Raw genomic sequence first — 72089 nt, 5'->3', positions numbered from 1 at the left:
CTAGCCACTGCCGGTGGTGGGTGGGGATGGTCTACAAGCCCTACCCTGCCTCTCAAAGGCAAGACACAAGTGTTTGGTGCAAAACCAGACACTAAACAGTCGAGTTCGGGGATCCTGAGGCAAGGCGTGCGAGCCAAGACCTCCGGGAACTCCAAACGAACACAAACATGGATAATCACCGAGTGTTCCAACGGTGACGTCCAAGTCTTGAGGACGGTCAAAAATGGGGTGTCTATAGTTGCCCCTCTTTGACAGAACTCGAAAGTCATAACAATGACGGGAGTGAATGTCAAAGCCCAGAGACGACCCATTTTTGACAAGGCCGAAGACTCAGACAAACATGCAATACAAACAAGATATGCGCCCGAAGGCAGGGGCAAAATGCAAGACAATGCACAGAGCCGGACATAACTTATGATCATGCAAAGGAAGCTGTAACGAAGCACACATGCGACAGTTTTAAGCTAGCATACACCGAACTACACTACAATGCAGAAAGGATGTAAGAGAATTATGTAATTCTCAATACGTCTCACTCGGAGGATACAATACCTGTGCGGCTCGTCTGGTTGCACCAGCCTCAAATGAACCGTACATACAATATCGTGCCTGAAAAGAAAACAAACTTAACAAGTACAATATTGTTAGCAACATGCATAACAATGCAAGAATGGATGCAAAATGATATGCAATATATACAAAACAATGTATAAATAATGCAAATGAAGATGCAATGCAATTGAAACAATGCAAATTACATGCAAAGCAATTGAATCACGATCCGATCGCGAGTGGTTCGAAACCACACCTATGTCAAATAGATTAATGGAGGTAACAAGTCTGTCTACCATAGAACGGTCAACTGAACTGTGAGCATCGTAGACAGACACAAGAACAAGTATTGGGTGGAATGACATAAGTGGGGAAACAACCCGCTGGAGAAAGGACAATGATCCTAATGCCGGATGCAAAAAATACACTACAATGTAATATAAATGAATATGGCACGCGGGCCAAACCAAATCTTGCCTAGGTAGGGCATGTACGCATACAAGCCACGTCTAACATAGAACGGTCTACTGAACTATGTTTCGACACGAGAAGTATGGGCACATACCAGACCAAGCTCAACATGGAAGGGCGTAAGCCATAGATGGAAGGTGATGCAATGCATGCAATCTAAAATGCAATGGATATGGCATGCAGGCCAAACCAAATTTTGCCTAGGAAAGGTATGTACTCGTACAAGCCATGTCTAACATAGAAAAGGTGCCGCAACCCTCAAACCAACATACCAGCGTGGAATAGGCGCGCACACATGCAGAACTGTGTTTTACGTGAAAAGTAAGGGCACATACCAGACCAAGCTCAACATGGAAAGGCGCAAGCCGTGGATGGAAGGTGATGCAATGAATGCATGCAAACTAAAATGCAATGGATATGGCACGCAGGCCAAACCAAATTTTGCCTAGGAAAGGCATGTACTCGTACAAGCCATGTCTAACACAGAAAAGGTGCCGCAACCCTCAAACCAACATACCAGCGTGGAATAGGCACGCACACATGCAGAACTGTGTTTTACGTGAAAAGTAAGGGCACATACCAGACCAAGCTCAACATGGAAAGGCGCAAGCCGTGGATGGAAGGTGATGCAATGAATGCATGCAAACTAAAATGCAATGGATATGGCATGCGGGCCAAACCAAATCTTGCCTAGGAAAGGCATGTACTCGTACAAGCCATGTCTAACACAGAAAAGGTGCCGCAACCCTCAAACCAACATACCAGCGTGGAATAGGCGCGTACACATGCAGAACTGTGCTTTAACGTGAAAAGTAAAGGCACATACCAGACCAAGCTCAACATGGAAAGGCGTGAGCCATGAATGGAAGGCGTGATGCAATTAATGCATGCAAACTAAAATGCAATATTTACAAATATGCAATGGAATGGATATTTACACAATGCATGACAATGCAGTATGATGCGATCTACTGGGGGAAAATGCAATGAATGTATGCAGGCTATAATGCAAATGCATGACAATGCACTATGATGCAACAACTATGATTGCAACTTTCCCTATCTTACCAACAGGGCGATATACTAGGTTGGTTCAGTATCCAGAACTGAGGTGCCGACATGCTGCCTCAATCTATGGGGCTTCCATACAGATTTCAAGCCGAGGGTAAACCCCTGGGTATTTAAACCAGACTTTAGTCTCGAAACTCCCGAACCTTTGCGTTCTAGGCATAAGCCGTTCGAACTCTAGTTTCCACCGTCCCAGTTGGTCTTTTAGGAACTCATCGCAAACATAGGCAGGTGGCTTTACCAGACCACCGAAAAGTCGTTCGGGCACGACAAACACCAAAGGAATTGCACCTTCCGAGGATTTAAGGTCTCCTAGACCGGGGATACCTGCGCGGTTCGTCTGGTCGCTCCAGCCTCAAATGAACCGTACATACAATATCGTGCCTGAAAAGAAAACAAACTTAACAGGTACAATGTTGTTAGCAATATGCATGACAATGCAAGAATGAGGCACGCATGCCACATGGAATGTAAACTGATACAATTGGACTTATACGCCACGAAAAACTGTGCACATCAATGCACCGGAGGTTTCACACCTCCCAAGGATTTAAGGTCTCCTAGACCGTGCGTGTTTAAGGTCTCGCCAGACCGTGCGCGTGTGTTTAAGGTCTCGCCAGACCGGCGCAATATGCATGACAATGCAAAAATGAGGCACGCATGCTAATTCTAATGACGACACACATACCAGCGAAAATGTGACATGCATGCCGATGCAAATGAAGCATGATGCAAGGTGATACAAATGAGGCACGCGTGTCTCATGAGATGCAAAATGATACAAGTGTGACACGCATGCCACACGGAATGCAAAATGAAACAAATGAGACACGTATGCCTCATAAGATGCAAAAATGATACAAGTGTGACACGCATGCCGCACGAAATGCAAAATTTTGAAAATTGGACTTATACGCTACGAGAAGCCGGTTTATATTCAAAACAATGCAATGTACTAACAAGTACAAGTAAGGTGTGCAAAGTAACGCGAGAGGATACATGCAAGATGCAAGTGAGGTGCACAAAACAGTGCGATGCGCAAAACAGCGCGAACAATAAGCCGTGCACAAAACAGTGCGATGCGCAAAACAGCGCGAACAATACAATGCACAAAACAGTGCGATGCGCAAAACAGCGCGAACAATTTTGAAATGCACAAAATAGTGCGATGCGCAAAACAGCGCGAACGATTTTGAAATGCACAAAACAGTGCGATGCGCAAAACAGCGCGAACGATTTTGAAATGCACAAAATAGTGCGATGCGCAAAACAGCGCGAACGATTTCAAAATGCACAAAACAGTGCGATGCGCAAAACAGCGCGAACGATTTTGAAATGCACAAAATAGTGCGATGTGCAAAACAGCGCGAACGATTTCAAAGTGCACAAAACAGTGCGATGCGCAAAACAGCGCGAACGATTTCAAAATGCACAAAACAGTGCGATGCGCAAAACAGCGCGAACGATTTTGAAATGCACAAAACAGTGCGATGCGCAAAACAGCACGAACGATTTCAAAATGCACAAAACAGTGCGATGCGCAAAATAGCGCGAACGATTTCAAAATGCACAAAACAGTGCGATGTGCAAAACAGCGCGAACGATTTTGAAATGCACAAAACAGTGCGATGCGCAAAACAGCGCGAATGATTTCATGTTCTATGCAAATGACGACACACATGCCAATGAAAATGTGACACGCATGCCGATAAAAATAAGGCACGCGTGCCGATGCAAATGGGGCACGCCTGCCGATACAAAATAATGCAAGTGTAGCACGCATGCCACACGGAATGTAAGACGATGCTAAGTGCGACACGCATGCCACACGGAATGTAAATGGACTAAAATGCGTAACAACGCACGTGTTTCGGAATGCACGACAATGCATGGAATAAAAATGCAATGACAATGCATGAGAGATGTGCATGACAATGCAAGGGATACGTGTTACAACGCATGTAGTATGCAAAACAATGCAAATGTGAGGCGCATGACAGCGCGATGTAATGCACCGAAGTAGTGTGATGAACGTGTGCAACACACATGGGGCAACTTTTGAATTTAAAAGGATACAAAAAGGATACACCTTGCACGAATTCGAGTGCCACGCAGAGAAGACACGACCCGAGGTCAAAACGGAGGCCGGTTGAGCGTCAAAGATGCACTTTCTTGAGCTATGAAGACCCAAAACTTCTCATACGGCCTAAACAAGGCTGTGGGAACCCCACCAGCCGGGAGAGGAGGCCACCGGCTGTCCACCGGCTGCAGAATAGATCCATCGGCACAAAATAATGCCGGCCGGCACAAAATATTGCCGACCGGCAGAAAGTTGCTGAGTCAGGGCAGATTCGACTTTTCACCCTGGGTGTTTTAAAATAGGGTTTCAAACCCTAATTCCTCACTTCCCTACCGCCGAAAACTCTCACTCTCTCTCTCTAGAGTGTTTTTCTCTCATTTTTCGCCCGTTTCTTCGCGTTCTACGCCCGTTTCGTCGTCGGATTCGCGATTTTCTTCGCGTTTCGGACATTTTCAACCGAACAAAACTTTGTCTCGGTGCCTCGTTTGGCGTTCTCGCCTTTTCGAGGTTTGTTCCCCTTGCTTTTCTCTTGATTTCCGTGCCCTTTCACATTCCGGCCTTCCCGGCCATTTCCGACCCTCTCGGGAGTTGACTTTCCGGTTGACTCTTCGTATTCCGGCCCGGTTTTCCTTTCTTCAGCTATTTTCTCATCACTCTTGACATGGCGGACGACATTCCACGTGGCGGGACTCCCCCGGATCACGAGATGGATCCCGGGGTCGAGCTCCTACCGTTGAGCGAGCGCCCGTTCGACCCGGCGACCTACCGACCGGCGATCCATGTTCTGCCCCCCGACAGTCTGCGTCAGTTCCGGAGCTTCGAGAGGCACGTGGCGCCCGAGCTATTGCTGCGCGAGCCTACCTCCCACCTTTCATTCAGCACTTCCGAGGTAACTCTTTGTTTTCTGCTTTACTTTCCACAATGTAGGATACAAAACTGCCGTAGCTAGTTGTACTCTTTAACTACTGAAATCTGATATACCGTAGACTGTAGTTGACTGTAAACATACATACAACTGACATCTGTTTGAGATTGGCACATGCACACACACTGCACTAACCCCGAATCACTTAAACACACGGCACACACTGTTTTTCACTGCAAACACACCGGTACCCGGTATTTGTCTGAATCTGTTAAACTTGCACGCATGCTATATCTGTTCTGAACCCTTCAAACACGCTGACACATCACACGCTGTAGTTCACTGCAAGCACATCGGCACCCGATATCTGCTTAAATCTGAACATATGCACACATGCTATACTGTATGCTTTTCAAAACTACATTTTGAATGTTGCCTTGCAATTGCTATTTTCTGTTTGCAGGAGGGTTCCCATACCATCCGCGGGTATGGGAATACTGGCGCACGGGAGTGGCACGATGAGCTCCCTAACGCAGTCCGACGCATAGTGGACCGGGCGGGCTTCGGCGCCTTCTGCCGAGGGCTCTCCAGGCTGTCCACATGCAGACCTCTCCTGGCCGCTCTGGCGGAGAGGTGGTGGGACACCACCGATTCTTTCCACTTTTTCGCAGCAGGGGACATGACGATGACCCCTTATGACTTCTCGATGCTCACAGGCATCGGGGTAGGGGGTGATCCGATCCCCTTTGACATAGATATGGACGAGTGGACCGCCGCTCAGGTCCATCTGTTGGGGGAGGCCCCACCTCTTGCTCGCCCAGGTTTCGTGCGGTACTCCTGGTTCGGGATACAGTTTAGGGTCCAGCCCGTATTGGAGGAGGAGGCTCAGATGACTCAGGAGGACGTGGAGAGGTACGCCCGCGGCTTCCTGATGTTCTTATTCGGGACGACCATCTTCGCTGACCGGGCGAACACCGTGCCTCTCTGTCTTCTCAGCGCACTGGTGGACGTCCGGGACATTCTGCACTATGACTGGGGTGGTGCCGCTCTGGCCACTCTCTACGGGTACATGAGCTCGGCTTCGCGCGGCAGCGGCCAGTTGCTCGGAGGCTACTGGCGGGCTTGGGAGATACATTTCTTCTCCACTTTTCATTTCTGTTCTATCTTTTCTGTACTCTGTACACTGCACACACTGTAGTCTGCTCTATACTTGCTGTATACTGTACACACGGCACACACATACATTCTGCTTTATACTGACTGTACACTGCTCACACTGTACACTGCTCACACTGTACACTGTGCACAACACACTGCACAACACACGGCTCTGCCATTTCTGCTTTATTCTGTATATTCTGCTTTTTCTGATAAATGCACTGGTATTTACCTTGCAGCTGTGGGTTTACGCCTACTTTCCCAGGCTCGCCCCCGTACCAGTCACAGAGACCCCTTTGGTCGTCCCCTTCTCACGGCGCTTTGACGGGAGATGCACCCGGCGGCCACGAGAGACATTCGGCTTCTTCTGCCGATACTTTGACACCATCACCCCGGCCGAGATATGTTTTACTTGCAGTTCATTTAAGTTTCACTTTTCCACTGCATTTTTCAAAAATAGTAGATAACAAACTGTATGTCACTTTCAGATCACTTGGCGGCTGTGGGCTCCGTTGCCGGCGGCGATGCGGGATCGTTTTGCTGGTGCTGAGGAGACCTCGCGTTTCCGGATCTTGCTAGAGGGCCCGGTCTGTCGGGCTTGGTACCTGGGGGAGCGTTTTCTACGCCAGACCCTAGGGTTACCTGAGCAGATAGTCCCGGTTCACCCTCCTGCAGAGATGAGGGAGACCGAGAGGCTCACCACCGAGCAGTTGGATGATTATACCCTTGGCTGGGAGGAGATCGGCTTCCGAGGCACCGGCGACTATCGGGAGTACGTGCAGACGTACCTGATGCGACCTCTGAGCGGTGGCCGTCGAGCGGAGGGGGCCAGGCCTGCGGCGCCAGCGGTTGGGGCAGGAGTAGGAGCGGGAGCCGGATTTTCGAGGAGGGCCCGAGTCCGTGGCAGGGGCGGAGTTCAGGGAGGACGGGGGGCTGGTTGGCCCGCCCTGCCTGCTGCACTGACTTTCCGGGGGCAGGGTGGGGCGACCTATCAGATCCCCTTCGCCCCTCCGCCAGCTGATCACGAGTTCGTCGATGACCCTGACTTACCTCCGGTATGTATTACTGCATTTTTGTATAGTCATTTCATTTCAGTTTATTTGATATTCCACAGAATATTGATGCATTTGACATTTTTGCAGGCTTCTTCTACATACACCCGGCAGTCATTGGAGATGAATGCCTCCATGATGGGTATGCTCCAGCGGACTTTTGATCTCCTAGCCCTTTACAGCATCCCGGTATGTTCTTCTGACACTGACCTCAAACCATTCATACACTGCTTCACGTGATCTGATACACGGCACAACACCTGATACACTGATCTCACAGCATCTGACACACTACACTTGTTGCATTCTGCACTGTACTCTGCATTCTGGACTGATAGACTGCTCACGGCATCCACACACTGTACTCATACATCGCATTTTGCACTGATAAACTGCTCACGGCATTCTCACACTGTACTCATACACTGCATTCTGCACCTTTAAACTGTTCACAGTATGCTGATGCATTTCCCTTTTTATGTACTTTTCAGCCTCCTTTCCAGATTCCTATGGCGGGAGGTGCTCCAGCGGGACCTTCCATCCCTGCCCGAGGGAGAGACGAGGAGGGCCGAGTATTCCCCCGTACCAGGGGAGGGCGTACTCACGTCGGGAGTAGCTCGCGAGCTCCAGTCCCGGACGATGATGATGACGAGGAGTCAGAGGCGGAGGCAGAGGCGGAGTCCGAGTCATCGGAGGAGGAGACCGGAGGCGGTTCTAGCTCGGGCTCTGACGACGATGCTGATGATGCTCCTGGACCCTCGTCCAGGAAGAGGACCAGGACAGACTGATGGCCCTTGGGGTGCTCGACGTAGATGCGGATTTTTGTTATTTTTCTTTTCTTTCTTGTACTTTTCCTTTTTGTTGGTAGTTAGATTACCTTGTACTGCCGCAGGCAGATTTTTTGTTTCCTCAAAACTTTGTACTTGAAAAAGATTATGAAATGAACAGATTTTTTGCTTAAAAAGTGTTACATTTACATATCTTATGTATTGCATCGCATCCCATCATGTTACACCTCAATGTAAATGAAATTGATTGGTTGGCTGAAAATTGAACACTTGCACTGTAATAATCGGATAATTAAACAGCCAACAGCAAAATAGCCCACTGCCTGACTCTGGACACACAGCCCTTACTCTATTGGGGATTGATCTGCATACAGCCCATAGCACAGCATTCAGTTCATTCTGCACACAGCAAACTTTAAACAAAACAGCCCAATCTGACAAGACGGAGCTCAAAGACGGAACCGGTTGAAGTAGAAGCATGCTCCAATGTAGAGAATGGCACAGCATTCTGAGTGTAAATGATTTTTGAAATCGAATGAGGGTTTTCCAAACCGGGGTATCGAGCCTACAACTGGACACAGCGGGGAGGACTCAAATACAGGTACACGACCTAAACATAACGGGACACGCTCGAAAAAGACCTAAAGCAAAGGTTGAGATAAACAAAACCAAAAGACACGACACACAGACGCGTAAACGAAGACGGGGGACCTCGGGTCACGAGGAGCCAGTTCGATCTGGGTATTGTTTCCCACCTTTTCTGATTTGTGATTCTCACATCACTCGACTCTCAAGCTCGGATTTTTCTCTCAAAACCCTATTCCTCACTTTTCTCTCAACTTACACCTCTCTATTCTTCATTCTCTCATTTTTCATCCCTCCCCGGGGTGATTGATGGATAAATAGAAAAGTGTGGGTTCATGCTCAACACCGTTAGCTCACGGCTATTTCTTCTGGCGGGTAGAGCGCTCTTCTGGCGAGTACGTCGATGACGGGGGAAAGACAGAACGCCTGACTCAACTGTGCCCCTAGTTCATCATTTTAACCATTCTTTTCGTTTTGGTTTTCTACTAAAACAAGTTTGATCAAAATGAGAGTTGGATTAACGTACTTGTTCGATTTTTGATTTGAAAGGCATGCAAGTCAGGCTGTAAGCACTGAAAATTTTCCTTTTTTGGGTCCAAAACAATGGTCCAGTTTTGGAAAATGAAATAGTTTTCGAGAAAATAGTCAACCTCAGTAAAAATTTTCAAAAACTATTTTTCAAACAGTCAATGCTCAACCAGCATGGAACCCACTCTTTGAGATGCGCAACCTCGGATCGGAGGCAATGGAAAATTGCCCCTGGTTTGAAGGGGGGTGGGAGGCAACGGAAAGTTGCCCCTAGTTTGAATGGCGGTTCACGACGGCTCATGGCAACGGAAAGTTGCCCCTTGTTTGGAAGATGTCGCAGCAGTCCGCAAACAGTCTTCATTGGCGGTGGTCGAACTCTTGGACACAGAGATGACGAAGACGATCACAACAAATATATGGACACAGTCACCTTGGAAGGCGTTGGCAACTGGACCTTGGGATGAAATCGAAACCATTGCATGGACTGAGACGCTATGACAGCGTTGGGGGCTGGACTTCATGATGAAGTTGCCTACGTATCCCAAACATGGGAATCAAGCCTCACGTAGTTCCGGTTAAGGTACACTCGGGTATTTTAACCTTCACTTTTCAGGCTCTAATTTTTGCCAAGGCGCCCGATGCGGGTTTTCGACCTTGCGAGCTTCTTTTCATTCATTTTCTTTTCTTTTTTTTTTCACTTCTTTTTTCATTTCTTTTTTTGTTCTTCGCATTTTTTCTTTTTCTTTTTCTTTTCTTTTCTCTTTTTGTATTTTTTTTTTTGCTTCTTTTTTGTATTTTTTGTATTTTTTGTATTTTTCTCTTACTCTAACTTTTGCTTGGGCCACCCTTCCGGGTTTTCGGCCGAGCGAGCCTCTCAAAGGGTAAAAGTGTAGCAAGTCCATGCCAAATGGTTTTTGGAGTCGAAGCCTCTCTGTGTCTAAGAGAACGGCTGTTGCAATGTTTTGCAGGAGAATCCATCCCGGTTGCTCCACAAGCTTCTTCCGGCGAGATCTACTTTTTCTGATTCGGCTTGGGTGCCTCTTGCTCGAGGGCTGCTTCAGAATTGGCCATATAGACCTTACATGACGTTTGACCGTTGAACTTGCTGAACGGGTTCAAGGTCTGAAACAGACGGGTTGAATCTTGAGGCTGAGAGCGATCCTAGGCTGCGCAATCTCAAGAGCGGTTCCACACAAGTCTTCACAGGGCCGTGTAAAACATTTGTTTTTGAAAGTTTTTAAGAAAGCGACGAATCGCTCGCGTCGAAGATAGTGTGGAACCAATCTGGATCAAGCCAGGGTCCTTCCCAGTACTCATGCCGACAAGCATGGTTTCATTCATTAAAAAGGCTTAGCATGCTTCTCTTTCTCTCAAATGATCAAAGTTTTGCAAAACCCGAGGAATTCCTTCCTCTTCGTTTTTATCACCGCAGTGTTCGAAAAGTTTTGAAGAACTTTAGGTTAATGCAATGAGTTTGGCGCGCAGGAGAGCAGGCGAGATGTACTGTCAATCCATTCAAGTCCTCTGGCACAACTAGCCCAAAACAAATAATAAGCACGGAAACATGATAGCCGCAGCCGTTTCATTCAGGTTTCTTGGATGTAACTGGCTCCACAGCAGAGACAGACTCAAAAAGATAGCAAAAAGGTTAAATACAAAACGGTGTTCGAGACAACAACCCCGGAATCACTCGACATCCTATACAACGGGACTGACTCGGTAGCACAAGACAGACCCAAAAACAAAAAGACTGACTCAAAGCAAAGAGGCAGACTCAAAACAAAACTGAGAACTGACCCAAAACCCCAAGCCAGAATCTACAAAACTGCATTTACAAATGCTCAAAAAGTGCGTGCCAAACGCCACGTCTGAAATACAACGAGCGCTGCCCGCAGGTGGTCCAACCCCTGATCACAAATTTGCAGTATCCTCGAAGTCCAACAGCTCAGTAGTGACGGAATTTGCCGAGGTAGGTGGAAGAATGACCTCATTATCGATCAGATCCTGCACTTCATGACGAAGGCGAAAATAGCCATCGGTGCTGTGGCCGGACTGTTGGTGGTACGCACAGTACAAGGTAGCATCGTGCGTGGCGGGGAGATTCTTCTGGAGTGGCCGAGGCTCCAGGGGTTTAAGATGCCCCTTTTTAGCCAATATTAGAAATGCCCTGGACAAAGGCATGTAGAGGGCGTGAAAGGCTCTGCGTCCTCGAGGCAGATACTTTGAAGTTTGAGGACTCTTGCTAGATGCGCTAGCGAAAGGGTCGGCTGGCACTGCCTTGGCTTTTTGATCTTTCCCGGGTACAGGAGCGGGAATGGGAGGAATTGTCTTGGCATGACGGGGCCTATCCCGATTTTCTGGCTGGCTTGAACTACCCTCAGGTGGAGTGGGGAAAACATCCTCCACAGTCTTTGCCATAACTGCGGATACCTGTTGCTTGTTCATCCCCCCGGCTTTCAAAGCCTGGACTGCCCACAACAGTTGTTCAATGGGATCGGCATCTGCCTTCATTTTGTCTTTTCTTCCGGCCTCAGCCTGGTCAAGGGTTTGGGTTGCTACTTCAGAGCGAAGCCCAGTTGTTGCTGACATGTCGTGGCTGTAGCTGGAAGCCACCTCTGGCTGGCTGAGCTCTATCACAATCCGCCCCAGCAGCGGGGGCTCCTGTGGTATGAAATTCCCGGCATACGGTGCCGCTGGGGGTGAAGCTGACATCCCGTAGGCGAGATCCGTCACCGACCTTTGGAGATCACCTATCATTCCCATCAGCTCAAACGTAGTAGGCTCGCGAGCCTGGTATAACTGGGGAGCCCAACCCGGGTGCACAACAGGCGACCTAGGTGGATGTGACACATCAACGCTGGCCTCACCTTGCGGGGTGATCCCTTGCTCTAATGCAGTCGTCATGACCACAATCTCTTCTGAATTCTGCGTCATTACGAGCCCTGCCGCGGCAAAGGGGAATACTGGCTATTCTGTACCGACTCTGGGTACTCTGAACTGAAAGGAGAAGCAAACAGCATTTCAGCCCAAAACGGATCAAACACTGGTGTAGTTGAACAATCTGTACTCTACTGCTGATCACTGTTCCCAGAAATCACTGTCTCAAAAACTGAACCCGATACCCGCAGATAACTGATTCTCATAACTGACACTGATACTGGTGTCCTCAGGTCTGATACTCAAACTTGCAAACTGATATGTACCTTCCCTGTAGAAATACATTCTAAAAGCACATAGCAAGTAAAGAGAACCAAAACACCCCTATGTTGGGGTGGGGTTTCCCTGTCCTATTTTGTCAGGAACTAGAGTTTCACTATGCACACAGCGGTTTTCAAACAACCTAACATCGGGTAAGCAACCTGTCCTAACTTGGAATGGTCACTATGGATCCGAATATGCACTAGGTCGAATGGTCGAAAAGGGTGCCCCGGTAAAAACCGGAGTTTGTGTTCCCATGCTGTCAGAGCCCATAACCGGTCAGCCTTATGGACATGCCTTGACAAGACAAGCCTCCGGCAAACCGTTTAGGAATGGCAGATGGCAAACACTGTGTTCCTAGGCGTACTAATGCACATGCAATGCAAAGAAACACATAAGTGTAATCAAAACAGGATATCACGAGTTCGAGTCAAGCTCTCTAATCCCCAACAGAGTCGCCAGAAACTGTAACAAGTTCGCGGAGGAACCTCGCTACAGCTCGGACTCGATTTGTGTCACGGTTCTTAATCTTGAACCAAAGAGTCCAAATCTGGCAAATCGTTTTGAGAAACAGATTTTGAAAAAGTAGTGCCAAACATGGACTGCTTTGCCAGATACAGAGTCGCCACCTAAATATTTTTAAAATGGGGAAATTTAGGAAACCCTGACTCGGTGCCGAAGGCCACATGTCCGTCATTACCGGAGTTGTCTCGGCTCGGGAGCTTGGGTACGATCGGGGAAGGTCAGCTATGAGCACCCCCTTTCGCCCGGTCCGAAGACCGGCCTCTACTAACCGTGATATCTAGTTTTGAAAACGTTATGTGTTCTTATTCCATTTATTAGACTAGAATTACTATGTTATGCGCACAGCAAACAAGTATAGACTAGATTGCCTAATTTGGAAACAAGCATTGCATATCCGTTCGGTTTTGAAAAGCGTTTCGGAATTTGCTACTCGCAGGTAGGCTAAAATACGGATTTCAATGAGTTTTTCCAACTCAAACAATCCAACCTTCACCCACAGGCATTCAAACAGTTTAACACATAAGCATCTAGCCACATGGTAAACATACTGTTATGGTAGCATTCACACGCATGCGCTATGTTAAAGCATTAAAATACTTACATAGTATTCCGTGCCAAAACAGTAAACTAGTTAGCAAACATGCATGTCCTAGTTCATGTTTAAAAATGGCTAATGCATCACATGCAAAAATGCAATCTAGGTAGGCTCGGCTAACCCTAAACATGGCATGTGAAAATGCACAACTATCACATATTCAGTTTTGAATTTGAAGTACAAATGCAGTTAGCGTGATGTACCGAGCCTAATGTATGCAGTACAAATGCATGAATGTGCGCATGCATAGCATAAGGTATGCTAATTTAAACGTGCCCTAATACTAACCATCAAAGCAGGTAAATAAAAGGGAAGAAAGAAATGGAGGTTGGAAGACATTCACGCACTCACCCACACTTATTACAAATTTGCCCTCACTCGGAGGGACCGAATAAATATTACAAATTAATTAACTACGCAAGCTAATTAAATATTACAAATTAATTTATTAATTAACAAATTAACTAATCTAGGAAAACAGATAAACCGCCTCGGGAAATGTGCCGCCATGCATAGGCTGCCTCTGTTTTCCTTCCTTCACTCCTTTGGAGGTTGTCAAAACCTCAAGACTGCTTCCTTGGACACTGAGGAGTGCCACCGGCTGAGTAGAATTGCCACCGGCAGTGTGGTGTAGCCACCGGCATAAGATGAATCCATCGGCTGCTTGTTTACTGCCGGTCGGCAATATATACTGCCGGTCGGCAAGGAATGCCTGCAGAACCTGCAATTGACAGCAACAGAGGGCAAGACAAAGCATGGCAGCACAATTCAAGGCATATATGCACCAATCATGTCTCTTATCATTGTAATGACTCAAAGGGACATGCGCCTCGATTCTCGGACCACCAATCACGCATTTCCATGCATGATGGCCCAAGGAATCAAGTATGCAACTTCCATGTCAAATGAAATGCAAACCAAACAAACAAATTAAGGCCCAATTCCTATCACCAATTCAAGGAACAAGGCATGCATGCAAGATGCAATGCAACTTAGGCATGCAAGCTAAAGATGCAACATGGCATGGCAAGGCACTTATGCAAGCATACAAGCAAACATGAGGCAATGCAAATGGATGAAAAGATGGACTTATGTGTGATTAAGGCAGCTCTAATTAGGCCTAAAACAAGGGCCAAAGTGCTATAAAATGAGGGCTAAATGGCATGCACACACACATGCACACAAGGACCAACACTTAGGCACAAATTGTACAACTCTCAAGCACACTTGAAAGGAGGTAACCATGGACAATTAGCATGCAACACAAGCATTGTAAATCATGTTAGGATGATGTCAAACCAAGCAACAAGATAGGCTAAACATTAGCATGCAAATGGTCCAAGTACTTAAAGCAAACCAATGGAGCATTGAACTACACTTAGCAAGACCAAACATGGCATGAACTAAATGACTAAAAACAGAAATTTAGCACATAAAATGAAGCCCAAAAGACCACTTAGATGGCATCTAAATGGCTCAAATTCAAAGGCATACACAAGTGCCAAAACATGGAGTATGCCACACATGCTTCCAAAGCATTAAAGAGGCATGCAAGGCAGTCACACCAGCATGAAAATGAGACTGAAATAACATGTAGGATGGTCCCAAATCACCAAATCAATGCAAAGATGTCATGCTATACATGCACACACTTAAGGCCAACAAGCCGGAATGCAAAGGGGCTATACTAAGCATGCTAAAATCAACCCAAACACTTATGGACAGACCTAAAACATGTCAAGATAAGCATAAAATCTTCACAAATGTAAGCCTAAAACATGCTAGAAACAAAGGCACACAACCTAAGACATGTTAAGGGATCACAAGGCATTACATGGCAACTATGCTATGCATGCATGGAGTACCAAAACCAAGTAAAAACAGAGGCATAACATGCCATATTAAGCATAAAAAGCAGCCAAGTCATGGTCAATACACCCTCTAACATGGTGCTCCCTCAAGAGGCCAAAACATGCCCTTTTCAAGGACAACAAGGAGAGGGGATGGCCCTCTCCTTTTAGAGACTTCGAGGCACCATCTCCACCACTGAAATCCCTCAAGATTTCAGTGGTGAAGAGGCCCAAACACCAAAGTCCCGAAACTAGCACAAAATAGCACAAAATGAGGCCTTTCAAGGCCTAAGAGGGGTCAAGCACCCTCAAATCACAAAACACCCTTAATAAACAATCAAGAGGGTCTAAAAATAGAACTTTTTTGTGTTATACAATAAGCACGAAAATAGCTCTAAGATAGGTAGAAAATCAATGCAAAAATGGGGAATAATGGGACTAGATTCTCACCCTTGAAGACCCTTTACAAATGATGCTCCAATGGCTCTCCTTGACTTGAATCCAACACCAAAACTTCAAAATCAGTCCCTTAGAACCTCAATTTCAAGAGGAAGGTGAAACACTAGGTGCTTGTGTGCAATAGTATGGACTAAAACACACACAAGAGTAATATAGAGATAGGATGTGTATGTAACTCAAACCCTAAAACCAGAGCTTGGTCTGTGTTTTTCTCTCCCTAAAATGTCTAACCAAGTGTCTAACCTAGCCACAAGAGAGAAGACCCTCTCTATATAGAAGCTTATTATCTTGTAAAGCTTACAAGACAAGCTTCCAAGAGAGAAATCCCTCCATACACGTGTATGGAGGGGAGCAAAAGCAAGACAGCTGTCTTAAAATATCTGCAAAAGCAGATGCACAGTAATCGGCCGGCCAAAAATACCATTTTGGCAAAAAAGAGTGCCGACCGGCAGAAAATAGTGCCGACCGGCAATAAAAAGTGCTGATGGAAGCAAAAACCAGCCGGTGGCCTCTAGCCACTGCCGGTGGTGGGTGGGGATGGTCTACAAGCCCTACCCTGCCTCTCAAAGGCAAGACACAAGTGTTTGGTGCAAAACCAGACACTAAACAGTCGAGTTCGGGGATCCTGAGGCAAGGCGCGCGAGCCAAGACCTCCGGGAACTCCAAACGAACACAAACATGGATAATCACCGAGTGTTCCAACGGTGACGTCCAAGTCTTTAGGACGGTCAAAAATGGGGTGTCTACAATATGTAGCCAACATTACCCTTCGCACTAATATACCCAATACTTGGTGATATTAGTGGATCAAGGCACTTTGCCCACGTCCTAGGACGTGCATGAACTTTGCTTATCTTAGAAGTGCAACCATCTTCTAGCAATGAAGCACTGAACTCCATTAAATTCCCCCTTACGCTTGAACATTTCCTCCACTATCTATGTATAAGAAGGGGTTGATACATCTCCAATGGCCAAACAAACCCTCTCTTTCATTGATTGAGCATATGAAGAAGTGTTAGACAATGATGACCAACCTCGAAAGAACCTTCATGCATTTGTTAGCCACATTTATTTGCCTCAATTTACACAAGTTATAGAAGCTTTTGCAGAATACAAACCTCTGAACCAAGAATTTGCAAAGATGGATCTTGGAAACTCTTCTTCTGCTCCAAAACTTTTTGCATAGGACAAGGCTGCTTCCTCTTCCTCTAGAAACATTGATGCTTGGTCAACACAGGCTCAACCTCAAATACGAGAGCAGATTCATCACAAAATTGTTGAATTCGATGATTTGTGCCTCTTTCTTCCTGATGCTCAGTGGTATACCTCTACATACCATTTGATTGCCGTAATTGTTTAGAGGACAACTTGTTTTCAGTGCGGTATACCTCCTTCCTGCCAACGGGGATAGTGCAGAAAACTCCTAACCCCATCAAAGCACTTGGATTCAGTCCTTCATTCTTGGTTGATAAGGCAAAATATTATTCTTCTGACTGGCTAGAGTGCATGAATGACCCCCAATTTTCTTCTTCTTTTGGGATAGACCCTTATGTACCCTCTCTCTCTCAAAATCCTAACTAGATGGAAGAATTGAAACTCACTCTCTTCGAGGGTCCAAATCTTCGAGGGTCAGTATTTCTCTTCTTACCAACCTCCAGTTCCTGTAACTGCATTTCAGCAGTGTAAGGCTCAGCTCTTGCTTGTCGCCTTCTCCCATTTGCCTTTTGAAGTACTTAAAGATGAGGTTTCTCACAAGGACTTCCTACGAACATGTGACATTGTGTCTCAAGGTCATGTTCTCAACCCCATAGCCCAAATAGAGCTCCACACCTTCTTAGACCAACTCCTTTTCCTACTCAACTGGCATAAAAATTCCTTGGCTGCCAGTGATTCATTGGATGAAATCATTGCCATTCAAATTCATACCCAGTACGAAGCAGAGAACCTTCTTGAAAAATATGATGCTTTCAAGAACAAGGACTTAGTGTATTGGGATGATATAGACATGGACGAGATGGAGTAGGCTTTGAAGGCAACGAAGTTTAAGGTGAAAGCTGAGCAGCTTTTTCATCAAATAAGAGCATACCAGCCGCAAAAACTGAGTCTAGATAGAATTGAAGATATGATAAAGAAAGAACACAAGTTCATAGAACATTGCTGGGTTAAATTCAATGAACTTGTTACTTTTTCCATTCCTTACTATTATGAAATTGAATTTGTAGCCAAATAGGCCCTCCTAATGTAAATGTTCATACATTAATAAGACTGGGTTTTTGACATTCCAATTTGCATCATCTGGTTTTCATATTCCAATTGTATGATCAATTTAATATGTCCTTATTCCTTGCTTTGTTCATATAATTTATACAAACAACAACTTCGAATTAACCAATCTTGCGTCAAAGCCTGGTTTAGGTGCTTTCGAAGCATGGAGTTTCTCTTTAAAGTAACAACATGTATCTTTAAAGGGCTTTGTTGTAACAGAAAGTCCAATAAAGTACTTTTATGTTTGGGTAAGCCCTTTGGTCTTTGGGATTTCCACATTGCTTGACCAAGTACTGACTTTGTAATACTTGCTTATTTTGAAATCCAAAAAGTCAAGCAAGAACCACATTCTAATCACAGATTATTACAAAGAATCCTTTGAAGGAAATTGCCTTTTATGAAAATCCCAAGAGAATACTTTCAAAACCTTCGAAGTAAACAAACCCCAGCTATACTTGAGTTTAAGGTATAAGATTGGCTTCGAAGCTAACTATCTACTTTCGAAGCTAAGCTGAGTATTTAAAAAAACTAGCTTTGAAGCCAACTCTCTATTTTTGAAGCCAAGCTAAGTATTTTGAAATGTGTTTCCCTCCTTCATAAGGCATTCATATACTTGTTCGAAGATAGCTCTCTTTCTTGTGTTTTAAGGGATTTTAAAAGAAAAGCTTTAATCACACATATGGGTCAAACTTGGGCTTATTTGACTCGCTATGTTAAATGGATAGTTTTGGACAGAAAGGTTTAAAACCCCATCTTCTCGCGCTTTACCTATTCACTTGTCCAAAATTCCCTTTTCACTCATATTGCTCTCGACTGTAATTTCTTACTCTTCTCACACTCATTTTATTTGCCCTCATTTCAAACCCTCACTAATGGCTTTTTCTTCCTCGAAAGTGCCGGTTATTGAGTGCATGAGGCCGTCTATGGCTTTGAAGAGGTGTATTAATGAAGAGATAGTTAAATTCAAAGCTGGTGGACCAAGTGCCATAGATGGACGTGTCTTTATCCCTCGCCACAATGCTTAGGAAGAATACGTCCATGGACCTATGTTCAGAGAAGCCCTTGTTTAGCTTTTTGCTTTGTATCCTCGTTTAGAGGATCACTACATTCTTTACGAAGGGGGTCTCGACTGGGAGAGCTAGAGGATGAACCGATCTCATCACAAACACCTTTCAAGCCTAGGACCTTTATTAGACATAAGTGGAATTCTATCCCAAACACATAAGCTCAATAGCTGTGAACACATAGAACATCAAAATGAGCTCTCATGCTCCATTCAAAACATCTCCACCACTTTGTCACTTCGGCGTAATCACACCATCAAGTCCTGAAAGTTTTGTTAGATTTTGGGTGAGCTAATGCCTAGTAGGAATACTATTAACAAAGTATGTAAAATGATTGAAATGCGTATGATAGGCACATGCCATGATAAAATCCATATTTTCCCTTTTAAAATCAATGATGCTCAATGCACAATTTTCATTAAAATCCTCCTTATCAACAATGGGGTGGTAAATACGCAACGACGTCCTAAACAAGAACCGCAATACCATACATACATATACAGATTTATATATTGAAAATATTCTCACATTCGTTAAATCTAAAAATGGTGGGGCGATACACAAAAACCTTTTCCCTTCCACATATGCTGACTCCTGAAACAGCAGGCTCGTGGATACCCAAAAATCATATTTTTCCACATTTGTCGACTCTTGAAACGGTGGGCTCGTGGACACCCAAAAACCTTTTCCCACATTCGTCTGGCGATAAGCTCAAGGTAGGGAAATTTGACACCTTGACTCCTCGAGCGGGTACCAATACAATACACAACTCTTTTTCAAAACCCGACTCTACTATCTGGACTCATGCGCCATTTACCCCCTTTTAGCATTTTCAAATATCCAAGAGATTGTACCATATCAAGAAATGAGATTATGTAATGTAATGCAATACATGAATTTGTAAATATTTCAATTGCCTAAGATTCATTCATTGGCAACATATAAATCTTAACATAGTTCATAATTAAGAACTTTCCAATTTCCACATTCCCAACAATACCCAACTTCCTTCATCACAATATAAAATTCCTTAATGTCTCAAAATTATTATTCATGCACCATTCCACTAAATATTAACCCAATTTCATTAATCAATGCCTAATTGAACAAAACTCCTTCTTTAAAGCAAAATCAAAACTAGGGTTAAACAAAATTTGGGGCTTTTCCCCCATTTGTATTTTAAAAACAAATATTCATCATCAATAACTTTTACCTCAATAGTTATTCAAAACCTTTCAAAATCTTAGACAAAAAATCTCTTTTGTGCATCAACATCCATTTCATCTAACACATTCATCTCATACATAACTAAGAAATTACCACATATAAGCCTCAAATCATAGATACACTAAGTTAAAAGTACCTCTACCTCGAGAATGGAGACAAGAAAGTAAGACCCAAGAAGAACTCTTCACGAAAACGCAATCCAATCTATGAAGATCACGGTCTCTACACAGGCTTCGCTTTTTACAAGAGATCTAGGCTTGATTCTTGATTCTTGGTGAGAAGAGAGATTTCTAGAGAGAGAAAGATAGGGTTTTGTGGAGCTAGGAAGAGAAAGAGGAAAAGAAAAGTGAGAAAAAAGAACAAAAATGGACTTTTTAATTTTGATGATCGTGTAGACCGCTTGAGCGGTCTTTCTACCACTCGAGCGACGAACTCAAGCTCTCAACATTACGGTTTATAGAGCAAAATACTGGTTGCCCCTTTTTCACCGCTCGAGCGGTAAAACCAATTGCTCGAGCAGTCACCCTGAAAACAGATTGTTACACAAGCTCAGTTCCTAAGGCACTCTCTACACATCAATCTTATTTTCATATGTAACTATTTAAGTTTACAATGTAAATAAGAAAATACCCCATTTGGATTCAAAGAAAAATACAAAAAATAAAAAATAAAAAATAAAATTAAAATCCTATTAAATCAAAAAGTGATTCCTCCAATTTTAATACAAAAATAATTTTCTGGCTGAAATTTCTAAGTTTGATGTTAAAGTAAAGGGGTTAATACTTCGTAGAAAAATCCCATAAAATTAAATTAGACTATTTAATATACAAGGAATAATTACCGCAAAAATTATTTTCAAAATTGTAAGTTTTGAAAAATCTAATTTTTACACTTGGAAAATTTTCAGAATAAGTTCAATTTTTTACAGAAAACCTTTTTAATATAATTATCTCTATACAAAAAGAAATTAGGGTCGGGTCTCAACTCGTGCCGCTACATCGTCAGTGTGATAACCACACATAGGACAAGAAGCATTGACAGTCAAGCCTCTTTTCATTCTCAACTCATTAGTTAAAAGCCTACCAAGAAGGATTAAACAAAAGAGTTTTTGTGGAACTTTTAGTTTCCAAGCCCATTCCGAGTCCAAATCCGTGTTATCTGCCACCTGGTTAGAAGGAATTTTATAGGCAGCCACAAAAGAGAAGCCTCCCCCAATGGACCCCTTCCAATGAGGAGTATTAGAGAAGATAACAAACCGAGGTAAAATGACTTTATGTACACAACATAGGGCAGAACTAGGAATTTTAGAACTCAAATAGTTCATGTCCCAATTGCCCTCCTCATCCATAAGTTTGTCCACAGTTTTAGAAGTCATAAATAAACAATTTGTCTGTATTATTGCTACTCACATTCACACAATCAACCTTTTTGCCTCACGATTTTTTTTTTTATAAAAATAAATAAACAGAACAATAATAAAAAAACAAAAAATAATTAAGTAAATCTTAACTACAAAGAACAAAGAACCCCAAAGTCAACAATTCCCCACACTTCTCGTCTTCCATGCACTACACGAAATAATGGTTTTAACGACGGTTTTTAAAACGTCACTTTTGTAATATTTAACGACATTGTATAAACGTCGCATTTCTTTAAAATTAAAACGACCCCGTGTAATAGAAGGCATTTAAATATCTAAACCCCCCCTCTCTCTTTTCAAACCCTTGTTTTGTATATGAGGAAGCCGATCGACTCACTCACTCTCTCTCTCTCGCGCTCTCTCTCTCTCTCTCGCGCTCTCTCTCTCTCTCTCTCTAAACCCTAATCTCGCTCTAAGTGATTCATCTCAGTGATTTCGATTCATTTCAGAGAGGGGATAAGAGATTCATCAGTTTGTCGCTCGCTCTTCCTCTCTAAATCCTCTCTACGGATTGAAGTTCAAGCTCCATTGCAGATCTCAGTACATGATCTCTCTCTTCATATGAGACCTGTACATACATTGATGTGGTATTTGAGTTATCGTTCAGATCTTCATGAGCTTTATCCTGATTAGGCTCCATCATCTACAAAGGTGAGCACCACCGTCTCTCTCTGAAGCTCTTCCTTCTCGATTTTGTTGAGTTAGATGTTGATTTGGTTGATTTTCGTTTGTGCAGATCAAGGCATCGAGAGAAGGCATTGAGAGGAGGCAGAAAGGTTTAGATCTATACCTCCTTTTTCTCTCTCTCTCTTGTTAATCTGAAGGCTTTCGATTTGGTTGTTGCTCCATTTTATGCCCAAATGATTAAATCCCTATATTTTTCATATAGACGGATTTGATTTCATCGGTTGAGTTTGGTCCAGCCACTGTATATATAACTGTTGCAGTGCACAAAAAGAAATGTTATGACAAATGTTTAGCTAATTTTGCATAAATTTGATGGACTAAAATTTGAAACCAGGGCAGAGTCAGGATTTTTGTCAAGGGAACTCTTAGTAGAAGTTTATAACTATATATAATTATTTTTTTCTTAATTGAAAATTGAAAGAAGTAAATATTTTGGAGTGAGATAATAGAAACTAAAAACACAATTCAACATAATGTAAACACAAATCAACAAATAAGTAAACTCAATAGTTCAGTCCCTAAATAAAATTTACAAAATTAAACCTGCAAAATGAGTGGAACAGGATGCAGCCAGCAGAATAGATAAATATCTGCTAAGTAGGTTTTTTAACATTGTGGAGGAAAAAAAAAAAATGCAACAAAAATCAGTTTTGAAATGGCGCCCAAACTGGTACCCTACCCAAACCGAGCATTGTGCTTTGCCCTAGAAAAATTCCTCTGAAAATGGCTTCGATTTTCTTCGATTAAGGGCTTGTGATCTTCACTACACACACTGCTGCAACAGTTGCTGATTGGAATTTTGGAACTCAAAAATATATATCTGGCTCAGAAAACACTTTATCTTGAAGTTGAATGAAATGGAAACTGAGAAGGATAAATAAGCAACTTTTTAGTTGGAAAAAAGTACCAATTCAACATTTTGTGACCTTGTTTGCTTACTCTAGGCAAGAAATGATTTTAACTGGTAAGGTACTAATTACAATTCGAAGAGTTCCATGCGTGGAAATAATAATGTGGATGGAGTCATGGGGAAAATGACTCGTACATTCAACACTAGTAAATAGGGAACATGATACAACGTTTGATGCATCTCGATATATTTATTGAATTCAACTCAAAAAATCCAAATAGATAGCATACCCTGTCTTTTTGAACTAATATGTTCACTGTTTAAAAGTATATAATGGATTGGTGCAATTATTTTAATAGCATAACTTATAAATTATATTTTGAAGATTGCCAGACATTGTGCACTATCTACTAAAATCATATACTTAGCAGCTGAATTTAAGTTCAAGGTCATTTGATATACTAAATGGTAAGGGCATAATTGTTAAAGGGACACACCTAGTTCCCAAAAGGCTTAAGGCTTGTGATCATCACTACACACCGCTTTTCAATACTCATTGACTTCATGGATTGTCTTCAGCCTAGAGACCGAAAGGTCTTCTCTGGCTTCACTATAGCAGAGGTTATATAGAGCTATTTTTTCATTCGTTTCCTTTATGTGGATCTTATTTACTGAAATTCAAAATTTGTTTCATCATTATAGTCTATTGAATCGATGATGAAATGTTGTGGGAGAGTTATATCAACTGTTAAGTTTGATGCATTACTGGTGTTTGTTACTGATGAATATTTAATTTTCATCAAATGAATGTTGAGAATTTGGAAATTGATTTGATAGACATTTAGAACCTTTTGTGGAATAAACTTCAGTTGTCCTGGATGTTGACAGCTTTTATGTTTACCCTTTAGGCCGTGGTCTGTTGAGAAAGAAAAGGAACAGGTTAGAAATGCCATTTGCTGGAAAACTGGCAGCCTTTATCTCTGTGTGCTTGTCTTGGTGTACTTTAACCAGAAGCTTACTGATGTAGGAATAGCTAAAGTTCTTATAGTATGTAATTAAGTTTTCATGGTCTAACCAAATTTTCATGTTTTTCCTGAAGGTATTGGTTGTGCTGGTGAGAGCGATAGAGGAAAGAGACCCATGGTGACGAAGATTAAAACAGATAAAAGTGATGTGACTATCTTGACATCTGACAATTCGAAGAATGAAGATCCTTGTATGTATTGCAAACCGTACTGCATGAAGAAAATATGCCACCACCAAAGTTGAAACATAATCAGTTTACAACATGCTTGTCTATGGTTGATTATATATATATAATTCCATGACAAGGTTCTAATTCTTATTGAAAAACTTCACATAATATGGAAAAGAACAATCTTTCTACTGTTTCTTGAGGTGAGAGACTAGTGTACTTGTATAATGGATGGATGTTTTCCCTAATGCCTCAGTTGTAGGGAAAGGCTCAAAGAGCATTACTAATTCCTGGTTGTTTCATCTTCGCCAGTGGACATATTGGATGACATGTTGGCTGGTGTAAGATGGACTATGAAGGAGTATTTGAAACATGGAGAGAATGATTACTATCCACCTCTTCCTAATGGGCACAGGCTTTTCTTGCATGATATAAGACGGGTAGCTGTACCTGCAGCTGTTGCTATGGGTGAGGAAGGCGATATGGTTGTAAGTCTTCGAGGCCCCATTCTACTTTTCTTGCCAGTTAATTTATCAATTCATATTTAGTGCCATAAATTTGGGGGTAAAAGTCACTCAAAACTAATGGGGATAGAAACACATTGATTTGTGAAAGAGAAAATTAGAGTCTGTCATCTTAAACAGTTCCATTACTTAAATGATAGAAATGAGTTTATTCCTGAACTTTCCAATAGAGATACATAAAGAGTTTTGTTGTTCTAATACGACAACAAACTAAATTCTATTTGTTTCCCTATGTAGCTTTTGGTGACTGTTAAAGAGTTTGGGATGTAATGGGACGACTTTGTTCCTTTGTCTTCCCCATGTTTGATGCTATTAATGGACAATAATAACTTGCCTATGCATGCACTATTAATTGTTTATTTTGTGTTCTTTTTTTATGTGCAGTTGGTTACTGGAAAAGGCCATGAAACATACCAGATAGAAGGTGATAAAAAATTCTTTGATGGCCGTGAGGAGTGTAGGGAAGCATTGCAGTATGTTGATGAGCTTCACCAAGCTGGAATTGACACGAGTGAATTCCTATAGCAGTAAGTTTTCTCTCTCTTATATTGCTTGCCAGGAGATTTTTGAGTCTCAATTATTGGTATACCGAAAAGAACCACCTGTTTTTTGTGAGTAGCTCTATGTAGTGCAAAAAGAACAGATTTGATGCTTAACATGCTTGGATAGTCATGTCAATTCTTTTCTATATAGAAAAGAATTTATACAGATATAGAAAAGAATTTATACAGATGTGTAATGAAGCAATGAAAAGAAAGTCAAATTTAAAAGAAAGTCAATTCTTTTCTATATGTAGTGCAAAAAGAACTCTCTCTCCCATGCTTGTCACCTTCCATAGCCCCACATTTCCCAATGCACAACTCTCTGTCTCCCACGCTTGTCACCTTCCATGGCTGAGTAGGAGCACTGCCGATCGTCTCCCTATGCTGTGCCACACACGTCTCCTTGGTCGACCAAACCCAAACACACCCATGGTCGAAGCATCACCCTCCTATGGTCGTGCAATACTCTGATGGTTGAAACATCACCCTCTATGGTCAAACACTATTGGCCGAACACATCCATGGCCGAACATGCAGAAACTTGCAACCTCTTATGCATCCACGTCCGCCGTTGTTGAAAGACTCTCATGGTTAACCCTGGTCGAACAAGACCCATCTTCCATGGCCGAGCTCCTATGACTGAAACTAACATGGCCGAAACACTCCACTGAAGCTTCAAGACCGAACCTCTTTTTGGCCGAAGCTCCCAACATTGATTTCCATGGCCGATCCCCTGGCCGAAACACCCTTGGCCGAAACACGTAACAACTTCCATGGTCGAAACACTTCTTTTGCCGCAACGCTGCTGCAACTCCCTTGATTGAAGCCCTACTCTCAGTCGAACAAAACCATCCATGGGCTAGAGACTCCCATGTTCTAACACCACCTATGGTTGAAAACCACCTCCATGGCCTGTGACACCCATAAAATCGAGACCAACGATCTCACCAAAGTTTAGGAAATATCTCACCAATAACGGGTATTGTTCACACGCTAGAAACCATCTTCAGAACAACCAAACAAACACTTGATCCAACGTGAACACTCAACATCAAAACTAGATACAGAACACAACCTAAACAAGTGAATGAACTAAGGAGAAAGAAGAGAGGGAAAAAAAACACTAATGTTGTGTTTGGCTAGGGTATATGAGGAGGGATTTGGAATGAGAAATGAAAAATGTAGATGAAATGTGAATAAAATATACCTATATTTCATATAATTTCACATATCTTTTTCCTTTCCCTTTTCAAATTCCTTCTCAAATCTCCCAACCAAACACTTGTAAGGGTTCAAAATTATTGAAAGAGAATAAAAGTAAAACACAGAGTGAAAACTAGGCCAGTTGATTGCCATGGCCAAAAGACGGTGGCCAGACATCCAACGGTGAGACCGGGGAGGAAGTTTTTAGAGAGAAAAGGAGAAGTTTTTTACAAATAAAATTCTAAATAGGTAAGCTGCACTTAGAAAGGTATTTCTCCTTTAGGACTTTAACCCCAAAAGCAATCCCCAATATTCATGCTTTAAAGTATTAGAATCAAAACTTTTCATATCATTCTAAATTAATTTCTTACTATGCCGTTAATTTGGACCATCACATAAATAATATCACGTGTGCTTAGTGGATATTTGAGATTTGTTTATCAATGTTTTTTTTTTTTGTGTGCGCATATTTTGGTCTTTAATGATTTTTTTTAAATTCAAAAAATTTGGGGTTTTTACATTCAGCTTGATGAGACGAATTGAAAAATTAAAAAAAAAATTCTAGAAAAAATCAGAAAAAAAAACAAAAATAAGAAAAAAATATTGGATTTTTTTAAAGCTTATTTTGGCCTTTAATTTATTTTTTTTAGAATTTTTCAAAAAAAAAAAAAAGAACTTTTTAGATACGTCTACACAATAGGGACCAAAAGAAAGGACATAATTTTTTTAAAAAAAATGTCACTAAAGATAAAAAAGAAAAATTACAAAAAAAAAAAATATATATGTGACTTACATAGAAGTTCCCAAATTATATAAATAGAAAATAAAGTATATCTGAATGAGCATTTGTGCATAGATATAATGATTTAGCTTATATGTATTGTAGGAGGGGAAAATTACCTGTCAGTAGAAGGCTAAAAGAATATTTATAAATTACTGATAAACTTTACAAATATTAACTTGTAAAATGATAACTTTTTATATCAACAAGTAATTAATTTTTAAGTTTTACACTGAACAAAGAGACCAAAGAGCACCACTTAAGTGAAAACGCAGGTAGTTGTCAAAGGCGTCCACTCATAATCTTCTTTGGCATAAGTTGCTGAACTCTTTTTAGAGACTTCGACATATGCGGACTTTTCATTACTCCCTCTTGTTGTTTCAGAAAGCTGATACATGTCAACAGTGACGCAAAATTGTACGCCACTTTCATAAAAACCAGAGCTGACAATGCAAAAATTTTTACCGTTCAAAGGCACCATAATGTTTACCGTTTCATGCTCTACATTCCCAGATGGAGACACAAGTCCACGTACTTCATAACTTTGCAATTCCCTCTTGTCTACATCGAAACGGTAGGCCGCAAGAGCAGATTCTTTTGGCGAGGAGAAAGCATACCATAAACCAGCAAATAAGTTGGCCTCGTCGATGAAGGGTAACATTTTCATTTCCTCACCACCCAATGAATCCATATCCTTCCAATTATCTTTCTTACTACTCTCAGCACCGAACGTGTTCATTTTCTCATCACCCAATTTTCCCATATTTATCCCATCATCTTTTTTACCATGCGATGATGTCCAATTATTTTCCTTGACATGATAGATAAAAATTCCTTTACGGGTTGAAAATATAAGTAAATTGCTGACGATGGCATATGAGAGGACCTCATACTTATGCTGCCACCCTTTACTAGCAAAGGGAAACTGATCGAGAACGGTCCAAGACTTACTTTTAGGCTCAAATTTCTCAAGATCACATGAGGCAAGGTTAGAGCTAAGGACATAAAATATATCACCTATAGGACCCAATACTATTGGCCTGAATTTTGCCTTTTTCATAGGAGGTCCATCAAGAACATCATTCTCGGGGTGGTTGGTGTCAAAGACATAGCAACGCTCAGAAAATTTTCCTTGTTTTCCTCGGGACTGGTTTTCACCCCCAAACATATAAATTTTGCCATCAAAATGGACAAAACTCATAAAGCCTGGATACGATTCGTATGGTAACCTGAGCAGAGGTTCAGGTAACGTTAGAAGATCCTTCGTTTCCTGGCTGGAAGACTCCCCCTCAGAGCTCAAATTCAAGTCAGAAAGGTTAATCCTATGAAAGGAATGACTGTACTTCCCTACACTGTACATGAAGATCAAGTAGAGGTTACCTTCTGCTTCGGACAGCTGAGAGCAACTCTTTTTTTTTCTGAACAGCGACCAACTCTTTTTTTTGAACGGCGACCTACTCCCCTCCATGTTTAATTAGACCTAACAAATGTCCTGAGAAACACAACAACAACCAAAGTTAAACGAGTAATGTTAGGAATCATGAAAAAAATATTATGAAGATGATTATGAAATATTTTGGACAAATTAAAAACACTCTTTCGAGATTTGATAAAAATACAGATTTTCCCTTGAGGTTTGAGAAATTACATCCCGCCCCCTGAGGTTTATAATTCCATAACAAATTGTCCCCTGAGATTTTTATTTTCATACAGATTCTCCCCCTAATTTGTTATGCAAATTTGACCTTCAGGGGGCAATTTGTAATTTCTCAAACCTCAGGGAGGAATTTGTATTTTCACCAAATCTCGAGGGGGGTGTTTGTAATTTGCCCAAATATTTTTTACTTTTTGATTACACATACAATAAAACACCACATTAATCAAAGGATGAAAAAATTTCATGATGCATTTCATGATTTTTTTTCATGATCCTACTATTATTCAGTTAAACATCCGCTCATGATGTGATTACGTAAAAAGTCCGTACACATATATCTAGAAACTAAAAATAAAATTAATTAAAAATAAAGATTTTGAAGATTTAATTTTCCAAGAGCAAAACAAATTTATAATTTTAATTATTAATATTTGTAAAATTTCTAAAGTAATTATTTTTTTAAAATCTCACTAAAATTTCATTGATGTGACATTTCTTTAATCAAAATCTAAAGGGTAAATTATAAATACACCTTCTAAGATTTGTTTAAAATATGAATTGCTCCTGTGGTTTGGGAAATTATAAATATCTTCTTGTCATAATTTTTTATTTAACAGAATTAATTGAAAAGGAAATTTTCTAACTGTTCATCTATACAATAATAAAATTATTTAAATTATTAATTTAAATAAAATTTTAACATTATTAAAAATTATTAATTAACTTGATGATTTATTAATAAAAGAACCTATTTATTATGAAATTAAAAACTTTAGGGGTATAATGTAATTTGTAAAATCACAAAAAATAATTTGTAATTTAAATAAAACTCAGAAGGTGTGTTTGTAATTTATCCAAATCTTAAAGTATGAAGTTTTGATATGTAAGTAATCCATTTCCTTACATTCAAGTTCCCTGAAAATCTATTTTCCGCTACCAATTTCAGTTGGTAGCTCGAAAATAGGAAGACTTGAATGGCCCGAGTTCAAAACGATGTCGTTTTGAATTTTTTTTTTCTCGTTTTTCTAAAGATGAAGAAGGTGAAGTTGAAGAAGAAAAAGAGACAAGAGAGAGAGGGAATCAACATGTCATCTTCAACAACATCAACACAGAGAGCGACATCAACAGAGAGAGAGAGAGAGAGAGAGAGAATCAACATCTTCATTAACACATCATCATCATCAACAACAACATCTTCATCAACATCATCATCATCAACAACATCCTCATCAACATCATCATCATCATCATCATCATCAACACATCATTATCATCAACAATTTTATTTATTTTTTCCTTTATCTTCAGATCCAGATCTACTAAAAAAAAAAGTAGAGAAAACAGAGAAGGCGATCAACGATATTCACCGGCACCGCCACCGACAGAGAGAGAGAGATGCCGCCATCACCATCGATCTTCCTTCTCTAACTCCTCCGCCATCAACACCATCGCCTCTTCTCTCTTCCTATTTTCTTCTCTCTCTCTCTCTCTCTCTCTCTCTCTCTCTCTCTCTCTCTCTCTCTCTCTCTCTCTCTCTCTCTCTCTCGTCTCTTATCTTCCCTTTGTATGTATTTCGAAAGCAAGAAAAAGAAAAGAAACTTTTTGGACCACTAACATGAGATCTTAAGTCAGTTTGGAGCTGTAAGAACCTGAATTTTTGGACAATTAATTAGTGTGTTAATCATAATATTAAAGTAAATTCATAGTGATTATTAAATTATTAAATTATTATGTTAATAGTATCATGATTAATACCAATATTAAATTTCTTTAAATAAAATTATTTATCTTTCTATGATTAAATTTTTGTATCTAAACATAGTTGTGGACACTAATGAGTTAAATAAATAATAACCAAGTTGGTTAGAGGATAGGAATTAAAAAAATAATAATAAATAATAAAAAAAAGGTTAGATTTGTTGTTTTGGGCAGAACATATTTCGGCTGCCTATCTTTCCTATAAAGCTGCTGTCAAGGCATGCCATGGCATGCAAGCATACTCTAATCCTCCAAGCCTACTCTTGTAGATGATATTTCCCAAGCCAAGAGAAAAAAACAAATTAATTAATTAAATAAAATAAAAATAAAGATGGCCTCCAAGCTCCTATATATAGTGCATTATTCACCCCTTTTTCATCTCTGCGGCTAAGGAAAGAAAAAGAGAGGAAGAGTAGAAAAGAAAAGAAAAAGAGAGGAAGAAAAGAGGGTCCTTGGTGGTTATCAATTCAAAACAAGTTTTGAGGATTGTTTGTAAAAGTTCTTGAGGAAAGAATACTCAACCTCTATCCTCCCTTAGATATTTTTTTTTTTTTTTACTAAATCTATATATAAAAAATATGCAAGAGTATTCATTGTTAATACACAATAACTCAATGCATGTTGATAGAATGATGATCTTATGATTATATGATTTCTATCCTTCTTGCAAGTATAGATTAGAGGGTCTAGTTAATGATTTTTCTTCTTATGTGCTCAAATATTCTCTATTGTTTGAATTAATCTTGCATGCTTATGAATTTGTGTTTATTCTTTATAAATATTATTTTCATCTATTCCCTGTCACCACTAATGAAAGTAAATATGAAGGATTAGAGTTTCACATGGGAATAGTAGCACACTATAAGAAAAAACACATTTGGAGACTAAAAATTTTTAGTCGCCAAAAGTCAATTTTTAGTCGCCAAAAGTTGATTTTTAGTTTCCCCAACTAAAGTTTTTAGTCGCCGGGAGACTGTCGGGAAAGGTATTGACGACTAAAAAACTTTTAGTGGCAAAAAAGCAAGTCTTTAGCGAACAAAACTTTAGTCGCCAATAGTCAATTATATTTTTTAAATTATACATTTACCGACCAATGTTTTAATCGCCAGTAATCAATTATATTTTTTTAAATTATACATTTACCGACCAATATTTTAATCGCCAATACTTAAGGAATCGGCGACCAAACCTTTTAGTCACTAAAAGCTCATTCGTGAAAAATAAAATATTACACTCACTAGCTTCTCATTTGCTTTTGTGGAGATTCGAACCATCAACCTCCCACACCATAAACCTTATACAACATACTCTATCCACTACGTCTCTATAACACCATATAATTATATATGCAACATATATTATTTATATACTATATAGACCCGTATTAATATAAAATATATATATATATATATATATATAAATAATTATTTTTTATTGAACATAATTTATGTAAAAATAAATTATTTACTAGAAAAAAAAAGAGACCACATTTGGCGACAAAACATAATTTTAGTCGCCAATTCTATACTTTTGGCTATTAATTATTTTTTAGTCGTTAAAAAATTTAATTCTTGCGCTAAAATTACCACTTTTGGCGACTAAACTTCCTTTTAGTCGCCAAAAAGCCTCACTTTTGGCTACTAAACATCCTTTTAGTTGCCCAATGCCTCACTTTTGGCTACTAAATTATTTTTAGTCACCAAAAAGCCTCACTTTTGGCTACTAAAATTTTTTTAGTCGGTAAAAGCCTCACTTTTGGCTACTAAAATTTTTTTAGTCGGTAAAAGCCTCACTTTTGGCGACCAAACATCTTTTTAGTCGACCAATGGCTCACTTTTGGCTACTAAATTTTTTTTAGTCGCCAAAAAGCCTTACTTTTGGCTACTAAAGTTTTTTTAGTCGGTAAAAGCCATATATGGGCGACCAAACAGATTTTTAGTTGCCAAAATCTATACTTTTGGCTGCTAAATTTTTTTAGTCGCCAAAAATCTTTACTTTTGGCTATTAATATTTTTTTAGTAGCCAAAACCTATACTTTCAGCGACCAAAGGTGCTTTTTTAGTCGCCAAAGATGCTTTTTCTTGTAGTGCCAAGAAATAATTTTTATGGTCTTACGTATGATTTAGGGTGAATACAAAGTGTGTTTTTCACAAAATAATGAACTTTCAGCAAAAACAGATTTTTAATCCGTTTTGAATAAACCCAAACAAACTCATGAGAACACTTCTATAAAATTTGAAACTACTAGAGTTAGTTTAACATGTTTTCATGGTGCTAGAATATAAAAAAAAAAAAAATTATTTGACAACGTTTCGTGGCCAAAGCATATTTTTAACTTCATTGCTGTTTGAAGGCAGTAGCAATGATGACTTTACCAGGTCACCGTTTATTCTACAGAATGAATTTTCAAGTAATTCAAATTGTAAAAGTTATATTTTTAAGTTACTTTTCAAGTGCCGCTGGTTTCATAATTTTTTATTAAGCATTGAGAGAGAAACGTCAATTTTTCCAAAATGTGACAGAATCTATCTAGTTTTCTTAAAAAAAAATTATTTGACCATCTTTCATTGGGTTTCAGTCTTCAAACTCTTCTGGAAATATGTTCTCAACTCAAATATCTAGCAAACCGTTCTGACCATACCTCTTTTTGACACCGTTTGAGGCCCCTTTTTATTTTTCAAACATAGATCACCTGTGCTGGAAGTTAATGTAACTCACTATCCCAAAAAAACCAATTTTCTTCCAAAATTTATTTCTCCATTTTAAAATCGTTTTTAGCCCTGATATTCTTCTCGAAATATTTTCCTAACTCAATAAACTAGCACTAGTTAAAATATTGTAATGGTTGAACTTCGTTTGGTTTGGGTTTCATATTTTTTTGTCAGACCATACAATGCTGAAAGAAGTAGTGTGTGAATTCCTAAGAAACTTTGTGATGAGTCCTAAGACATTCTGTCATATCCATTTTGGTTGCCATACATGATTGTGTTGTGCTATATAAACATTATGACACTGTGGTTTTCAAACTAAAACTCATACATGCATGAAAATGTGAATTAGACAAAGTAAAGAAAAACGAAATTGAACAGATGCATTAAAGTTTACAAGTGATAGGGTGAGCCCGGTTTAGAATCTGGCGCAAGTGAGTTGTGAACCCTAACATGGCACAGGAAGGTATTTCGGCTCTTATTGGTGTAGGCGATATAAGGTTGGTGGTGCGGGTGTCACAAGATAGATCGTTCCCTTGGGGCAGACCGTGATGTCACAACTCGGGTATGTAACCTTGGTGCGTGGGCGTCCTTGGTAGTTACAGCAAGTAACATTGGAATATTTGACCAAGGGAGAGTTAGAATTGCTCGTGGCCATTGCTTAGCCATTTAGTGGAAATAGTGTTCCGCTGGGAGTTACTTAAATTTATCTGATAAACTAAATCTATGTGAAATTCTGCATTCATGGCTACATTCCATAGAGGAGAAGAGAAAGCCTGAGCAGTAGAGGTAGGCTTAGTAGTAGAGAGATCAAGAGGAGAGGAAGTAGTAAGATGACAGGCTTTGGACCGAGTGATCATAGGATGTGTGTTAAGGGTAGGCACAGAAGGGAGGTTAGGAAGATGAATAGTAATTGATTGAATAGGAATAGGAAAACTAGGGATAGGAGAGACAGGAGAAGGACTGATAGGAGCTGCAGGAACAAAAGCTGGAGATAGACAAATAGATGTAGGTGGTGGTGAGTAGAAGGCACAGATATAGAGGGAACTAACACTGATGGAATAGGAACAGAAGAAGAAAGGGAAGGAATAGGAGAAGAGCTAGGAAGAATAGGAGAAATAGGGCTAGCAGAAGTAGAAGCTGAAGGGATTTGAAAGAAAGATTGAATGGTAGACAAGCTAGAAGAGTGGGACGAATTAGCAGCATAGGGAAAACAAGTTTCATTGAAAGTAACATGTCTAGAGGAAAATCTTTCCTGAGGTAGGATCCAAACACCTGTAGCCTTTGACAATAGAGTGATAGCCTATGAACACACAAGGGACAGACCTTGGAGCCAATTTGTGAGCTGTATAAGGCCTAAGCCATGGAAAACACTGACAACCAAAGACTTTAAGGAAGGCACAATCAGTTAAAGTTTTAAAAAGCAACTCAAAAGAAGACTTATGACCAAGAGACAAACTAGGCAATCTATTGATAAGAAAGACTGCAGTAGCCATAGCCTCAAACCAAAATTGAAGAGGAACCGAGGATTGATACAACAAAACAATAGCAGTCTCAGTGATGTGTTGATGTTTTCTCTCAGCTACTCCATTTTGCTCAGGAGTATATGGACAAGTAAGATGATGAAGAATACCATTAGTAACAAGATAATCATGCATTTGATTGTTAACAAATTCAGTCCCATTATCTGTTCTTAAAACTTGTAATAAAGTAGAAAACTGAGTTTCAGCATAAGATTTGAAATGTAAGAAAGTAGAAAACACTACACTCTTAACATGAAGAGGATATATCCATGTAAATCTGGTAAAATCATTAACAAACAACAAGTAGTATTTATAACCAGAAGTAGAAGAATTAAAAGGTCCCCACACATCACTGTGAACAAGGGAAAAAGGTTGTTTAATAGTAGTACTTGACAATTTGGAAGGCAATCGGTGGACCTTAGCAACACTACATGGAGTACAAACAAAGTTCTGGTATTCCTTATTCCTAAAAACAGTAGGGAGATGCTTGGCAACATGAATTTTAAAGGAGAGGGATGACCAAGTCTTTGATGCCAAACAAGTAATGAAACTTGTGATTGAGTGAGATGAGCCTGAGGTGAAGATGCAGGTGTGGAGACATCAAAGTGATACAGACCATTCACATTAAATCCTTTATGCAGTATTTGGCTCGTATGTTTGTCCTGAATAAAAACTGAATCAGCATCAAAAGTAACTGAACAATTATTGTCTTTGGCTAATTGGTGAACAGAAAGTAGATTTGAAGCAATATGTGGAGTATAAAGAAGATGATTAAGTTTAAAGGAGTAGTGAGGAGTTGGTAACAAACCCTTACCAGTGTGCTGTATAGGAACAGTTTGTCCATTACCTACAGTGATCTGATCTTGACCTTGATATGGTTGATAGAGTTGAAGATTGGTGAAATTATTGGTAATGTGATTTGTGGCTGCGGAATCAATGTACCAAGGAGTGGGAGAAGCAGATGAAGAAGAGGATTGAGCACTTGTGACTGAATAAGCTCTTGGTTGAGACACAACATTAGGAGAGGATTTGAATGTAGATGTTGAAAGTTAGGATCCATTCGCTACCAACAATCAAAGGCACTATGATTATAACCTCCACAGATCTAACAACCATTACTGTTTGAATGATAGCTATTTCCTCCATATCTACCTCTGTTAGGCCTATTATTAAACCTTCCACCTCTGTTTCGACCTCCTCTATAACCATGAGATTGACCATGACCTCTGTAACCTTGAGGATTTGTGAAATGTGATCTTAAAGCTTGAGGATAAGATTGTGAATTTTCAAAACCTTTGGTTATAGCATATGCTACTGGAGAGTCATGAACAACAATTTTAGCTTTATTCTCAATATGAATTTCTTCAGAACTTAAAGAGTGAACATAGATCATCCATTGTAATGGATTCCACTCGAGCACGTATGGTTGTTTTGAGAGCATCATACTCCTCTGGTAAGCCATTCAGAGTTAAGATCACAAGATCTTCATCATCAATCATTGATGAAGCAAGTCGAAGCTGATTTGAGATCTCTTTGATTTGAGTCAGATATTCACTCATGGTAAAACCTTTTTTCGTAACAAACTGCAACTTATTCTTCAATTGATGAATATGCGAATGAGATAGAGAAGTGTATCGTTTTTCCAAAGCAAGCCAAACTTCAAAGCAATGTTGATATTGAAGCATTGAAGCATATACAGGAGATGATAGTGTAGCAGTGAGGAAACTGAGTAGATGTGCATCCATCATCTTCCATTGAAGAAATTCTGGATTGACTGTAGCTTTTCTAGATGAATCAAGGATTTCAGAGATTGGACAAGAAACCAATCCAAGAACGAACTCAAGAAGATCAGTTGCTCGTAAGATATTTTGAACTTGATTATTCCAAATTAGAAAATTTGTAGAATCTAATTTTACAGTTACCAAGGAATTGAAGTTTGAAAGTAAAAGATTTAGATTCTGTGGAATGGTTGGAGAAACAGAGATAGAAGAAAAAATGTTTTCCATTGAAGCACTTTGGTGCTCGGGAGAGCTCAAGGCTTTGATACCATGAAAAGAAACTAAATGATTTGTTTTCTTATTCCAAAATATCTTGATTACAAGTATTTATACAAGTGGTTAAGAGTTTGTTATAACAAACTCTTAACTAACTATATCTAACTAACTGTATCTAACCAACTCCTACATTTCTCTCACTCATGAACCTCTTCTCTTTAACGTATTCTTTATGCCATACACTGGCATACATCTGTGTTGAGAGAGCTGCATCTGTTGCTACAACTGTGGCCTTGGCAGCTGTTCTTCATCTTGAGACTACATGTTGTGTTTTGAACTTGTACTCTTATCAGAATTTAAAAGAAAGGTGGGCATTTTCCTTATGATGAAATACTGCTCCGTTTGTCACTTTTTTTTTATTATTTATTGTTATTATTTCAACTGATAGTATTCATGTTATACTTATTAAATGCTGCTTGTTATTCTGTTACTACACATTATTCATTAATTGTGAGTATTATTATCGGGGTGGGTATTTTCGGGTTGTAGTATCTTATTGAGCTTGTCGCTCATTGGCATTCCCGCTGCCTTGGCATTTTATGCCAAGTACCGAAGAAACTGAAGGGAACACCGAGGCCTTGCAAGGCGATATTCAACCTTGGTTAACTTGAAGAGTGCCCAAGTTCCATAAACTATTTTCTAAATTTTCTAATTTTCTTCTTTTTTTTTTTTTATATATATGTATATATATATATATATTTGTGTTATTTCTATGTATTAAGACTAAGTTGTAATTTAAGAACTTTAAATTTCTAGGTTGTTAATTAATAGATGTTAGTAATATTGGTGGCAATATTGATTTCAAGTTCTAAATCTTATTATGATATCTTTAAATTTTGGGATGTCACAGGAGCCCAGTGGTAGACACAAGGGTGGCGGCACAAACTTTTGACAAAATTACACTTTTACCATGCTATTTTAAATAATTATAAAAGAAATTTATATTGTGATCCCTTCAAAATATATATAATTTTACTCCAACCTCCAAAATTTAAAGAATTTTATTTTGCCGTCTTAAATTTTGAAAATTTTCATTATTTTTATGCAATTTTTAGTAATTATAAAATAAATTAGTATTTTAGTCATTCCATATCTTTAAAAAATCTCATTACTTTCATGTGATTTTGAGTTTTTTTGTAAGATATATTAATATTTTGATTTCCAAAATTTATATAATCTTACTTCAATTTTTCAAAAATCTAAATAATTTTACTTTAACTCTCCTTTCACTACAAGAAAATGGGGCTTAAAGACGAAACTTTTTTGTGACGGCACAACTTGTCGTCGCAAAAAATGTGACTTTTTGAGTCGACACAACTTGCCGTCGCAAAAAAAATGTAACTTTTTGCGATGGCACAACTTGCCGTCACGAAAAATGTGACCTTTTGCAACAGCACAACTTGTTGTCACAAAAAATAGAGTATTTGCGACAGCAGAGATTGCTGTCGCAAAAAAATAGAGTTTTTACGACGGCACCAGCTGCAGTCGCAAAAAAAAAAAAAAAAAAAAAAAAGATTGCAACTGTAATAGGTACCGTTGCAAAAAAAAAAAAAAAAAAAAGTAAATATATATATATTGTGGCTTTGAGACGGCTTCATATATATAGTTACAAAATGGTTTAAATAAATGCAACGGTATTTTTCTGTCACAAAATTTTTTTTTTTTAAAAAAACGACGTCATCTTACTCTTTTAATATAACATTTCTCTTTTCACCCATTTTTTCATCTTCCTGTCTCTCTGTCTCTATCTCTATCTCTCTTCTCTTTCTCTCTCTCACTCATCACTCTTCTCTATCTGTCTATCTCTCTCTTTCTCTCTGTGTCTCTGTTTCTATTCTCTTTCTCTCTCTCACTCATTACGCTTCTCTGTCTATCTGTCTCTCTTTTTCTCTATGTCTCTTGCCCATCTCTCGTCTCTTTATCTCTCTTCTCTCTCTGTCTCTCTTCTCTTTATCTCTCTCGCTCATCTTTCTCTGTCTCTCTCTCGCTTATCTCTTTTCGCTTATCTCTTTTCACTTTTTTTCCCTCTCTCTTTCTTTGTCTATCTCTCGCTCATCTTTTGTTTCTCTTTTTTTGTCTCTCTCTCTCTCTCTCTCTCTATCTCTCTGTCTCTCTCGTTCATCTCTCTATCTCTCCCTATCTTTTTTTTTTCTATGTCTCCCTCTCGTTAATCTCTTTTCGCTTTCTTTCTCTCTCTTTTTGTTTATCTCTTGCTCATCTCTTGTTTCTCTCTCTGTCTCTTTCTCTCTTTGTCTCTCTATCTCTCTCTCTCTCTCTTACTCATCACTCTTCTCTCTCTCTGTCTGCTTGTTTATTTGTCTATCTCTCTCTCTCTCTTTCTCCCACTATGCTCCCCTTGCTATTGAGCTCCCTCTCGATTTATCGGTCCACTACAAGAAAATGCACTTTTAGCGACCACTTTGTCTCTTTCTAGCTCATCACTCTGTCTCTCTACCTCTCTTCTCTATCTATCTCTCACTCATCTTTCTCTCTCACCACCCATCTCCTCCACCACATTTACCACTACTGCAAATGCCATTCCACTACCGCCACTACTACCACTATTGCCACTCCACCTCTATGACTACCATTACTACCACCATCGCCACCACTCCACTACCACCACTACCACTACTACTACCATTACTCCACCACCGCTACTCTATCTCCTCTACCACTACCACAACTTCACCACTAATCTCCTTCGCCATCACCACCACCACCACCACCACCACCAACATCTCTTGTCTACCACCTTCACCACTACTGCCATTCCCTCTCCTCTACCACAAAAAATCAGTTCTTGATTTTTAGTAACCAAAAAAAAAAAAAAAAAAAAGGGCTGCAAAAAAATATTTTTCATTGACAAAAAAAAATTAACTTTATGTTAACGAAAAATATTTTTCATTAAAATATTACCCCTACTTCTATCAAATAAAAAAATAATAATTTCAACCGTTGTAACCAAAAAAAAAAATGAAAAAATAAAAAAATCATTAACTACAAAAAAAAAAATTATTTTAACAAAAAATAAAGTTTTTTAGCGACGACAACTCCTGTTGCAAAAAAAAAAAAAAAAAAAAAGAAAGTTAAATGGCGCCGTTTTATTGTTTAAATATTCATTTGTGACGGATAAATAAATAAAAATAAAATAATGAGGCTTAGCCCTTTTTTTTCCATTCCCGCTCGATTTTCTCTCCTCAACCAAAAATCCCCAATCTTAAAAACCAAAAATCCCTAATCTTTTCTTATGGCTCTCTCTCTTTCTCTTTCTCTCTCTCTCTCTCTCTCTCTCTCTCGCAACGGCGAGCGGCGGCAGACGACTGTGAGGACCGTGGAAGAGAGGAAGAAGGAGTATGACAGGGCACGAGCTCGCATTTTCAGCAGCCCTAATAGCCCTGAGCCAGAAGTTTCCGTGTCTCAGGCTCCATTCGATGGGAGGAATATGTATCCAAGTGGAGATGATAATGAAGTTTGCAAGATTTCCATGATTGATTCAGAGAAAACCCTCACCATTGGGGATGGTGGTACTTCTTCCCAAGTTACCATTCTCAGAGATAGGGAGAAGGATCGTATTGACCCAGATTATGACCGGAGTTATGAAAGGTATGTATTCATTTATGTATCTGAATTGGAATGGGGTGAGTTATTTGGGTGATAGTTATCAACGTCTTCTAGATATCTTTATTTTACATTCTTGTTTTTCGATGGCATCTTTATGAAATTTGTCAAACTAGCTTTTACCCACATTGTATATACAAGAGTTGGAATTTATTGCTTCAATAATCGGATTTTACCTTTCTTGAAGAACCTCCATATAGATGAGGTGCATTTGAGTCTCCTTAAGTGCAGGCATGTCATTATAACAACATTAATAGATTTATTTTGTAGTTATTTTTTTGTACTCTTATCTTTTTGAGTTATTTGGTTAAAAACTCATCTATATTGTTATTTTATCCTAGTGTTGTTATTCATTGGTTTGGACATCCTTGGAGATGGGAGATGCAAAAAAGGGAAACTAAAGAGATGGGAGATGCAATGAAATCCTTGGAGAATAGAACCTTGGATTCAAAAAGAGAGATGGACATCCTTGCTGCCTTGGATGAAGTGAAGTCCATGAAGGTACTTATAGCGATCCCGGGTTTACCCTTGTTGTACAGTGATCCGGACATGTGTCCGTGGATGTTGGATGTTGTTTATTATCTTGTTTGCATCCTTTTTACTTTGTATATTGAGTATGGGATGTGTTGGGCAGGTTTGTTACAGGTTGGTTGTGTTTGGGAGCCTAGTGTTGCTGCCCAGATTTTTGGTCCTTCGCTCGAGCGAGGAGTCTGTCGCTCGAGCGAGAGTAGTGTTGCCCCGGTTCTGGACCTGAGAGTTGTAGTTTCTGGCTCGAGCGAGATTTTCGTGGCTCGAGCGGTCTGGGTTTTTCTTCGCTCGATCGAGAACTTCTTGGCTCGAGCGAGAGTTTTCTGTGTCTGGTCGCTCGAGCGACCAATCCTTCGCTCGAGCGAGCGTGTTTTATATCAGCGGACAGCAGCGTCTAAAACATCACTTTTTCAGTCCTTTTCTTTGAGCAAACCCTTAATCCGGCACTCTCTCTCTCTAAGCTTGCACTCTCTCTAAGATTTGATCTCCCTAAGGTGTAAATCTAGCCTAGGGCCTTTGTTAAAAAGATAGAGGGCGTTGAGAGCTTCGATTTAATCTGAAAAAGTTTGGATTTGGAGCAAGTTGATCTTGGAGTCTTCATCTCCTTTTGGGCTAAAACTTCAAGGTAGGGATATCCTACTCCTCTCTATGGGTTTTGTCTTTAAATTTTGGTATTTTGAGATGTTGGGCTTGGTTTGGTAATTTTGTGAAAGTTTGGGGCTTTTGTGTAATTTTACAAAAGTTGGGGGTTTTATTCATAATAAACCTAGATGCATGTTTGGCATAGAAAAATAGAATGATTGTTGAATCATTGATGAAAATGGGACCTAAGGGTTGAAATGGTAATTATGGAAAATGGCCTAATTACATTGTTTAATTAATTGGGATAATTAATTGGTGAGAAATGAGGAAATGAAATGTTGATTGAATATCCATTTGTGCATTTATTTTCTGTTTTAGAAATAACTGCTTTGGGCTATCGGTGGAGGATAGTCGAGATTGTTGTAGACAATGCATGATGATTAGGTAAACGGAAACTAATCAATGGAATGTGTCATGGAACTTGACGGTTGATAGAATACATTAATTGTGTGTATTGTGTGATTGTATATAGAACCAATGTGTTTATATACGTTATGTGTAGAGGAGGAGATAGGGGATGTACTCCGCGGTTTAGGGGAAGATAGGGGATGTACCTCTAAACCGGATAGGTATTTGGAGGAGATAGGGGATGTACTCCGTAGACAGAGCTCATATGCTTGTCTAGAGAAGTGAAGATAGAGCTCATATGCTTATCTTTGTGAAGTGAAGTGTGGATACAGCTTGTATGCTTATCTGTGGATATTGTTGATATACATATCTGTTGTAGAGTGTGGATACAGCTTGTATGCTTATCTGTGGATATTGTTGATATACATATCTGTTGAGAATGTGGATATAGCTTTTATGCTTATCTGAATATGAGATATAGTTTTTTTATACATATCTGTGGAAATGATGATAGAGCTAGCATGCTTATCTGTTGAAAAAGGGAAAATGAAAAGTAATTGGGACTTGTAAGTCATTGACATAAATATGTAATTTATGTGATTGTATCAGTGTTGACCAACTATCAATTGCTAATGTTTTAGTCATTGTCCATGGTTGGTTTAGTGTATTTCTACTGGGCTGTGGCTCACCCTATATGGGAATATCATTTTCAGGTACAGGAAGCATGCCACCTCCAAGGACATAGCTGGGAGGCTAGTGGCGGACATAGTTTTGTCGTTTTACTGTTAATGTATTACATGTAATTTCAAGCCAAGGGCTTAATGTGTAAACGAGTTAGAACTCTTTGTTGTAACCAAGTGTTAACTTGGAAAGCTGTAAGCCCGTAGGGCATTTTGTTATGAGGTTAACATGTAATACTTATGTAATGGAATTCTAATGAATGAAAGGAATGCGATTAGTTTAAATGTAAATGCATGTCTTACCTGATGGGTTTATTGTTATTATTTTGAGGGCGTTACAACTTGGTATCAGAGCGTACCGGGTTCGAATACTTTGGGTACGTGGGAAGTGATTAGGATCACAATGGGTTTGTCTCGTTTGATAGAGACGTAGATGTAGTACCATATGCTATGTGTTTATTTGATAACATGCTTATGTGACTATGTGGGTATGGGATTTAATTTCTAGGATGTTGATTGGATCCTTGAGTTTCTGGGAGTCTTGTTGGAAAAGCACTTGATCAATGCTGTTTCTAATCGGAACTCTAGTAACGTCTCGGGACTATCATTATCCGGAAATGAAATTCGTAAGTGCTTATGTGTTTATGTGCTTATGTGGAGTGAATTACACTTGTCCATGCATTAGGACGTGAGTGTTTAGTTTCGGCACACCTATGAATGTGCTAACGTTCTGTGTTACCTTTATTAGGATGTCAGGACGAGGAAGAGGTGCTAGGCGTGGTAGACCTGCGAGGCAGGAAGTACCGTTACAGGGTGAGATTCCGGCAGTGCAGGAGGGAGTTGGGCAGGCCAATGTGGTCGAGCCAGTGGGTCAGCAGGCTATGGGTGCCTTGGCCAGAGAGATAGCAGGAGCTTTGGGTATTCTTAGAGCTGGGAATCAGGCAGCTGAGGCAGGGCCTTCTTTCTTGAAGAGGGAGTTCTTCCGGTGTAATCCGGACGAGTTTATCGGGGATCCGAAAGAGCCGCTTAAGGCAGATGAATGGCTCGAACAGACAACGAAGACGTTTGAGATGCTTGGCATCGAGGACGGAGCACTGAAAGTGACCTTGGCATCCTTCCAATTGAAGGGAGATGCGGGTCAATGGTGGAAGTACGAGAAAGCTCGTGTTGGTGGTACTTGGGAAGTGTGAGTTCTGGCTGGGGGAAGTCAAGTTCTTAGGCCATGTGGTATCCGGGGAAGGGGTGTCTGTTGATACATCCAAGGTTGAGGCAGTGCAAGATTGGGCACAGCCTAAGAGTGTGTTTGAGATCCGCAGTTTTCTGGGATTAGCTGGGTATTACCGTCGGTTTGTGAAAGATTTCTCCAGGTTAGCGTCACCGTTGACTAGGCTGACTCGGAAGGGAGTCAAGTTTGTGTGGAGTGAGACTTGTGAAAAGTCGTTCCAAGAGTTGAAAGTTAGATTGACCACCGCTCCGGTGTTGATTATTCCGGAGAGAGGGTTGGGTTATGCTGTGTATTGTGATGCCTCACGAGAGGGTTTGGGTTGTGTGTTGATGCAAGAGGGGAAAGTGGTAGCTTACGGCTCACGTCAGTTGAAAATACACGAGAAGAATTACCCCACACACGACCTAGAGTTAGCAGCTGTGATCTTTGCCTTGAAAATCTGGAGGCACTACCTTTATGGTGAGAGGTTCGAGGTATTCTCGGATCATAAGAGTTTGAAGTATCTGTTTACACAGAGAGACTTGAATTTGAGGCAGAGGAGATGGATGGAGTTCATCGAGGATTATGATTTTGAGTTGCATTATCATCCGGGAAAGGCCAATGTTGTGGCCGATGCCCTTAGTAGGAAAACCATTAGTGATGTAGCTTGTATAGCCATCCGGGAATGAGAGATGTTGGGAACACTTGGCGAGTTTGATTTGCTACTGGGCGAATCTGTCGAGGCTGCGGCCTTGTTTTCTGTTGTTGCGCAGCCTACACTTGTGATTAAAGTGTTAGAGGCACAGAGAGGTGACCTTGAGGTAGAATCCCTCCGAGAGAAGATCTCCAGTGGGAACGTTGAGAAGGGTTTGACGGTGTATCCCGACCTGAGTGTGAGATACCGAAACCGTTTGTTTGTACCGGAGTCTTGCCGTGAGGAAGTACTCCGAGAGTTTCACCATTCGCGCCTTGCGGTGCATCCGGGAGGTACTAAGATGTATCAGGATTTGGGTCGCCAGTTTTGGTGGCGGGGTATGAAAAGAGATGTGGCTGTTTTCGTATCGAAATGCCTTACTTGCCAGCAAGTGAAGGCCGAGCATCAGAGGCCAGCGGGTTTGTTGCAACCCTTGCCTATTGCCGAGTGGAAGTGGGAGCATGTCACTATGGACTTCGTTGTAGGTCTTCCGAGGACTCAGCGGGGTAGTGATGCTATTTGGGTGGTTGTAGACCGGTTGACTAAGTCGGCGCACTTTATTCCTATGCGCGTGAGAGATTCGGTAGATCATCTTGCCGACCTGTATATTCGGGACGTAGTGAGATTGCACGGGGTCCCAGTGACGATCGTCTCAGATAGAGATCCTCGTTTTACTGCCAGGTTGTGGCAGAGTTTGCAGAGTGCCTTGGGCACTAAGTTGACTTTTAGTACGGCCTATCATCCTCAGACTGATGGGCAGTCCGAGCGTACTATTCAGATCCTCGAGGATATGCTTCGGGGTTGTGTCCTGGACTTCAGTGGGACGTGGGAGAGGCACTTGCCATTGGTAGAGTTTGCCTACAACAATAGTTTTCAGTCTAGCCTCGGTATGGCACCGTTTGAGGCCTTGTATGGCCGACCGTGTAGGTCTCCAGTTTGTTGGGCCGAGGTGGGTGATGCACCTTTGTTGGGTCCAGAGTTAGTTAGGGAGACGACGGAGAAAGTTGAGCTTATCCGTAAGAGGCTTGTTACAGCCCAGAGTCGACAAAAGAGTTATGCCGACCGTAGGAGGAGGCCTTTGGCGTTTGAGGTAGGTGATCATGTCTTTCTGAAGATATCACCTAGGCGAGGCTTGATGAGGTTTGGGAAGAGTGGAAAGTTATCCCCTCGGTTTATTGGTCCTTTTGAGATCCTTGAGAGGATAGGTGAGGTTGCTTATCGGTTAGCCTTACCGCCGCAGTTGTCCGGAGTACATGACGTGTTTCATGTGAGTATGCTTCGGAAGTATGAGCCAGATCCATCACATGTGCTGGATTGGACTGATTTAGAGGTAGATGAGGATGCCTCGTATGAGGAGAGACCGGTTCGGGTCTTGGATAGGCGGGATCAGGTCCTGCGTGGCAAGACCATTCCTTTGGTGAAAGTCTTGTGGAAACATCACGGAGTGGAGGAAGCCACTTGGGAACGTGAGTTGGAAGTCCGAGAGAAATATCCGGACTTGTTTATTGATATGTAATTTTGTATTTAAATTTTACATTTTGTTGAACTTAAGAGCTTTTATGTATGTCTTAAGTTGTGAAACATTGAAAATGTTTTAGTTATTGGAAGTATGTTTTGGAACTTGCCTCATATGGAAGTTGAATGTAACATTATAGGTGTTAAGTATATTGTTGTCATTGGAAAGTTAGTGCATAATGTTGATGCATGTTGATAATACATATGTTGCTTACATATTGTGATATGTCTCTTGTTAAAGGGATGGGATGACCGGTAATGGGTCGAATTGTTGAATGTTAAATTGTAACATTGTTTAAAATGGAGGAAAACCTGTTTTTGAAAACTTGTGCTTAATTTCGGGGGCGAAATTCTTTAAGGGGGGGAGGTTATAGCGATCCCGGGTTTACCCTTGTTGTACAGTGATCCGGACATGTGTCCGTGGATGTTGGATGTTGTTTATTATCTTGTTTGCATCCTTTTTACTTTGTATATTGAGTATGGGATGTGTTGGGCAGGTTTGTTACAGGTTGGTTGTGTTTGGGAGCCTAGTGTTGCTGCCCAGATTTTTGGTCCTTCGCTCGAGCGAGGAGTCTGTCGCTCGAGCGAGAGTAGTGTTGCCCCGGTTCTGGACCTGAGAGTTGTAGTTTCTGGCTCGAGCGAGATTTTCGTGGCTCGAGCGGTCTGGGTTTTTCTTCGCTCGATCGAGAACTTCTTGGCTCGAGCGAGAGTTTTCTGTGTCTGGTCGCTCGAGCGACCAATCCTTCGCTCGAGCGAGCGTGTTTTATATCAGCGGACAGCAGCGTCTAAAACATCACTTTTTCAGTCCTTTTCTTTGAGCAAACCCTTAATCCGGCACTCTCTCTCTCTAAGCTTGCACTCTCTCTAAGATTTGATCTCCCTAAGGTGTAAATCTAGCCTAGGGCCTTTGTTAAAAAGATAGAGGGCGTTGAGAGCTTCGATTTAATCTGAAAAAGTTTGGATTTGGAGCAAGTTGATCTTGGAGTCTTCATCTCCTTTTGGGCTAAAACTTCAAGGTAGGGATATCCTACTCCTCTCTATGGGTTTTGTCTTTAAATTTTGGTATTTTGAGATGTTGGGCTTGGTTTGGTAATTTTGTGAAAGTTTGGGGCTTTTGTGTAATTTTACAAAAGTTGGGGGTTTTATTCATAATAAACCTAGATGCATGTTTGGCATAGAAAAATAGAATGATTGTTGAATCATTGATGAAAATGGGACCTAAGGGTTGAAATGGTAATTATGGAAAATGGCCTAATTACATTGTTTAATTAATTGGGATAATTAATTGGTGAGAAATGAGGAAATGAAATGTTGATTGAATATCCATTTGTGCATTTATTTTCTGTTTTAGAAATAACTGCTTTGGGCTATCGGTGGAGGATAGTCGAGATTGTTGTAGACAATGCATGATGATTAGGTAAACGGAAACTAATCAATGGAATGTGTCATGGAACTTGACGGTTGATAGAATACATTAATTGTGTGTATTGTGTGATTGTATATAGAACCAATGTGTTTATATACGTTATGTGTAGAGGAGGAGATAGGGGATGTACTCCGCGGTTTAGGGGAAGATAGGGGATGTACCTCTAAACCGGATAGGTATTTGGAGGAGATAGGGGATGTACTCCGTAGACAGAGCTCATATGCTTGTCTAGAGAAGTGAAGATAGAGCTCATATGCTTATCTTTGTGAAGTGAAGTGTGGATACAGCTTGTATGCTTATCTGTGGATATTGTTGATATACATATCTGTTGTAGAGTGTGGATACAGCTTGTATGCTTATCTGTGGATATTGTTGATATACATATCTGTTGAGAATGTGGATATAGCTTTTATGCTTATCTGAATATGAGATATAGTTTTTTTATACATATCTGTGGAAATGATGATAGAGCTAGCATGCTTATCTGTTGAAAAAGGAAAAATGAAAAGTAATTGGGACTTGTAAGTCATTGACATAAATATGTAATTTATGTGATTGTATCAGTGTTGACCAACTATCAATTGCTAATGTTTTAGTCATTGTCCATGGTTGGTTTAGTGTATTTCTACTGGGCTGTGGCTCACCCTATATGGGAATATCATTTTCAGGTACAGGAAGCATGCCACCTCCAAGGACATAGCTGGGAGGCTAGTGGCGGACATAGTTTTGTCGTTTTACTGTTAATGTATTACATGTAATTTCAAGCCAAGGGCTTAATGTGTAAACGAGTTAGAACTCTTTGTTGTAACCAAGTGTTAACTTGGAAAGCTGTAAGCCCGTAGGGCATTTTGTTATGAGGTTAACATGTAATACTTATGTAATGGAATTCTAATGAATGAAAGGAATGCGATTAGTTTAAATGTAAATGCATGTCTTACCTGATGGGTTTATTGTTATTATTTTGAGGGCGTTACAGTACTTGCTTAGTCAAATAACTAATACGTAGTGAACATAATAAACATATATTAAGAGGGTATGTTGGCAATCAATATATAAAAAATCTAGGGGTTCAGGGAGGGGATGCCCTATTTCCAACCTAGACCAGATTAGTTTTATTAATCCCCAACCCCGATTAACCCCAACTTATACCTAATAGTGTCAGGCAGGGACGAGGCTGGAATTGTAGATGTATTGAGAATAACTTAATGATTCAGCAATTGAATTCATGGCCTTATTAACTTCGTAGGTTGGTAAACTTATTTTGGGTTAAAATGTCAATATGTTGACATATGGGATCGTTAGCCACGTGTGTGAAAGTTTGTTGTTTTATTCATTTTATTCAGGTGTGAACTTGAATTTATATTTTAAGCATATTAAACAAGTCTTCGTTTTGCTTTTTCAGTCAAGACAAGCAACTATCAGTGTAGATGCAATGTTGGAGGTCATGCAGCGCTCAGTTGAGGAAAAGGTAAGGTCATTTATGCTAGTTCAATATTTCAACCTTTTGGGTGTAAATGCATTTTGAACATATATATATATATATATATATTATGTCTTTGAATGTCTCTTTTTCTTCTTTTGAGATAAGTTAGTTAAATGGCTGGTTTGGCATGCTTACCTAAAATATGTTCACTGTTATGGCTAGGCACTGGCTGTATTGATCTGACGAGAATTTGATGGGGTTTGAATTCAAAAGCAAACTCTAATTTTGTTGGAATTTGAGCTTCAGTATGTACTTAAATTGTTGGATCAATTGATGTCATAACAAATCATCCAGAGGTATAGCTATTTGACCACATCATAGCTGCAGTGTGAATTTGTCAAGGCAGCATAGGAACTCAAAACATGTGAATTTCGATACTATTTTATCACCATCAGTTCTTACTAAGTCAGTTCTTACTAAGTCACGTGATTTTTTTTGTCAACAGGAAAAGAAGTTGGAAGGAGAGGATGAAACACTCAAAATCATTATTTGGAGTGAGTATATCATTGTCAAACTACTGCTACTTTGATATATTGTTGCCTCTGTTTTCTGGTAGTTTGTACTCGTGAAATTTACTTAGTGTCAAAATTCTTTCTCAGGCACCAAGAGAGGTCGTTCGCAGGAACGATGATGATATTCTTGATGATGATGAAGATTTATCTCAGATTTCAACTGACAATGCTGAAACATAAAACAATAATTCAAAAGTATGATCATTTTCTAATAATTTGGTTGTATGATCTGTTGAACAGAATCTATAACTGAGGCAAACAGAGGAGGAAAGAACTACTTTTATTGATGTGATAATCATAATACTTCACCTGACACAAGCCTTTTATAGGCAAAACCATCAATAGAAACTTACTAAAAAATAGGAACAGAAAGATAACATGTGCAGCAACATGCTGCAACAACCTCCCTAAGACTAGGACAATTCCTAACTTATTAAAAAAAAACTGAACAGAGGCATATCTAAAACAAAACAAACTTGACTTGTTCAACACATCCTCACAGTCACATGCTGATGTTGATAACTCTAACACTCTCCCTCAACATCAGCTTCCAAACTCTTTATCATGCCGAGCTGATGACAAAAGCTTTCAAACTTGCTGCCAGTCAGACCTTTTGTGAATAAGTCTGCGACTTGGTCTTCTGATTTAATTTGCCTCATCTTAATCTCTTCTTCCAGAACCTTTTCCCTGATAAAATGATAATGCACTTCCACATGTTTTGTTCTTGCATGAAAGACTGGATTCTCCGCCAAACGAACTGCCGATTGGTTGTCACAGTACAATGGAATGGCATAGTCCACTAGTTGATGTAGATCATTCATCAGCCGTATTAGCCAAGTACTCTCTTGAGCTGCCATTGCTGCTGCTCGGTACTCTGCCTCCGTTGTTGACAGAGATACAGTCGATTGTCTCTTGCTACACCATGAAATTGCTCCTGATCCAAGTATAAACACATACCCGGTAGTTGATCTACGGGTGTCGTCATCTCCTGCATAATCAGCATCACAGTAGCCAACTAGCTTGCAATCTTCACCTTTCTTGTACAACAGACCACAATCCATTGTATCCTTCACATATCTCAAAATTCGTCGAACTGCATCCAAATGAGGCTTCATTGGATTTTGCATGTATCGACTCATCACACCAACTGCATAAGAGATATCGGGTCTAGTTAAAGTTAAGTAAAGCAAACTACCCACCAATTGCCGATACATTGTTGCATCATTCAAGTCTTTGCCATCGTGTGCACACATCTTAGCATTCTGTTCCATCGGTGTTGAGATCGGTTTACATTCGAGCATCCCAAACTTTTTCAACAAATCTTTGGCATATTTCTGTTGACAGAGAAATATCCCTTCTTGTGTACGATCCACCTCTAGCCCAAGAAAGTGCTTAAGTTGTCCAAGTTCTTTCATCTGGAAACGAACTGACAAATTCTCCTTCGTTCGGCAAATTTCCTCAACATCATCTCTAGTGATGATTAGGTCATCTACGTATACAAGTACAATAGCTAACTTTCCTCCATTAGCTTTAACAAACAAGCTGGAATCTGCAAGTGTTACTGAATACTCACTTTGAGTTAGAAATTCAGCAATCTTACCATACCATGCCCTGGGTGCTTGTTTCAATCCGTAGAGTGCCTTCCGCAACTTACACACATATTCAGGATGACCTTGACTCTGAAAGCCCATCGGTTGATTCATATAGATCTCCCGATCCAACTCTCCATGTAAGAATGCATTCTTCACATCCATCTGCCACAAGTTCTAATCTTTGTTAGCTGCAAGTGCAAGTAAGACTCGTACAGTTGTAAGCTTTGCAACTGGACTAAATGTTTCATCGTAGTCTAGTCCATATTGTTGAGAGAATCCTCGAGCTACCAAACGAGCCTTGTGCCTTTCAATTGATCCATCTGTGCGATGCTTTATCTTATAAACCCATTTGCATGAAATAGGTTCTACATCTCTTGGCTTTGGCATGAGCTCCCAAGTTTGATTTTGTTTTAATGCTGCAATTTCCTCTTCCACAGCTTTATTCCAGTCAGGATTCTGAAATGCTTCTTCAAATGTCTCTGGTTCTTTTGCGTTTGCATCTTCTACTATGGCAGCATTGGCATATTTGGGATTTGGCTTCTTGGTTCTTGCTGATCTTCTGAGTGGAATTGGTGCTTTAGCTTCACTAGGCTCACCTTCTTCGCTTGGTTGTCCATGCACACCAGTTTGCCAAGGACTTTGAGTTTCAACATCTCCGATATCACCATCAGCTGCATTTTTAGTTTCACCTAAGCTTAATTGGATTTGAGTAGATTGCAACTCATCCTTAAAAACATCTGAATCTGGTAATATCTCCTTTTCTGAGGACCACTATGAAGATGATTCATCAAACACCACATTTCGGGATGTGTAACACTTTCCAGTTGTAGGATCGCAGCATCTCCACCCTTTTCGTTGACTATTGTATCCTACAAAAATACATCTGACAGCCTTTTTGTCCATCTTGCTGCGTAAATGACTAGGTACAAAGACATAGCAAACACAACCAAAGACTCGAAAATAGCTAACTGTAGGCTTTATATTCCACAAATTTTCAAAAGGTGATGAAAAACTTAACCTTTGTTGAGGAAGCCTATTGATTACGAACGTTGCAGTCTTCATTGCTTCTGCCCAAAACCGTCCTGGAACATTCTTTGCATGAAGCATACTTCGACAGATTTCTGCTAGGTGCCTGTTCTTTCTTTCTGCTACGCCGTTTTGCTGTGGAGTGTTGGCACATGTGAACTGATGGCGTACTCAGCATTCTCGGAGAAAGTAAAGAAACTCATCTAAGGTGTACTCTCCCACATTGTCAGTACGCAGGCAACAGATTCTTTTATCAACCTCTGCTTCTGTCATTTCCTTGAATTCTTTAAACTTTGAGAAAGTTTCAGATTTTTCTTTCATAAAATACACTCACATGTACCTGGAAAAATCATCAATAAAGGTCACCATGTACTTCAACCCACTGAGCGAGGCTTGCTTAACAGGTCCAAGCACATCAGAATGAATTAGCTCTAACGGCCCTTTTGCTTTCCATTTTGACTCTTCATATGGCAACTGATGCGCTTTGCCGTACTGACATCCTGCGCAAATTGTATCTTTTCTTACTTCAAGTTGTGGAAGTCCCTTCAGCATTAACTTTTTCAGCATCACAGTTAGTTTGGAGTAACTAACGTGACTTAATCGCATATGCCATAGATCTGCTGTCTCATTCTTTCCGGTCTTGTTTACATATGCAGTTTCTGCAGACATCACATAGACTGACTCTAGTTTTCGTCCTTTTATCACCGGCTCTTCCATAATCTCAAGGTCACGATAAACTTTCACATCTTGAGGACCAAACAGAACAAGATGACCTGAAGATGTTAATTGTGCTACCGAAAGAAAGATTCTTCTTCATACCTGGAACGTGATAGACATTTTGAAGCGACACATCATTAGTATTATATTGGGAAGAGATTACCGTATTACCAATGTGAGCTATCGGTAGCTTTGAGTTGTTTGCTGTGACCACCACATGTCTTCCCTTGTACTCTGACAAATCCTGTAGCTTTTCTTTATCACCCGTCATATGATTTAAGCAACCTGAGTCAATGATCCAATCTTTCTCATAATCAATCTGTTCAGACGTTGCTGTAAAAGCTGATTCTTCTATTGCAGCAAAAGATGCCTGAGCGTCCCACTCATCTTCGCTTTTGGAAGTAGCAGTATTACTTTCCACAAGCCCTTTTTTCGACCAACAATCTTTTGCCATGTGACCCTTCTTTCCGCAATTATAACACTTCCCTTCAAATTTTTTTTTCTTGGTGTCAGGATTCTTCGAATCTCCCTCAACATGGGTGCTCCTTTCACCTTGATTACTTTTTGCCTTGTCCTCATTCTTTTTAGTTCTGCTGACGGTGCACTGCTTGGAATTCCACCTGCCTTTATAAGCATAAAGCGCTTTCTCTTTACCCTTAAGTGAAACCTCTTCCATTTTAGCCAAAGCTTCCTGACCAGCAAGCAAATTCTCAAACTCAACAAGTGATGGTTGTTTTTGCCATCCCTGTACTGCAGCAACAAAGCCTCTGAATTCTAGTCTCAAACCATGAATGATTATTCTCTTCACCCTGGTTTCACCAATTTGAGCTTCTGGATCCAACTCGAAAATTTCCCGACATAACAACTTCACCTTGTGAAAGTACTAAGCGATCGTCAAGTCACGCTGTGCTACTGACAGCAACTCGCTCTCTAGAAATTGGAGCCTTGTGTCATTCTTCTTTGAGAACAACTCGGCAAACGTACTCCAAGCTTCGTGAGGGATTTTGGCATCTCGAACGTGCTCTAGCACATCTTCTTCGACCGTCATTTTCAAAGCAAACATCGCTTTGCCCGCCTTGATCTTCCATTTTCGCAGTGTACCATTCGCATCCTCAGCCTCCGGTTGATTCATTTCGCTTCCGTTCACAACCTCTCACAAGTCTTGGCCTTGCATGTACGACATCATGCATGTTGACCAAGTATTGTAATTTTGGTTGTTGAGCTTTTTGATTCCGCCAATGACTTGAAGATCACCCATCTTACTCTCTCTTTTCCTCACGTGTTTTACTCTCACACACTCTCAACACTCCCTCTTCAACTTGGTTCTGATACCAAATGTTGAACAGAATCTATAACTGAGGCAAACAGAGGAGGAAAGAACTACTTTTATTGATGTGATAATCATAATACTTCACCTGACACAAGCCTTTTATAGGCAAAACCATCAATAGAAACTTACTAAAAAATAGGAATAGAAAGATAACATGTGCAGCAACATGCTGCAACAACCTCCCTAAGACTAGGACAATTCCTAACTTATTAAAAAAAAACTGAACAGAGGCATATCTAAAACAAAACAAACTTGACTTGTTCAACACATCCTCACAGTCACATGCTGATGTTGATAACTCTAACATGATCAATATGTATCTAATGAATGGTTTGAAAAATGAAAAGAGGATAAAAAAGGATAAAGATTTTAAGAGATATAAATTGGCGAATAAGGAGGTTAAAAGGATAATTGGGGATGCTAAGCTAAAAGCCTACACCAATCTTTATTCTAGATTAGATAGTAAAGATGGAGAAAATAATATTTATAAATTTCCTATATTGAGAGAAATGAAATGAGACACTTAATCAGGTTAAGTATATAAAAGTGAGGATTTGAAGGTGTTAGTTAAGGATGAAGAGGTTAAGGAAAGGTGAAAAAATTATTTTTAGAAACTGTTAAATAAAAATCATTTAGAAAATCTAAGAGTAGTTCCTTAAGAAATTTGAATTCAAGGTGTTGATGTCCCAAAATCACCAAACGGCATCGATTTGGCACAAAACTTGGTACACACGACCGCCTAGGCACAAGAGACTTGTGGGAGAAGACGGGACTCCAATCGGGTTCCCGGTTTGGGAGTTAGAGTCGGATTTCACTCAAGGCAAACTAGTTTCTTAAGAAACTTGAATTCGAGGTGTTAACGCTCCAAAATCACCAAACGAGGTCGGATTAGCACGAAACTTGGCACACATGACCGCCTAGGCACAAGAGACATGTGGGAGAAGACGGGGCTCGAATTGGGTTCCCGGTTTGGGAGTTAGAGCCGGATTTCACTCTAGCCAAACTAGTTACTTAAGAAACTTGAATTCGAGGTGTTGATGCTCCAAAATCACCAAACGGGGTCGGATTAGCATGAAACTTGGCACACACGACCGTCTAGGCACAAGAGACTTGTGGGAGAAGACAGGGCTCGAATCGGGTTCCCGATTTAGGAGTTAGAGCCAAATTTCTGTCTGGCCAAAATTATTTACTTAATTATCTTTGTAATTATATAGTAGTTAAGTTTTTTATGTTTTTTTGTAATTAAAATATTAACACATAATTATATTGTCATTAATTTTTTTTATTTTTGTTTTCAAATATTTTCTCAGTAGCAGTTTGCTTCTTGTGGAATGCAGGCGTATGAAGATTGCGATTAACTTTTGTTTTTGTTACCCACAGAAGAATCATGACGAAAACTTTTGTTTTTAATTTACGTTTTTTTGAATTGTGAACAACATTATGTATTTAAACATTGTATATGTATTATGCAACATCATGTAGTGGGATAATTTTGCTAATGTATTGTTATGAATAGAAGAATATTTTTATTATAAATGAATTGTTATTTTTATACTGAAATTTTTATATTATTATGTAATTATCGGTTTATTTTTCAGTTATTTTTCATTTAATACATGTAATTTTCATATTTGTAATAATTTTATTGTTATTTTTTTTTTTTTTTTTTTTGGAGACGGCACCACACCGTCTCAAAAAACATTAGAACCAGATTGTTTTTCGCAAAAGATATTGGCAATAGTTGAAAAAAACCTTTCGCGACGGTATTCTTTTCTGTCGCAAATAACCTTTTAGAGACGGCGTTGTCGTGCTGTCTCAAATGAACTTTTAACGACGACAGGTTACCCGTCGCAATAAAACACTTTCACGACTGCATTTTTGCCGTCGTAAATAACACTTTTAGCGACGGCAATACAGTTCTGTCTCAAAAAATCTTAGATTTTTTACATAGTAATGTCGACAACAGCATTTCGTCGCAAAAAGGCAACTTCACCGTCACAAAAAAAAGGCGACGGCATTGTGCCATCGCTAAAACGTTTTAGTAACGCCCTTTGTTACGACCCCCCACTTGCCGTCGCTAAAGGTCAGTTGCCGTCATAAAAAAGTTTTTGAGACAGCAATTTGAGTATTTGCGACGGCATTTTGCCGCCGCAAAAAGTCAAATTTTTTGTAGTGTTTACACAATTTGTGCATTTCCACATCCGCCACTGTTGTAGCCTATGGGCAATGGCGTAGCCATGATATGAATTCAAAAGGGGCACTAAATCGAAAGCTAAACAAAATTCACAATCCAATTTAACCTAATTTTTATTCGATGGCAGAACTACAAATTAGTGTGATGTAAAAGTTATATTTAAATATAAGCTCAAGTTAATTAATTAAAATATATAAAGATGCACACACAAAAATAGATATAGAGAGAGAGAGAGAGAAAAAAAAAAGAAATAAAAGAAAGGGTAGTTCTGAATAGTCCAGTATTCAATCCTTGTGGTTGGGTAGAAAGATCTATTTGGGAAATTCTAGATGTCTAGTCTAACTACTAATTCATAGAACCTTATTGTAATGTTGTATGTTATGTCACCCGATTTGTTTTGTGTATGGTTAATTGGTTGATAAAAGATATTGGGGTGTGTGTTTTTTTACTGGGCATTCCAAACTCATGACATGTCATGCCAGGTAATGAAGCAGTTTACAATGATGAAGGTTAATCCAATGACAAATAAGATGAAGTGTTAGAGCTATGGTTCATTTGAAGACTTAGAATAGTTGTTTTTTTTTTTTTTTCCTTTTAACTTTTGATTTGGCAATGTTTTGGTAATCCTGTAATGAAACATAAACAAATTATCTGTGATATTAACTCTGGTTATATATGTATATTAAGATATTTTGGTATCTATCCTACTTGTGTTGTATTATTTTACGTATTTAATGGTCCGAAAGTTGGGGCATTACATTGTTTAGTTGTATATTTTGAAAATAATTTTGAAATATGAGTTTGGAATAATTTGATATTTTATTGTAATTGAGTAGGTGTGTATGAGAGAAAAAGTGATTGAGAATGAGATAAGAGAAAGAAAAAGTGATTGATTGATGTGTATGAGAGAGAAAATTATTTTGAAATTTTTTAACAAAAAAATTTTTCCGAACAAAATTTTTGAAATTTTTTTCAAAAATTGGGTTTTGAGAGCATAGTTCTAAATATCGGCCGGTACGGTACGTATCGGAAAATTGGAGTGCCGATACGGATATGGACCGGAATACCGATGAGACTGAAATTCACAACTGTAACGTCTGATTCCCGGTATGTATCGGCCTGAATCCGTTACATGCAACGATACAATTCCGATACAGATTTGCCATGGCCTGTACGGATGAAATTAGAGCAGAGAACCTTCAGCAAAAGCAAAAAATAATCGTTGGTTACATATGAAATTGGGGCAGAGCAAAAAAACCTCCTGAAATTTGTGATGTTTTATGCTCAGTTTTATGCTCTGTTTTGCAAGTTCATTCTTTGGGCTGTTGTGCTCTGTTTTGTTGTTAGGCAAGCACACCAATAGGCAACTTGCAAGCTTCTTTGTTTTCCTTATAATCTGTTCCTATAGGTTCATCCTTATATTCTGTTACTATAGTAACATATCAGAAGGCTGAACTTGCAAGCTTCTATACTCTGTTACTATTTTTGTTTCATATATCCATATTATTATTATTATTATTATTATTATTATTATTATTATTATTATTATTATTATTATTTTCCTTATGTTTTTCTATTTCGTAATTTCTTTTTTAGGCCACTATTCTTCTGCATCTTTTAAGCCACTATTTCTGGACCTTTTTAAGCCACTGTTTTTCTATTGTTTATACATCTATACCACTGTTTATATATATGCATATATATATATATATGTATTTTCTCAGTTGAGCAAGAGAAAAAAAACAAGAAAAATAAACATTGAAATCAAAATCTTCATCTGTCAAAAGCTTACTATGTTGAAAATGAGACTAAAATAAATACATTTCATTTAGTTGAAAATAGTTAAAAGTGTTCTTACATATCAAAATTTTGATTAAAATGTGACAAATTAAGACTAAAAGAGTCAAAAAATGCATAAAATTGAGTTTTAGAGGGATTGTTAATAATTTTTAAAATTTTACGACCGCGACACCCGATTTCCGATACGTACCGGTTGATACTACCGATACCGATACTCCGCGATCGATACCGTTGCGTTATTCAATACCGCGATTTAGAACTATGTTTGAGAGTTAAAACACACAAGGCCGATATGTTTCTCCACAATCCTTCTCCTGTGGAAAGGTTGTCACCTAAGGATATGGTTTCTGTTAGGTTTTATTCTTGGCAACCCCGGTTGACAAAACTCCTTTGAGTTGTAATTTTATTCGCATTTTTATTTTAGTGAGGCTATGAGTTGTTAGATGCAAATCCAACCCGAATTGTGCCTTTCAGAGAAGTTTGTGATGCTAATGCTTTCAAGATTGCCACTTCGCTGATTATGACGGGGATCGAGCTACCCGGTCAGCTCGCGGGGGTCGAGGGGGCAGCGCCCCTTGGCGGGTACGGGACAGCGCCATAGCGGGGTCGAGGGGCAGCGCCCACGAAGCAAAATGCAAAAATGCATTCCAAGTTGCCTGTTCGCTCGAGCGGACATTACCTCGCTCAAGCAGAGAATCCCTGGTTCCAGCAGTTTTGGTCGCCTGTAAAAGTACTGAGCAGTGTGATTTTGCGCTCGAGCGGGTTGTTAAGCGCTCGAGCGGACCTCTGTTATATCACGCGCATATTTTGTTGAAGCCGCTCGAGCGGACTGTTGGGCGCTCGAGCGGAGATCGCGGGACAGATTCTATAAATTCGCGTGTTAGGTCAGATTTTAGGATTACTACTCTAGATCTTCTTTTTGGATTCTAGGGTTTATATCTGGGGATACTTTGTGAGTTTTCTTTGATATTTTATTGAGTATTCAACTCATGGTTTAAAGAGAGTACATTAAAGGTTGTGTTTGTTCTACAAAAGAGAGAGTTGTTCTTCGGTGGATTCTGAAGAATTTGAGGCTGAAGCTTTGGTGGATTTTGGGATGGCTCATCGTAAAGACAATTCCGAGATGAAGACGGGTTGGAAGAGGCACATAGAGGTTGGTTCAATTAGGCATGGATTCGCTAGGTAATTGAGAGTATACTTGTGTAATTCCTTTAAATCTTCTTAGTGGATTGTTTTGTGACTGTTGCCCTTGGTTTTTTTTTATCAGAATTGGAGGTATCCAACTGTGGTTTTTCCACGTAAAATCGTTGTGTCGATTTGTCTTGATTGTTTGATTGTGATTGTTATTTATTGCTTAAAATTGATATATAATCACAAATCAATATCTAGGGGATTTCTAGATTTTTCAATTGGTATCAGAGCAGGTCGTTCTTTTTAAAAAAAAAATAATAATAATAATTTTTAGAACGAGATCTTGTTTAATTTGTGATAATGGATTCAATTCGTGAGGGAAATTCTATGGTTCGACCACCCCTACTTGACGGATCCAATTATTCTTTTTGGAAAGCTCGGATGAGATCGTTTTTAAAATCTATAGATGAAAAAGTTTGGCAATCTGTCATGAATGGGTGGACAGAACCAACAATTACTGTTGATGGAGTAACTTTTTCCAAACCAATTGATAAGTGGGACACAACTCATTACCAAAATAGTAGCTGGAATAGTACAGCTATCAATTCTCTCTTTTGCGCTGTCACACCTGAAGAGTTTAGTCGTATTTGCAATTGTGAAGTCGCAAAAAAGGCTTGGGATATCTTACAAACTATTCATGAGGGCACTCCTTCGGTTAAATACTCAAAACTTCAAAGGCTCACGTCTAGTTTCAAAAACCTATCAATGAAAGATAGTAAGACCTTTGATGAATTTTATGCGAAGTTGAGTGACATTGTTAATTCTAGCTTCAATTTAGGTGAAAAAATATCAGAATCCAAAGTTGTGGGAAAAATTTTGAGATCCTTGCCCGATCGGTTCCAACCAAAAGTTACGGCTATTGAGGAGGCTCAAGATGTTGACAACCTCAAGCTAGATTAGTTGGTTGGAAATCTCCAAACTTATGAGGCACATAGGAATTTCAAAAAGAAACAAAAAGATATTGCTTTTAGTAGTGCTCATAGAGTTGGAGAGGATTCTGATGAGGATTGTGATATAGATTCCAAGATTACGGCTGCTTTTGTTAAACAATTTAAAAAATCTTTTTTGAAAAAGAATCCTAATCTTTTGGAATCAACTCATTCTCATAAATCTAAAGGCAAAGATAAACTCAAAATTAATTCTATAGCCAAAAAGGAGAAAGGAAAGATACGAGGGAACTCTGAAACAGTCCAATGCTATGAATGCCAAGGATATGGCCATTTTGCTTCAGAATGCCCCACTCGTTTGAGGAAGAAGAAAGCCCTCACTATCACTTGGGATGATGAATCAGAATCTGATGAAGATGAAAGTGACAACGAAGATCACGGCGAAGAGGGACACAAACAATTCCTTGCTTTCATGGTGGCTTCCGAAGCTGAAGGACAAACAGATTCTCCGAAGAGGTCAACTGAGAATATCACTGATGATGAATCCTCAGAGAGTGATCATGAAGAGCTTGAGCAAGCTTATGAAAAGTTGTATAAGGAATCTCTTAAGCTATCCAAATTGAATGACAAACTCACTATGATACTCAAAGCATTTGAAAGTGAGAATGTCAAACTAAAGGAAGAGATTTCTGAGGCTAGGAATGATACCATCAAGATTTCTAATGATCGACAAGCTCTTTGTACAAAACTCTTGACTTGTGAGACAGAGAGGAATGAGCTTCAGCAAATCTATGCTACATATGAAGAAAAAATTGAAACTCTCGAGATGTCTCAAGCTGCTTTGGAAGAACTAATGATCAAGAAAGAGGAAGAACTCAAGTGTGCCATGGTTACCATTGGTCTTTAGAACAAAGGATCAAAGACTTTAGACAATATCATTGGGTCTTAACAAATCTGTTCTGACAAGAGTGGCATTGGCTTTGGTGGTAAGAAAGAGCAAAAACAGAGTGCATCAACATCTCATGATACAAGAACTCAAGGAAAGGGAGAACAAAAATTTCAACATAAGGATGGACTTCTCAAACTTCCTAGAGTTGGTAAGGTAAAAGAAAAGAAGGTACACCCTGTTTTTATTTGTCATCATTGTGGTATGCATGGTTATATTCGCCCTTATTGTTATACGTTGCATGGAAGGGTGTATTTGCCTAGACCTAAAACTTGGAAGTTAGAAACCATGTCGAGACAGGTTCCTATTACAGGGGAATGGAACCACAACGTCAAGACACCACCCAAGAACCACAATGCTCACAACTTTGTTCATACTAAAGCGGTTTGGGTGAGAAAAATTGACTTGTGTTAATTTGTTTTGTCGTTTTAGTTTTTGGGTTTCCGTGTTTTTTTTTTTTTTTTTTTTTTTTTGTCTTACATGTGTGCTTGTTCGTTTTTGTCTTGCTTTGGTTAAGAAAAAAAAAAAAAAAAAAAAAAAAAACCAAAAAGATTTTCTTAGTGTGGTTTTGCAAGTTTGAAATTTTTGAGTGGTCCTTGGTGCATATTGGAATTGATGAGAATATCCATTACATGTTAATATATGTGTGCTTTCTGTGTTTTTTTCTCGTTTTGGAGTGTGTGTTCTTTGATTAGTATGTCTCATTCTATACACACTCTTGGATTAGCAAATTTTGGAGTCTTCCGCCTTAGTGATTATTTTTTCTCTATAGACTTCTGGCATTGTATTTTTTGCTTTTCTAGAGGAATTGACCTATACTAGCATATCATGGGTGATGTTGAGTCTCTTAACCATCTTCCATCTTTTTGCATCTCCACGGCTGTCCCCTCAATTCTTTGTAGTCTAGCCATGAGGAAAAAGCTACCTCAGAGTCACCAACCAGGCCATCCTTATAATATCCATGCTTCTCTGGTTCGGTTTCCGTACTCTTGAGCGTGTTAGCCGCCAATGAGTGTGCAAAAAAAAAAAAAAAAAAAAAAAACAAAAACAAAAACAAAAACAAAAACAAAAAAAAAGGAAGAAAAAAAAAATGCAAAAACAAGAAAAAAATGTGCAAAAGAAAGAAAGAAAAACAAGAGAAGATTCATTGATTGAGGGGGAGCCTCCGTCTTTACTCACTAAATACCCCTTGATTCCTAGTGGTTTGACTTTCCTTTGTTGTGCTTAGATTCTCTTGTCAGATGTCCAACTTTCAGATCACTACTAAGATTGAATCTAGTGTTTGTCGAACTCCAAGAGTCACACACACACTTTTATCATGGAATCTATGCTTTTCACATAATGCATCACTTTCTTTCATGAGGAATCTTCTACAGACTGTGCACATTGTGTTTACTAGTAATTGTGCTTCTTGGATAATCTTGTGTGTTCTAAGGTACAAATCTGAGATTTCTTGCTTACTACACCATGTTTTTTTTTGTTTGGTTTTTGTTCACTGTTTTTAGTGTTTGTGGTTGTTTTTAATTGAGGGGGAGTTTGGTTTATCTTGATTTGGGTTGGTATGGGAGTTTGGTTTATCATTGCAAGAGTTTGTTAGCATGAACACTTTGATATGTTTTGTAAGGGAGATTGGCTATAGTTGTTTTGCATGTTGCTATGCACTGTTTGCTAATTATTTTCTTCTTGCATGTTCCCGGTATTTACATCGTCATATCATTGTTTGTATGGTTCATGATCTTGCTTTTGTTGTTTGAGAGTTGTTTTTCATGAGTCTTAGTTTTCATCTATTCATGCTTTCCATCTCATGTTTCAAGATAATTGTGTCATATGTCTATTACTTTTTCATATACTTTTGTGAGACTAATAGTTGTTTTGGAGATTGTGACACTAATAACTGTTTTGCAGATCATGATCTTGAGAAAGAAGTTGGCTTTTGTTGGCTGTAATGGGTTGGGGTGTTTAGGATTTTATATATTAGGTGTGTTTTGTCACGCGCATATTTTGCTGAAGCCGCTCGAGTGGACTGTTGGGCGCTCGAGCGGAGATCGCGAGACAGATTCTATAAATTCCCATGTTGGGTCAGATTTTAGGATTGCTACTCCAGATCTTCTTTTTGGGTTCTAGGGTTTATATCTGGGGATACTTTGTGAGTTTTCTTTGATGTTTTATTGAGTATTCAACTCATGGTTTAAAGAGAGTACATCAAAGGTTGTGTTTGTTCTACAAAAGAGAGAGTTGTTCTTCGGTGGATTCTGAAGAATTCGAGCCTGAAGCTTTGGTGGATTCCGGAGTGGCTCATCACAAAGACAATTCCGAGGTGAAGACGGGTTGGAAGAGGCACATAGAGGTTGGTTCAATTAGGCGTGGATTCGCTAAGTAATTGAGAGTATACCTGTGTAATTCCTTTAAATCTTCTTAGTGGATTGTTTTGTGGCTGTTGCCCGTGGTTTTTTTTTAATCACAATTGGAGGTGTCCAATTGTGGTTTTTTCACGTAAAATCGTTGTGTCGATTTGTCTTGATTGTTTGATTGGGATTATTATTTATTGCTTAAAATTGATATATAATCACAAATCAATATGTAGGGGATTTCTAGATTTTTCAGTTTCTATCAAGCAAGAACTTTGGAACCAAGCAAGTTCTAGTGTCCCATGTTCTGGTTTGGGTTCTGGAATGTGACGGACCAGCGAAACTTCTTAACTGTCGGAGCTATGGTGGATGTTTCTATTGTGCTTTGATTATTGCTTTTTCTTTGAGGAGAGGGATCTTTTCGATAGTGTCTTATTCGTCAGAGGTTTGCCGGAGCTCTGAAAGCTGTTGCACTGCACTGCTGCTGCTGCTGCTGCTGCTACAACAGCTGTTGTGTTTGTGGTGCACTGCAGCTGGGTGTGGCCGTGCTTGGTGGGGAAAAATTTAGTAATAACATCAAAATAAATAATTTATACGATGTGAAAAAGATAAAAATCCAAAAATTGACGCACAATTATAATGTTTTTATGATTTCAAAGTTAAAAACAAAAAATATAAGGTTTTTTATTGTGTTAATTGCATATATAATATATATTCAATATTATCTAGCAATTTAAATTAGTTTAATACCATCAAATGGCTAATAATTTATATGTATATTTAGTATATTTATATATATGATTCAGGTTTCAGTTTATTCGATGTCTTTGTATAAATCTATCCAAATTTAATTCGAATTTTTGAATTTTTACTCAAATCCAGAACCAAATTAAAAAATAAGCCCTACAAAAAGTCGACTGAGACTCTGGTTACTCGAATTGAGATAGCCAAGTTGCACCTTACCGTTGACACACATCTTTTTTAGGATAGGTATTGTAGAAGGGTATTATTATTCAAATTCAAAAATTCACTTTTCGTACATAATAATGTAACAATTAATTAAATTATTTAAGGTAACTCTCTCTCATATATTCTTTAAAGATACACAGTTTAAAAGTCTAAATTTGAATTTTCTTTACACAAAAGTCCACATTCTAAATATTTTGTTCACAAGGATAAACTTATGCAAAATGATTAAACTGTCCCCCCCCCCCCCCAACACATATATATATATATATATATATTCTATACACCTGAACCAAAAACCAAACCCAAACCCATTCCCTTCTCTCTCCTCCTCTCTTCTCTCTCCTCTAGATTAGAGTTTCCTCCTGCCCCTCCTATTCCACCACCACAACCATTGCTGGCTGCGTCAACCCTCTCCCTTTGCCACACTCACTTTTTGATAGAAAAAAATTTAAACAGATAGATATAAATTTAAATAGATAATCAAAAAAATTTAACAAATAAATTAAGGGATAAAATTAAAAACAAAATATCCTCTTAAATAATAAAAATGACTTCTCACTAAATTATTTCACAAAAAGTAGATCTCTCACTAATAAAAAAATATTCAGTAAAACTAATGCTTTAGACATCCTCCAAATTAGATTTATCACTAATTTTCTCATTCTTTAATTATTTCCTAATTATCCCACTTACATATTATTAAATTTAAATAATTATAAAAAGTAATTTGTATATCATTCTCCATGGTAGAATGATCCAAACAAAAAGATAAATTACTAACCTTACCGGAGAATTCAACACCTACGAACTCGTGAAAACTTGGCCACAACAGCTAAACTCGTAGCTCTCCCTCTGGAATCTTGCCTGCAACAGCGAATTAACTTCTCCCTCCCCTCTCTGCATATATATATATATATATATACCCACCGTATTTTTTTATAATTCTGTTGTCTTACCTTCCTTATTTATTAAAAAATGCTAGCCGCCCGAGACTAGCATTTTTATCTATTAACTTCTTCCTTATTTTTTTAACAAATATTTATAGAAAAATGTTTGGGAGTACTAATAAAAGGAGAGCACTAGGGAGGAGCACTAATGATGTGGCAGTGGGCCCCGCCCACTTTCTATGCCTTGTTCTTTTTATTTTTATTTTTTTATTGCCATTTCTAATGCATTAGTGCTATTAATGGTATATTTTATAATGGTCTAAATCATTGGTGATATTTATATAGGTGTGTAACGCGTGAGACCTTTGATTGAAATCTAGGGATCCTAGCTGTGCTTTTATTTATTTTATTATCCGGACACGTACTGACGTGGTTTTGAAGAGTAAATAAATATTAAAAAAAGAAAACAATGAAGGGAGGGAGAACGAAGAGAAAACATATTGCCGCAGAAAGAAGAAAACCCAGCTACCGAAGTACATCTTCATCCTCGCCGTCGGAGCCCCACTCTCTTGGTTCTCCTTTCATTCCCCTTCTCTCTCTAAAATAGTCTCTCTCTCTCTCTCTTTCTCTCTCTCTCTCTCTCTCTCAACAAAGAGGGGTTACAGAGTAGCCTTGTGGGTTTAATCTAAGAGTAGCCTTATGGGTATAATCTGTGAGTCACAATTCAATGTTCGTTCGCAAGAAGAACATGGACTGTGGCTGTGCTGTGGTGGAGATGTGGCTCGTATGGTGGCGGCCAATTATGTTGAATCGTGATACATATTGTAGTTATTTCACTTTTATGTATTATGTATCATATATCGTATCGTATAATGTATCGTAAGATATAATAATATATATTAATAAAGATTAAAAAATAAATATTTTTATATAATATATAAATATATTACAAATATAAGCTATTAAATCATATAATCAATGATCAAATTGGTCAATAAGGTATATATAAGTTCAATCAAATTAGAATCGTGATAGTAATTTACTTTCTTGTAGCAGAAAGAGTATGATAGTCAATTTTTCTTACGAGTTTTTGAATTTGGGTCTTCTTTGTATTGGATTTTTTAATAATATAGTTCATAACTGTTCAATGAGGGTCAATTGTGTGATTGATAGTGAAAAAAATTAGTTAATAGGGCCAAAATTGGAAAAGAATGTAAAAATTAATTAATCGCTCGATACGAGTTGAATCACAATACGATACGGAATTATATGATACAAAAACATATGTCATGATTCAAGTCACCAACAAAATGAGTCTGGGATATGTATCATTTTCCATACAATACGATATGTATCGTATAATACGTATTGCGTATCTTACGATTTTGACAACACTGGTGACAGCAACGGTGGCAACGTGGAAAAGGGCTGGCGGTGGGGAAGGGAACTCGGAGAGAGGCTGAGTAGGGGAGGGTTAGCCAGCGAAGGACAGGGGGGAGGGGTGGTTGGCCGTCGCCGAAATGGTGGGAAAAGATGAGGAAGAAGAGAGGGAGAAGAGTTTAGGATTTTTATTTTTTTTTCTTTTAACAAAACAACGTTATTTTTCTGATTTAGGAAACTTGTAAAGAAAGAAACTGTAGAGGATCCGAACTCACTACCGACCCAAAAAAATTCACCGCGGCCAATCAGTTTTGTATAAAAAAATGGATGGTGTTATAATTAACGATTGGGAAAAAAATAAATCTGATCAGATAGCTATCGATATCCGATCAACGTGATTTGTAATACATATATAGTATTCGACGAGTTCTACACATTAACGGTTCAGATTATCAAAATGAGACTCGTGATGGCCCCCACGGGCCGAACAAAACTGTTCAGTGCAATACCCAAACATTGGCCAATAATTTCTTTCCATCAATTCAATTGCACAGATTGTACGACTGCAAATCCACATTTCTAATATTTTCTTACACACTTCTTTGTACAATTTTTTAATACACATTTTTTTTATAAAAAGTCAAAAAGTTAATACAAACATCTATATTTTTTTTCTCAATTTTTTAGTTTAAAAAGATAAAAAGTGTACTTATTTAGGATTCGCCAAACAACCCCTCTTAACATTGTTCAATATATATATATATATAAGTTTAATATTGTAGCCTTGAAGGTGCAATATAAATATAATGAGTAATTATTGAATAAAATAATTATATGACATAAAACAGTCACTGTAATTATTAAAACACTCTTCTTTCTGGTAGTTTGGTTTAACAAAGACGGATGGATAGTTGAGACTGACACAAAATTTAAAATTTAAATTAAAAAAAATCAAACATTCAAAATTTAGGTCAAGTTTGGTATACTTCAAATAATTCATCTTTTTATATTTTTATTTTTTTTTCATCACATCACCTCTCCATTTTTTTGCACATTTTTTCGTAAAAAGATAAAAAGTACACTTATTTAAGTCATTCTAAACAATCCCTTAATTTATTGTAAGGGTCAAAATTTGGATATATATATATCTATGTATATAATTAATTTTCTCTTCAAATTATTATGGTCCTCAAATTGAACTAAGAATGAAGGGTTTCTATATAGAAAATGACTAGCGGTTGGTACAGGCGATACTTGTACAATTTAAGTAAATAAAAATAAAATAAAATATTTATTATTTATTGTGTGTCATTTAAGTGATAATGATATTTAATTCAAAAAAATAAAAATAAAAATTGGTAAGGGTATTTTTCAATAGACTCAAGGTTCAAGGTTTCAGTCATCCTCCTCCCATCTATCTTCTTTTTTTATTCTTTTTTTTTTTTTTTAAGTAGAAAAATTAAGAACATGTGGCATAAGGTGAAGTATAGACAGATATTCTCTTATCTTCTGAGTAGGAGTGTGAACAATTTGGTTCGGGTCAAAATTTAGGGAAAATTTAACAGCCAACTGAACTTTTTAGTTTTGTGAGTTAAGAAACTGAGACCAATTGCGTAATATGGTTCAATTTTATTTATATTGTTGATTTTTTGTAGAGAAAGAATTTTCATAAAATTTGTGTAGAACAAATTTAAAAACTATCCTGCTTTATTATATACATGTTGAACATTCATATGAGGTTTAAATTTATGAAGTCTATTAGGCATTCAATATATTTAAAAATAATAATGAATTGTTCAAATTTATTTAATTTATGGACTATAAAATTCGTTAATTTAATCTCTACTACACACAATAATATCTGGCTCCTAATTTTGGGATCGCAGATTTTTCCATATAATATGAATAAAAATAAGTGAACAAAAAAAAAATTAAAAAAAATTATACAAATAGAGAGAAAAATAAAAATGGGAGAAAATAAAAAATAAAAAGAAAAGAGAGAGAAAGGTGGGATCATGAGATTATAGAAGGATAGGTGAAAGAGGAAAAAGTAAGAGAGAGAGAGAAGCGGGAAAATAGAAAATGTACATGTAAGATATTTTTTGAAAAATATATCTCAGCCGTTGTTTTATAATTTGAATAGATCTAAGCCATTCAAATTCAAAAATCATCCTGTTTCATTATATAGATGTTCAAAGAATTAAAATAAAAAGTATTTAAATGAAATATTTTGATCGGTTCAGCTTGTATCGTTATAAAAATAAACCACAAGTTATGAAAACAGAGCGAAAAATAAAATCTTAGACGATCTTAAATGGTCAATTCAATTATGTCGATTTTTTTTTTTACATCCCTACTTTTAATCTTAAAAAAAAAAAAAAAAAAAACAAAGTTTGAGATTATTGCCCCAAAAAATTTAAGATTAAACTTATGACCCCCATACTCCAAAAAAATAAAAATAAAAAATGATTGAATGTAGCATTTGAGATTCAATAGTTAAGAATAAAATATTTTAGACACTAAATGAATAAGAGAAAAGAAAAGAGATTGAATGAGAAAAGAAAATATATTGAATGAGAAGATGGAAAGATTGAATAATTCAAAAATAAAAATAAATAATTAAATAATATGTTGTTCTTTATGTAAGAATTTTTCCTAAATATGACTTTAATGTGGCTTATATATGATTATACTAGATTCATCTCATTAAGAAAGATACATGTACATCAATTAGATGGTGATTAATCATTAATTAATGCACCTATATATACATAATGTATATAAGATTAATGGAGAGTGTAGTTTGGGACCTTACACTATTTATACTAGTAGTCTTCCCATCAAGAAATCCATTCATTCAATGAATTTCATTAAATAGATTAATGTATCTGTTTGGTTTTTATTCTTTGCAATCCCGTTGACAAAACTCCTTTCAGTTGTACTTGTTTTCGCACTTTTATTTAAGTGAGACTATGAGTTTTTAGATGCAAATTCAACCCGAATTGTGCCTTGCAGAGAAGTTTGTGATGCTAATTCTTTCATGATTGCCATTTCGCTGACTATAACGGGGATCGAGCTGCCTGGTCAGCTCGCAGAGGTCCAAGGGACAGCGCCCCTTAGCGGGTCCGGGGTAGCGCCACGGCGGGTTGAGGGGCAGCACCCCCGAAGCAAAATGCAAAAGTGCATTCAAGCTTGTCTACTCAAGCGGCCGTTTGTACGCTCAAGCAGAGAATGTTTGGTTCCAGAAGTTTGATTGCCTGCAAAAATACTGGGAGATGTTTTTTCCTGCTCAAGTAGAATTTCCTACGCTCGAGTGTAGGTCTGCTCGAGCGGCCATTCGGGCGCTCGAGCGGAGATCGCGGAACAGATTGCTATAAATATGTGTTTTAGTCAGATTTTAGGGTTACGCTTCCAGATCTTCTTCTTGGATATTAGGGTTTATATCTAAGGCTATTTTGCTAGTTTTCTTTGATGTTTGATTGAGTATTCAACTCATGGTTTAAGAAGTATACATCAAAGGATTGTTTGTTTATTCTATACAAAGAGAGTATTATTCTTTGGTGAATTTTGTGGAATTCAGGCCTGAAGATTTGGTGGATTACAGAGTGGCTTATCGTCGTGATTCGACATCAGCATTATGGATTCAACGTTAGGCAAGACAATTCCGAGGTGAAGACGGGGCTAGAAGAGACACATAGGGGTTGGTTCAATTCGGGCGTGGATTCGCTAGGTAATTGAGAGTATACCTGTGTAATTTCTTTATGTCTTTTTAGTGGATTGTTTTGTGATTTTGCCTGTGATTTTTTTTATCACAATTGGAGGTGCTCCAATTGTGATTTTTCCACGTAAAATCGTTGTGTTGATTTGTCTTTGATTATTTGATTGGGATTGCTATTTACTAATTAAAATTGATACATCAATATCTAGGGGATTTCTAGATTTCTCAATATCTTTTATATTCATGATACATATTGCATCTTCTATATTAATGAACTCATTAGATGATTAATGCATCTTCTACATTCATAATAGATACATAATGCATCTCTAAGATTCATTTATAATAAATCTATCACATTCAATGCATTGATATTATCTCCATTAGTCTTCTATATATTATGTATATATAGGTGCATTAATCAATAATTAATCACCATCTAATTGATGTACATGTATCTTTCTTAATGCGATGAATCTAGTATAATCATGTATAAGCCACATTAAACCATATTTAGGAAAAATTCTTACAATCTCCCACTTGGCTTGCATGATTATATTATGTCACTAGATTATCATAATATGGCCAACGTTCTCCCACTAGAAGATTGCACCATCACCATTAGATTCTGTTCAATGAAATTATTAGCACCAAATCATTGTAATTGGTGATTTACATATTGATCAAGATTGTAAAATGGTTATAGTGTTAATATTTTCCATCAACATGAATAAGTGAATCTTAAATCACAGAAATGACATTAGCAACATAATGGTGATTAATGCTAATTCATTTATAACGATCTTGTAGTTTATATCTTTTTCTAAATTGTACACAAGTATGAAGAATAAAAACAACAAATATAATCATTACTAACATAAGATGATTATAACATAACATTTATCATGAACATAACACACTCATTTCAAGTATAAACATGATAAACTTTCTACTAAGCCCATGCACGCAACATATTCTTGAAAGAGCTTATGTGTGAGACCTTTAGTTAAAGGACCTGCTAACATGAGTGTAGTGCCAATATGAGAGATGGAAACAGTTTGATTCAGAACCCTTTCTTTAACAACTAGATACTTGATATCAATATGCTTTGATCCTCTTGAAGTTTTGTTATTATTGGAGAACCGAACAGCAGCAGCATCATCACAGTAAATTTGTAAGGGCCTTGAAATTGAATTGACAAGTTGTAATCCAGATATGA

At 38.7% G+C, this 72089-nt stretch overlaps 3 protein-coding genes and 1 pseudogene across 8 annotated transcripts; 2 read left to right on the top strand and 2 right to left on the bottom strand.

Moving 5' to 3' along the window:
• The first annotated feature begins 22042 nt into the window (after positions 1–22042).
• On the top strand, positions 22043–30854 carry LOC145820650 (UDP-N-acetylmuramoyl-L-alanyl-D-glutamate--2,6-diaminopimelate ligase MurE homolog, chloroplastic-like). Of its 4 annotated transcripts, none has more exons than XM_082917036.1 (6): positions 22049–22401; positions 22487–22526; positions 24387–24503; positions 24795–24970; positions 25391–25533; positions 30498–30854. In XM_082917036.1, the coding sequence occupies exons 3-5, from the start codon at positions 24428–24430 to the stop codon at positions 25529–25531; spliced, it is 393 nt and encodes a 130-aa protein (XP_082773162.1). In that variant the 5' UTR covers positions 22049–22401; positions 22487–22526; positions 24387–24427; the 3' UTR covers positions 25532–25533; positions 30498–30854. The 4 variants fall into 4 exon arrangements, with proteins under 4 accessions (XP_082773161.1, XP_082773162.1, XP_082773164.1 ...); XM_082917038.1 differs by lacking the exon at positions 30498–30854 and adding an exon at positions 30221–30425; XM_082917037.1 differs by lacking the exon at positions 30498–30854 and adding an exon at positions 27917–28048.
• Positions 27707–65770, bottom strand: LOC145820648 (uncharacterized). Its single transcript, XM_082917033.1, has 2 exons — positions 65667–65770; positions 27707–29024 (listed from the first exon to the last, which is right to left on the bottom strand). The coding sequence occupies exon 2, from the start codon at positions 28998–29000 to the stop codon at positions 27792–27794; it is 1209 nt and encodes a 402-aa protein (XP_082773159.1). The 5' UTR covers positions 29001–29024; positions 65667–65770; the 3' UTR covers positions 27707–27791.
• LOC145820649 (uncharacterized) lies at positions 39393–56031 on the top strand. Of its 3 annotated transcripts, none has more exons than XR_014362590.1 (6): positions 39393–40838; positions 41195–41354; positions 49293–49358; positions 49819–49867; positions 49973–50080; positions 55888–56031. XR_014362590.1 is itself a non-coding variant. In XM_082917034.1 (5 exons), exons 1-5 carry the CDS (start codon positions 40483–40485, stop codon positions 50002–50004), a joined length of 663 nt encoding a protein of 220 aa, XP_082773160.1. In that variant the 5' UTR covers positions 39393–40482; the 3' UTR covers positions 50005–50440. The 3 variants fall into 3 exon arrangements, 1 of the variants encoding a protein (XP_082773160.1); XR_014362591.1 differs by lacking the exon at positions 55888–56031 and adding an exon at positions 49536–49669 and having other exon boundaries at positions 49973–50440; XM_082917034.1 differs by lacking the exon at positions 55888–56031 and having other exon boundaries at positions 49973–50440.
• A 5846-nt stretch (positions 65771–71616) lies between the features above and the next one.
• LOC145819435 (secreted RxLR effector protein 161 pseudogene) overlaps positions 71617–72089 on the bottom strand; it is an 879-nt pseudogene continuing 406 nt past the window's right edge.

Source organism: Camellia sinensis, chromosome 2, assembly GCF_055761805.1.
Source record: "Camellia sinensis isolate YWXY chromosome 2, ASM5576180v1, whole genome shotgun sequence".
NCBI classification, from domain to species: Eukaryota; Viridiplantae; Streptophyta; class Magnoliopsida; order Ericales; family Theaceae; genus Camellia; species Camellia sinensis.
This window is presented reverse-complemented; position numbering and strand designations above follow the sequence as displayed.

What these genes read in the sequence shown, in the direction of transcription:
- LOC145820649 (XM_082917034.1), top strand. Translation starts at nt 40,483, where the DNA reads ATGGCTCTCTCTCTTTCTCTTTCTCTCTCTCTCTCTCTCTCTCTCTCT. An exon ending in TATGACCGGAGTTATGAAAG is followed by an intron (nt 40,839 to 41,194) that starts GTATGTATTCAT and finishes ATTTTATCCTAG; the next exon opens with TGTTGTTATTCATTGGTTTG. An exon ending in ACTCAAAATCATTATTTGGA is followed by an intron (nt 49,868 to 49,972) that starts GTGAGTATATCA and finishes ATTCTTTCTCAG; the next exon opens with GCACCAAGAGAGGTCGTTCG.
- LOC145820650 (XM_082917036.1), top strand. Translation starts at nt 24,428, where the DNA reads ATGGTGACGAAGATTAAAACAGATAAAAGTGATGTGACTATCTTGACA. An exon ending in TTCGAAGAATGAAGATCCTT is followed by an intron (nt 24,504 to 24,794) that starts GTATGTATTGCA and finishes CATCTTCGCCAG; the next exon opens with TGGACATATTGGATGACATG. An exon ending in GTGAGGAAGGCGATATGGTT is followed by an intron (nt 24,971 to 25,390) that starts GTAAGTCTTCGA and finishes TTTTATGTGCAG; the next exon opens with TTGGTTACTGGAAAAGGCCA.
- LOC145820648 (XM_082917033.1), bottom strand. Translation starts at nt 29,000, where the DNA reads ATGGAGGGGAGTAGGTCGCCGTTCAAAAAAAAGAGTTGGTCGCTGTTC.